The sequence below is a fragment of the Akebia trifoliata genome, chromosome 11 (genome assembly GCF_017979445.1).
Source record: "Akebia trifoliata isolate Shusen 1 chromosome 11, ASM1797944v1, whole genome shotgun sequence".
NCBI classification, from domain to species: domain Eukaryota; kingdom Viridiplantae; phylum Streptophyta; class Magnoliopsida; order Ranunculales; family Lardizabalaceae; genus Akebia; species Akebia trifoliata.
In genome coordinates this window covers 25,030,433-25,102,521 of record NC_141385.1, presented here as the reverse complement: position 1 = coordinate 25,102,521, position 72,089 = coordinate 25,030,433, and the positions used below count along the sequence as shown (strand labels likewise).

The 72,089-nt window shown below is 34.7% G+C and overlaps 1 protein-coding gene across 5 annotated transcripts; it reads right to left on the bottom strand.

Annotated features, from left to right (window-relative positions):
* Positions 1-22,378: 22,378 nt before the first annotated feature.
* LOC147391162 (small ribosomal subunit protein uS15) lies at positions 22,379-43,892 on the bottom strand. 5 transcript variants are annotated; one of them, XR_015182512.1, is made up of 6 exons: positions 43,758-43,892; positions 43,563-43,635; positions 43,348-43,486; positions 43,083-43,269; positions 23,018-23,122; positions 22,380-22,828 (listed from the first exon to the last, which is right to left on the bottom strand). XR_015182512.1 is itself a non-coding variant. In XM_086457353.1 (5 exons), coding segments are annotated over exons 1-5 (423 nt in total). In that variant the 5' UTR covers positions 43,781-43,892; the 3' UTR covers positions 22,379-22,827. The 5 variants fall into 5 exon arrangements, 4 of the variants coding, with proteins under 4 accessions (XP_086313479.1, XP_086313478.1, XP_086313477.1 ...); XM_086457353.1 differs by lacking the exon at positions 23,018-23,122 and having other exon boundaries at positions 22,379-22,828; XM_086457352.1 differs by lacking the exon at positions 22,380-22,828 and having other exon boundaries at positions 22,866-23,210.
* Positions 43,893-72,089: the final 28,197 nt, after the last annotated feature.

Sequence of the window (72,089 nt, the reverse complement as noted above, 5' to 3'; positions counted from 1 at the left end):
ACAAAATTACGAAAATACCCCTCATAAAGTTCACGACCATTTCATACAAAAAATTTCATAAATGACAAAAATCAACATTCCCATTGAATTCCTTACGAAAAACTGATTCCAAAACATCCTGGAACATTGAAAAATAACTTAAAACGTAAAAAATCCTCTCCGAGGGCAAAATGGTAATTTCACAATTTTAATAATTAAAATTTTCAAAATTAATAAATAAATCATTAAATAATGTAAAGTGAAATATTAATAAAATTAATTTTAAAATGTGAGCAAAAAAATCGATCAATCAGACTTTCAGGCAAAATTGTTGAGGGTTCGCAAGATATTTCTTTAAGGACCCCTCCATTTGGGGGTCCAAAGAATTAAAGATATAATAGAGAGGGCTCCAAAAATTAAAAGTCAACCAAGTAAGACTAAAGTCAAGATACTAAAGTCAATCAAATAAGACTAAAGTCAAAATTAAAGTCAATTAAGTAAGACTAGAGTCAAGTATTAAAGTCAATCTCATAAGACTAAAGTCAAAATCCTAAATCAAAACCCTAATCTAAACTAATCGAGTCAATCTCATAAGACTAACGTCAAAATCCTAAATCAAAACCCTAATCTAATCAAATCAAAACCCTAAATCAAAATCCTAATCTAAACTAATCAAATCAATCTCATAAAACTAAAGTCAAAACCCTAAATTAAAACCCTAAAGACTAAGTCAAAACCCTAATTGAAACCCTAAAAGAAACCCTAGTCAAACCTTAATGCTTCTAAAAACTTTATAAAAAGGAGCCTCCACACCCTATTTTCGTATCAAAGAAAAAATCCTAGAAAAAATAGGTGAAGAAGCCTCCAAAACCCTAATTTTGGAGCCCCAACTCCTTCCCTAACACCTCTACTCCGATTTTAGCCTAAAAAACACCCAAAAACCTCTCAAAAATATCCCAAAAATCTACAATAAATTTGAAGCACCTAGATCCAAGAAGGAGATACCTTACCTCGGAGATCAGAAATCAGATCCGGAGATAAAACGAAGTAAGGAATACAATACAAGGAGTCATTTTCACCAGATCTGAGGGAATAGCACTTTTGCAGATCAAAGGTAAGCTTTTTTATTATTTTTTAATCTAGGTTTGTCATTAGCAATGTAGATTTATTTGGGATAAGTAGAGACCGGCATTGGTCGGGCGGGGTTGGTGCCTAACACCTTCCAACCCCATAACATGATCCCCGGATTCAGATTTCTATAGTAGATTAGTTTTTATCCATTTTAGAGTCAGTTTGGTTCCTAGACCACAATAACTAGGTGGCGACTCCCAAACCTCAAGGGTCAAAAGCGGATCCGCGCACCCGGCGGATCGAGGGCGCTTTCAGTGGCGACTCCACTGGGGACTATTGAGGATCAAATTTGAAAAACCCCAAGTATGGGAGCATTGCCAAGATGACCTATTTTTTTTTATTATTTAGTTGGATTTATTTTATTTATTTTTTCTGTTTATTTATTTTTCATCTTGATTGTAGATGATTTTGGGTATTGCATTTTTTTCCAATTAAGGATCACTTTTTGATGACCCCTAAATAATGAAAGATTCAAATTGACCTATGAAAATGATGGAATGATGAAGGTTGGGCAGAAATATTAAAACGTTTTTAGAGAATATTCTAGTGAGAATTAAGTCTGGGAACCTATTAATAAAATATAGATCTCGTCGAGTAGATTAATTTAGAATCTGAGTTCACTCAATTTCGTTATCGAAAGCCTTAGATATCATCGATGCAAGTTCAATATGTAAATCTGAAATTATTTCTGAATGAAAGTTGGGACAGCAATGTTAAAACTTTTTTACAGAACATTCTACTGAGAATTAATCTGGGAACCTATTAATAAAACGTAGATCTCATCGAATAGATTAATTTAGAACTTGAGTTCACTCAATTTCGTTATCGGAAGCCTTAGATATCATCGATGCAAATTCAATTTGTAAATCTGGAATTATTTCTGAATGAAAGTTGGGATAGCAACGTTAAAACGTTTTTACAGAACATTCTGGTGAGAACTAAGTCTGGACACCTATTAATAAAATGTAGATCTCATCGAGTAGATTAATTTAGAACTTGAGTTCACTCGATTTCGTTATCGGGAGCCTTAGATATCATCGATCCAAGTTCAGATTGTATTTTCGTAATTCATAGAAAATCTGAATTTATCTAATGTTGGCACAATTAATGTTCTTGAGAGTGAGCTCATCTCAACCATTGTCATTCTATCATCAATGTAACACCTATTGGAATCTCGATTTATTTTGGATCACCCAAAAGTGATCATTGATTGGACCTTAAAAATTATAAAAATTATGCCTATTGCAATGTTTGTTTGATCAATTATTATATGCCATGCTCATTAATTGATTTGCCATGATCTTGACAGATATATTTGTGATGTGTTTGATTTCATCTTAATTTCATGTGATGGGTTTTGGATTATTTTCTTGATCAATATTCATTTGATATCCATATGTGATGACATAATCTGGCCCATGGGCCCACGTGTTTGAAAAAGGCCCGGGGCACACCCCACCCTGTTTTGCACACACCACAAGCACGTTTACTGTTTTACCCACTTACACGTCCCATATAGCCAACGTGGCACTAGTGCGTAGCCCGGTCTCTTCGGAGATGCGACGTCATTCATGAAAACCACAACTCCAGTCACGTACCTTAGGGTATATCAAACTGGGGGCATCGATACCGTCTGATCAGGTGATTCTGAGAGGTATATTGATGCACCCAGGCTGGAGCGACCTGAGCCTTTGACCTATTGTGAACACACAGTCACATGTCCCGATTGCCAACGTAGTACTAGTACGTGGTCGGTCCCCTCGTGGGATGCCAAACCATTTATGAAAGCTACAACCCTTGACTCGTACCCGTAGGTATAAAAGATAATCTAAGTATATCAATTGCACTTTTTGGTCAAAATCGGTGCCTAAGCAGATCTTGCCCCGCTGTACCCTACTGTACGAGGGGGATAGACTACGTCTATTCTAGACGAGAGGTATTTAAGTGGGCCCTTGCTCAGCATTGTGCGCCACCTCTCAACTGGAGATCAAACTGGCTGTTTTTGGCTTCAGAGAAGTGAATTGAGGTTTTAGATTATCACCTATACGGTATATCAAACCAAGTCACCACGTATCGAAAGGTATATAGGTGTGCTTGGGCAAGGGTGGCCAGATGAAAATGCATTGCACGTAGTAAGCTTAGAGTCTAGAAACCTTCCCAGTAGGTCACGACTCGAACTTATCGTGGGTGTTCCCGGGTTGTTCATTGAATGAAATCTTGTGAGACTTTGTATGAATGTATGTGAATGATGATATCAGAATGCATGTGAATGATGAAATGGATGTATGTGAATGATGAGATCAGAGTGTATGATTGTCCTCAAGGATAAAAAAATGTTATTTTTGAAAATAAAAATGGGTGCACCGACCCAATAAAAAATCCATCTCTTGCAAATGACCCAGCCCAACTCGATCTAACAATCCTGATGGACCGGGCCATTTAAATCGAAATAGAAATCAAATTTTCAAAGAAGAAAAATAGTTTACAAAGGGAAAGTATTTTCCAAAAGAAGTGTTTTCCAAAAAAAGTGTTATTCTCTAAAAAAAAGTTTGTTTTCTAAGAAAAAACGTTTTCCAAAAAATATTTTCCAAGAGAAGATACTTTCCAAATAAAAAACTATTTTTCAGAGAAAAAATATTTTCCAGAAGAAAATGTTTTCCAAAAGAAAAGAAAAAGAAGGAAAAATAATTTGCAAAAAATCTATTTTTGCATGAAAAGTTTTTATGGACCTTGGAAAACTACCAAAAAAATGTTGCAAAAAAATAATCAGATTTGTGAAATAAAAACATTATTTTCCAATATTTTTCAAGAGTGCAACATAATTATTTTTCTTCTGAATAATCATTGAATGGATGAATTTTTTAATGGATTGGTGCAAAAAATTCAATAAAATCTCAGGGTTCATTTAAAATGTTATCAAGGGGGTGACACTGAAATTGGTTAAATTCACCTTCAAAGAGGTTTAAGGGTTATCATTGTATCTAAGCTCAATCGTCCATCGTCTAGCTAGGGTTGTAAATCCGATCAGTTAGAGTAAACGTCAATATCAAGTCAACAGTCAGAAATGACCTCAAAATTTCTCAATATCGCACAGTTGTTCCATGAAGATCATCGTGCCTCAATCCTGTTGTTTGTAAGCAATGTCTCAGTCCTCAGTCCTAATCAAGCCCATTGTGGGTAGTTGTATTGATTTTCATGAGTTATTTGAGTTAGCTCGAGTCCAAATTTTCAATGTCATATTTTCTTTAGATCGAGTTTACTCTTTTCCTGTTGAGTCGAGTTAGTTTATTGAGTTTATAGAGGTGTCTGTCGTCCCTTCTGAATTTGATTGAATAAAGAAAATTTTTGAATACCTCAAGCGCATTAAAGAATTAACTACAATCTAGTTTCAAGGATAAATTTTTCTCCTGAACAAGAAGATAAGAGTCGGGCTCAAGAAAACAAAGGTCTTGACCTTGGAACAGAAATAAATTCCTAAAGAGATTCAAATAGAAATCATCTTATCTCTAGAGGAACACAAGGGGATAATGAATTGACTCAGAAATTTCAAAAGACTTATTCGTATGATCATATGAGGGTATGCTAGGTACAAGCTTGGGTGTTGTTCAACATGGAATGGATACTCGTCTATATCATATAATCAAAGAAGATGTTATAAAAATGTATCAGTACTATCCTCACTACATCTTGAGTTTCAAATCATATATTATCAGTCGATATGGGGGTACCTTTTGAACTAATCTCTGATAATGGGTCGTACTTCAAAGCATAAATCATTACTCTATGTTTAAAGTTGAAGATCCGGAAGCACAAATCATCCCCCTACCGTTTTCAGATCAATAGATCGATTGAAGCAGTCAGTAAGAGTCTCAAGGCTATCATCAGAAAAATGTGACAATCGCATCGAGATTGGTCAAAAAATTATCATTCATGCTATGGACATATCGAACTTCAATTCGATCCTCTAGTGGAGCTACTCCCTACTCCTTAGTGTATGGCATGGAAGCAGTCTTGCCAGTTGAAATGGAAATTTCGTCTCTCAGGGTCTTGTTGGAAAATCATTTGTTAGAAACAGATTGGGTTCGTCTGCAGTATGAAGAATTAAACTTGATCGAAGAAAACGAGTTAAAGCCCTGTACCATGTGCAAGCTTATCTAAGAAGAGTCACCCGTGCATTTGACAAGAAGGTCAAAGCTCATCATTTACAAGTTAAAGATTTAACTATCAGACTTCAAAGAAAATGAACACTCCTCCTCGATTATAAGAGAATGTCTAAATTGGAAAAATTCATTCATTAAGGAAATACTGTCTGGAAAAGTCGTCAGACTTCAAGATCATGATGGAGGTGAACTACCAGAACCAACCAACCTTGACCAGATCAAGCGGTACTACATTTAAGGAGGCCATTTTTGGCCGAATCAATTCTCCTATTACCTAGTTCTTTATTTTCCTTTCTCAACCCCTTTGCAGCCTGTTCAAAAAGAGAAAAATTGTGCCTTTTATTTCTTAGCCTGATTACCTAACCCAGGGGAGGGAAATATCCGAACTACGTTTTGGTCTGATCCCAAAAAAAATTGGGGTACGTAGGCAACCTGAGAAGTTACTTCAGGCCCGACCACACCAAAAAAAAAAAAATATAGATTCCCTGATGAAGAAAAAATCTAAAAAGAAAAAAATTCAAAAGAATGGGGAAGAAAATTCAAGAAAAATTTTAAATGAAATGCCACACAAGGGGCATGTGGGTTTTTGAGCCTCAAGATCCCTTTCATTTTATGCATAGTCCCAAGCCTACCTATAAAAGTCCTCCTAAGTACCGTGTGAAAAGGTCAAGGAGGATAGTAGAACATGATCAGACAGTAATTCTAGAAGGTCAGAGGAAAAGAAAAAAGATAAAAAAAAATGATGAAGCCTGCTAAGTTGAAAACCCAAAAAGGGTGACTTAGGCAAAAATTAAGGCAAGCTCGCAAAGTTGAAAATCTGAAAGGACAACTTTGCCAACAATCAGAGCCAAGAAAAAAGAAAAAGCTCGCTAGATTGAAAACTTGAAAAGGCGATCTAGGCAAAAGTTAGAGCAAGCTCGCTAGATTGAAAACCTGAAAAGGCGATCTAGGCAAAAGTTAGAGCAAGCTCGATAGATTGAAAACCTGGAAAGGCGATCTAAGCAAAAGTTAGAGCAATAAAAAAAAAACAGAAGAAAATCCAAAGCTGAGAGCAGGTCGAGCTGAAACATCAGAAATCCGAATAATCAAGTTCAATACTCAGCTTAAACCAGGCATAGATTCAGAAGCCACAAGTATCTTGTCTACAATCGATCTGAAAATTCTTACTTCCCCAAGTGAACCAATGGAGAGAATGGTGAATTCTATGATGAGTCTCAAAAGGAAATATTTTTTTCTCTTGAGCCTGACTCAAAATCTTTAATAAAATTAATCAAAATTAAAAGTTGGATCTTTATTGCGCTTGTGGTAATCAAATATTTCAAACCTTCATACAAGGGGCATTTTTTCTTTTTCCTCTAGATATGTAATTTCCCCCCTTATACTAGGGGCATTTTTTAATGATGTGTTCAATGCCATGTTTATTATCAAACTAGGGACATTTTGTTCTTGAGAAATGTTAATCCTAAAAAAATAATGAGAACTCCAAACTTAAGGTTACCTTCTTGATAACAGTTCTTCAAAAAACTCTTGAGGTTCAAAAGAAATAAAAACTCAGGTTTTAAATTCATAAAACTTTTGGATAAATCCTTGAGGTTCAAACAAAAGCACAAGGATCTCACATTTGACTGCGTCCAGAGATCAACTAATATGGTATTCCCAGATCCAATCATTCCTAGATCCGATCATCTTCCAGATTCAGTATCTTCCAGATTTATTCAATTCACTCTGATCATTCTTTTCCAAATTCATTCTTTCTTTCCCAAAAGTCCTTCATTCCTTTGTCAACTTTGCTCAGTTGCCGCCAAGGGTTAACTTGGATTTTGCTCAGATGCCGCCAAGGGTTTTCTTGGAATTATGCTCAGATGCCGCCGAGGGTTTTCTCGGAACTATGCTCAGATGCCACCGAGGGTTTTCTCGGAACTATGCTCAGATGCCGCCAAGGGTTTTCTTGGAATTATGCTCAGATACCGCCGAGGGTTTTCTTGGAATTATGCTCAGATGCCGCCGAGGGTTTTCTCGGAACTATGCTCAGATGCCGCCAAGGGTTTTCTTGGAATTATGCTCAGATGCCGCCAAGGGTTTTCTTGGAATTATGCTCAGATGCCGCCGAGGGTTTTCTCGGAACTATGCTCAGATGCCGCCAAGGGTTTTCTTGGAATTATGCTCAGATGCCGCCGAGGGTTTTCTCAGAACTATCCTCAGATACCGCCAAGGGTTTTCTTGGAACTATGCTCAGATGCCGCTAAGGGTTTTCTTGGAACTATGCTCAGATGCCGCCAAGGGTTTTCTTAGAATTATGCTCAGATGCCGCCGAGGGTTTTCTCGGAACTATGCTCAGATGCCGCCAAGGGTTTTCTTGGAATTATGCTCAGATGCCGCCAAGGGTTTTCTTGGAATTATGCTCAGATGCTGCCGAGGGTTTTTTCGGAACTATGCTCAGATGCCGCCAAGGGTTTTCTTGGAATTATGCTCAGATGCCGCCGAGGGTTTTCTCGGAACTATGCTCAGATGCCGCCGAGGGTTTTCTTGGAACTATGCTCAGATGCCGCTGAGGGTTTTTCTCGGAACTATGCTCAGATGCTGCCAAGGGTTTTCTTGGAATTATGCTCAGATGCCGCCGAGGGTTTTCTCGGAACTATGCTCAGATGCCGCCAAGGGTTTTCTTGGAATTATGCTCAGATGCCGCCAAGGGTTTTCTCGGAACTATGCTCAGATGCCGCCAAGGATTTTCTTGGAATTATGCTCAGATGCCGCCGAGGGTTTTCTCGGAACTATGCTCAGATGCCGCCAAGGGTTTTCTTGGAATTATGCTCAGATGCCGCCGAGGGTTTTCTCGGAACTATGCTCAGATGCCGCCAAGGGTTTTCTTGGAATTATGCTCAGATTTGGAATTATGCTCAGATGCCGCCGAGGGTTTTCTCGGAATTATGCTCAGATGCCGCCGAGGGTTTTCTAGGAACTATGCTCAGTTACCGCCGAAGGTTTTCTCGAAATTATGGTCAGTTTGTATTTCCTTCATGCTCAGATTTGACTCATTTCCAACTCAAACTTTTTGAAATCTATCTCAGATTTTAGCCCACACACTTGCACAGTTGTTATATCAGTCAAGGAGAATTTTTTTTAAATTCAAGGATCTGACACTGCCAGTGAGAGCTCGCGCTCAAGGACCTGACATTTTTCTAGTTCGGGGAGAGTTTTACGCTCAATGATCCTAAAACATCGACGAATTGTTAAATCAGGCTGCAAAATGAACAGTCACTAGCTTTGGCATTCGGATATTGCACTATCTACCAAAATAGATTTGTTATCTAGTTTGCTTCAACCCTCTACCAAAGAGGGGCATCTGTAGACACCCCATTTTTGCATCCGCCTGATTAATCAAGTCGTCAACCCGATCGCAAAGGTTCCCAATGATGGATGTCTATTCCAATGCTTTATTTTGTTACCAGATATGTTTCAGAAATCCGAATGAGGTATCTCGAACTGACAAAACTTAAAAACCACGCTACGCTAGGAAAATACTACCCCAGAAACATAGAAATCATCATCCTGCAAACCAAAAAGAACTTCACGATAAAAATCACTAAAAATTGATCAAATTACCAAAATACCCCTAACATCAAAACAACCCTAGAGCCTGCATTACGCTTAGGAAAACCCACTCAAACACGTAAAACAACAAATCGAAACCAAGTAAACCACTTCGCCAATTTTCACAAAATTTGACAAAATTACGAAAATACCCCTCATAAAGTTCACGACCATTTCATACAAAAATTTTCATAAATGACAAAAACCAACATTCCCATTGAATTCCTTACGAAAAACTGATTCCAAAACATCCTGGAACATTGAAAAATAACTTAAAACGTAAAAAATCCTCTCCGAGGGCAAAATGGTAATTTCACAATTTTAATAATTAAAATTTTCAAAATTAATAAATAAATCGTTAAATAATGTAAAGTGAAACATTAATAAAATTAATTTTAAAATGTGAACAAAAAAATCGATCAATCAGACTTTCAGGCAAAATTGTTGAGGGTTCGCAAGATATTTCTTTAAGGACCCCTCCATTTGGGGGTCCAAAGAATTAAAGATATAATAGAGAGGGCTCCAAAAATTAAAAGTCAACCAAGTTAGACTAAAGTCAAGATACTAAAGTCAATCAAATAAGACTAAAGTCAAAATTAAAGTCAATTAAGTAAGACTAGAGTCAAGTATTAAAGTCAATCTCATAAGACTAAAGTTAAAATCCTAAATCAAAACCCTAATCTAAACTAATCGAGTCAATCTCATAAGACTAAGGTCAAAACCCTAAATCAAAACCCTAATCTAATCAAATCAAAACCCTAAATCAAAACCCTAATCTAAACTAATCAAATCAATCTCATAAGACTAAAGTCAAAACCCTAAATTAAAACCCTAAAGACTAAGTCAAAACCCTAATTGAAACCCAAAAAGAAACCCTAATCAAACCTTAATGCTTCTAAAAACTTTATAAAAAGGAGCCTCCACACCCTATTTTCGTATCAAAGAAAAAATCCTAGAAAAAATAGGTGAAGAAGCCTCCACAACCCCTCCAAAACCCTAATTTTGGAGTCCCAACTCCTTCCCTAACACCTCTACTCCGATTTTAGCCTAAAAAACACCCAAAAACCTCTCAAAAATATCCCAAAAATCTACAATAAATTTGAAGCACCCAGATCCAAGAAGGAGATACCTTACCTCGGAGATCAGAAATTAGATCCGGAAATAGAACGAAGTAAGGAATACGATACAAGGAGTCATTTTTACCAGATCTGAGGGAATAGCACTTTTGCAGATCAAAGGTAAGTTTTTTTATTATTTTTTAATCTAGGTTTGTCATTAACGATGTAGATTTATTTGGGATAAGTAGAGACCGGCATTGGCCGGGCGGGGTTGGTGCCTAACACCTTCAAACCCCATAACATGATCCCCGGATTCAGATTTCTATAGTAGATTAGTTTTTATCCATTTTAGAGTCAGTTTGGTTCCTAGACCACAATAACTAGGTGGCGACTCCCAAACCTCAAGGGTCAAAAGCAGATCCACGCACCCGGCGGATCGAGGGCGCTTTCAGATATATATATATATATATATATATATATAATATATATATATATATATATATATATATATATATATATATATATATTATTTTGATGTGGTCAAGCCTAAAGTAACTTCTCAGGTTGCCTACATACCCTAGACTTTTGGGATCAGACCAAAACGTAGTTCGGATTCTTCCTTCCCCTAGGTTAAGTGATCAAACTGAGAAAGAAAAAAAGGTTGCAAATGGCTGAGAAAGGATATGTTGAACTAGGTAGCAGGAAAATTGATTCGGCCAAAGATTGCTTCCATAAATGTAGTACTGCTTGATCTGGTCAAGGTTGGTTGATTCTAGTAATTCAATTCTATCATGATCATGAAGTCTGGTAGCTTTTTCCAGTAATATTTCTTTGATGAATGAATCTCTCCAATTGAGTTCAGACTTCTTCCTAAGGTGAAGGAGGGGTGCTCAATTTTCTTTAAAGTCTGATGGTTAAATCCTTGACTTGTAAGTGGCGAACTTTAACCTTCTTGTCAAACGTGGGAACGATTTTTTTTTGATAAGTTTGCACGTGGTACAAAACTTCTAGGTTATTTTTCTTCAATCAAGTTTAGCACTTCGCACCCAATGATGAGCCTAGTCTATTTCTAGCAATTGACTTTCCATCAAGACCTTGAGATATGAAATTTCCCTTTTAACTAGTAAGATTGTTTCTGTACCCCTATAGTGTGAATGGTAATTTATCTAACTAATCCCAATGTGATTGACACATTTTCTTGATGATTGTTTTGAGATTTTTTATTGGCTGCTTCAACCTTTCCATTAGTCTGAGAATGTAGGGGGATGATTTGTGATGCCGGATCATAAACTTTGAACATAAAGTAATAACCTAAGCTTTGATGTACGACCCATTATCAGAGACTAATTCCAAAGGTACCCTGTATCGACTTATGACATCTGCTTTGATGGACTTTGCAACTTAAGATGTAGTGAGGATGACATCGATACGTTTTGTAACCTCTTCTTTAATCTCATTGGTATTTACATTCCATCGAACGAGTATTTATTCTATGTATTAAACAACACCCAAGCTTACCCCAAACATATCCTCATCAGAACAAGCAAACAAGTCTTTTGAAATTTCTGAATAAATTCATTATCCCCTCATGTTTCTCTAAAGATTGGATAGTTTCTATATGAATTTCTTGGAAATTAGTTTTTGTTCTAAGGTTCAATGACCTTTGCTTTCTGATTAAAAGTTGTTGAGCCCGACCCTTATCTTCTTGTTTAGGAGAAAAATATATCCTTGAAACTAGATTATTAGTTAATTTGTTAATGCGCTCAAGGTATTCAAAAATTTTCTTTATCCAATCAAATTCAGAAGGGACGACAGACACCTCTATGACTCGACAAACTAACTTGACTCAACAGAAAAAGAGTTGACTAGATCTAAAGAAAATATGATATTAATGAATTGAAAAAAAAACTTGATTCAAGAATCATGAAAGACAATTACCCACACAGAACGGACTTGACTACAGGTTGAGGACTCTGGATACTGCTTACAACTAGCAGGATTGAGGCAATGTGATCTTCAGAAAACAACTGTGTAATTTTAAGAGATTCCGCGGCCATTTTTGATTGTTGACTTGGTATTAACGTTTCTTCTAGTTGACCGGACTTACAACACTTGCTAGACGATGGATGATTGAGCTTAAGTGTAATGATAATCCTGAAACCTTATCAAAAGTGAAGTAGGCTTTTAGTAATTAGAAATAGAGGTCCCTCTTGATAGCATTGGTTAACCCCCAAAATTGAAAAACTCTAACCAATAAAATATTCCGATCACGAAACATTACATGAAGATGATTTACCTATTGATCATGAATCTTAAAAAATTTTGAATCACGATTAAGAGTTGTACGATTTTCTAAAAGTAAGATCCATATTGTACTAATCAGTACATCCCTTAATATGATTTTTTTACTGATCCTAATCTTATTAAATATGAAATATTCAGTCTATTGAATTAAATTGGTCGATGAAAGGTAATTAGGACCATGTACCAATTTGAATTTGGGCCGGTTTGACCCAATGGATCTAAATATTCTACTTGAATCACTTCATCAACTATTTTTTTAAGCTAATTAATCCAATCGGTCTATGTGTTGATCTATAAGATCCATTTACCAATTGGGTAACTGGTTTAATTTGATATTGATCAATATGTCTCATCAATTAAGTTTACTGGGTTGGACCGGTATTGCGGGTTGGACTGAAGCAATGTGGACCGGTCCACCCACTTACCTTTGGGTTGGATTAAATAGAGCAACCCGGGAATACCCATAGTCACTTCGAGTCGTGACCTATAGGAAGGCTTTTAGACTCTAGGTTTACTACGTGCAATGCAATTTATTTGGCCACCCTTGCCCAAGTACACCTATATACTTCTCGAGCGTACTCAATCAAACGATACGTTGTGACTTGGTTTGATATACTGTATAGGTGATAATCTAAGACTCCTACCCACATCTCTGAAGTCAAAAATAGCCAGTTTAATCCCCAGTTGAGAGGTGGCGCACGATGCTGAGCAAGGGCCCTCTTCAATACCTCTCGTCTAGAATAGACTTAGTATATCCCCCTTGTACAGTAGGGTACAGCGGGGCAGGTTCTTGCTTAAGCACTGATTTTGTCCAAGAAGTGCAATTGTTGAAATTAGATTACCTTTGATATATCATATAGGTACGAGTCTAGGGTTGTACCTTTTATAAATGGTTTAGCATCTCACGAGAGGACCGACCACGTACTAGTACTACGTTGGCAATCGGGACATGTGACTGTACAGCTTACAATAGGACAAAGGCTCATGTCATTCCAGCATGGGTGCATCGATATACCTTTCAGAGTCACCTGATCAAACGGTACTAATGTCCCATTTTATATACCCTAAGGTACGTGACTGGAGTTGTGATTTTCATGAATGACGTTGCATCTCCGACGAGACCGGGCCACGCACTAATGTCATGTTGGCTATAAGGGACATGCAACATGCAATGCAATAAAATAAACGTGATAGTGGTGTGTGTAAAACAGGGTGGGGTGTGCCTGGGGCTTTTTTCAGATAAATGAGTCTATGGGCTTGATCAAATCACACAATTATGGATATCAAATAAATATTGATTTGAAAACACAAAAGTGTCCATAACATCAAGATTAAGATCAAGACATGCACATAAAAAATATATATCAATCAAAATCATGGCATGTCAGATATGAAATCAATTAGCGTAGCACCGAAATAATCAATCATTGAACAACCATTGAAATATGCACAAGAATTTTTTTTTAAATGAACTAAAACAAAAGGACATTTTTTTTGTGGTCCAATCAATGATCGCTTTGAGCGACCCAAAATAATTCAGGATTTCAATGAATATTAAATTAAGAATAGAATGATAGTTGCAGAGATAGAAAGTGATGTTTTTTTTTTTTTTTTTTAAGAAATTCTTTTTTTTTTTTTTAGCAAAGAAAATTTTTATAAAGGAAAAGAAATCTATTATTAATTAGTACTACACAAATTACTAAACAAATGAACTCTTTCTTTTTTCTTTTTTTTTTTTTTAAGAAAAATTGTTACTGACTATTAAAGAAACCTAAAAAAATAAAAATTCCAATAATTCTGTTGCCACACCAATTTTTACACGTAAGAAAAAAGAAAAACATTATAATAATGTGTTATATGTAAAAACTGGTATGCTAAAAAAAATCCTTTAACGATGGCGTAGTCGAAAGAAAATTTTTTATTTATAGAGAAGCTTGATACTGAAAAGTATTTCCCACATAAATGAGAGATCAAAAATTTCACAAGAAACTCAAATCCTCTCATTGAACGCTTCTTAAATCCTAATCGGACTAAAGGGAATTCTACAAAGAGGGCAAATCTTGATCACAATTCATCCGATGATCCAAATATTTCAGGTGGAAAACATGATTGCACTCCATCGATCGTCGGATTTCTTCCTCTCCAAATCTAGATTCAAATCCCTGTTTCAATCATCTCTAAAGCTTTATTCACGCTCCCCTTTCAATCTCTTAATTTTCAATTACAAAGTTATGAAGGAAACATTGTAATGTTGAACCCCAAAATTTCCCCATCAATGGACGGTTTTAGCATAATCAAAATCCTAATCCTTAGCTTCAGACCCATCTCTAAGCAATGAGAAATCAGGATTAAGCTTTTCTTCAAAAAATTTGGATTTTAAAATAAAAACCAGATTTTAGGAAGAAACCAATTTTTTTTTTTTTTGTTTATTTTTCTAATCGATTTAGATTGAGAGGGAAAGAGAGGATAAAGAGAGAGAGAGGTGAAGAAGGTATTGGCGTTTTTTTTTTCTTCTTTGTTGTTTTTCGCCCTCTTTTTTCTCATTGGAGAAGAAGATAGAAGTAGGAAAAAACACGTTTTCACTATTGGCACCCCACGCAAAAAAATATATATTTTTTTAATATTTTTTTCTCTTGGAATCTTCTCCTCATCACAAATAACATTAAAAAATGCACTTTTTTGTTTCTTAATACATCACTCACAAATAATTATATGAGAAGAAGATGAAAATAAAATAAAAAATTATTTTATGTTAATGGCACACCACGCATAAAAATATTCTTTTTTTGCGATTCTTTTTTCTTGGAATTCTCTCCTCATCACGAACAACATTAAAAAAGGCACTTTTTTTGTTTCTAAGCGCATTACTTACAAATAATTTATTTTCACAACTCGACACCCATGCATAATAACATGCTAAAAAAAATTTATCCAATTTTTTTTTTTTTTTTTAAAAGGTAAAATCCATAACTCTCATCCCAATCACCATGATTCCATCCTCAATTTATAGGGTCATCAAAAAGTAACCCTTAATTTGATCAAAAATAAAAATACAATACCCAAAATCCAAATAAACAATCCACAATCAAGCCATGAAAATAAAAATAAAAGATAAAAATAAATAAATAAACAATTAAAATAAATCAAACTAAATAAATAAATAAAAAAAACTAGGTTGATTTGGCAATGTTCCCATACTTGGGACTGTTCAAGTTTGATCCTCAATAATCCCCAGTGGAGTCGCCACTGAAAGTGCCCTCGATCCACTGGGTGTGTGGATCCGCTTTTGATTTTTGAGATTTGGGAGTCGCCACCTAGTTAATACGGTCTAGGAACCGAACATTGACTCTAAAAGACAAATAACACTAATCTACGAAAGAAAATACGGGTCCGGGGATCACGTTACGGGGTTGAAAGGTGTTAGGCACCAACCCTGCCCGGCAAACGCCGGTCTCTACTTTTTTCAAATGAAACTACATTGCTAAAAGACCTAAATAAATAATAAAAAAATAATAATGAAAAATACATAGATGATCACAACGATAGTTCCCTTAGAGCTGGCGGAGAGATTCTTTGCTTCGTTTCCGTTACTGGATCTGCTTCGGATCTCCAAGATGAAGTATCTTCTCCTTAGATCTAAGTGCTTCCTAATTTTTGATGGATTTCTGAGTGTTTTTTAAGGGTTTCTTGATGGTTTTTTTTTAGCAAAAATTGGGGTTTAAATGATAAGAAGGAGTTAGAGCTTCAAAATTAGGGTTTGGGAAAGGTTAGGGAGACTTTTTGACCTACTTTTTATAAGGTTTATTTTTACTTATGAAAATAGGTTATAAAGACCCCTATTTATAGATTTACATAAGAGCTTTTTAGATAGATTTAGAGTTACATTATGTTTCTTTTAGATAGTTTTAGAATTTAATTAGAATTCTTTTAGATAGTTTTAGAGTTTAATTAAAATTCTTTTAGATAATTTTAGAGTTTAATTATGTTTCTTTTAGATAGTTTTAAAGTTTAATTAGAATTCTTTTAGATAGTTTTAGAGTTTAATTAGAATTATATTAGGCTTAGGATTTGACTTTGGTTTTATTAGATTGATTAGGGTTTTAACTTAAGTCCCACTTGATTGACTAGAATTTAGGGTTTTTAACTTAAGTCTTACTTGATTGACTTGATTTTAGGATTTTACTTAAGTCTATTTTAATTGACTAGATTTTGAGATTTCACTTTACATTAATTAATTTTTTAATTATTAAAATTATAAAATTACTGTTTTACCCTTGGAGATGATTTTTTTGCGTTTTAAGTCGTTTTTCAATGTTCCAGGATATTTTAGAATCGATTTTTCGTAAGGAATTCAATGGAAATATTGGTTTGTATCATTTATGAAATTTTTTGTGTGAAATGGTCGTGAACTTTATGAGGGGTATTTTCGTAATTTTATCAAATTTTGTGAAAATTGACGAAATAATTTATTTGGTTTCGATTTGTTGTTTTATGTGTTTGAAAGGGTTGTTCTAAGCGTAATGTAGGCTCTAGAGATGTTTTGAAGTTAGGGGTATTTTGATAATTTTTTAGTGATTTTTATCGTATAACTTTTTTTTGTTTGAAAAAGGATGATTTCTATGTTTTTGGGGTCATACTTTCCTAACGTAATGTGATTTCTACAGTTTTGTTAGTTCGAGATACCTCATCCGAATTTCTGAAACATCATTGGTAATAAAATAGAGCGTTGGAATAAACATCCATCATTGGGAATCGTCGCGATCGGATTGACGAGTTGATTAATCAGGTGATTGTAAAAATGGGGTGTCTACAATAGTATAATCGATAAAAGTGTTAAGGAACACATCGATATAACAGTCTCGACTATGGTAAATTGGTATTTAAATACTTAACATCCGATGTGGAATCCCATTGTTCTTATATAATTTTATAATCGGTCTAGCATATCACGGATGGATGACCATTTATTCAGCTCCGACTAGTTGTTGACCAAGAACTTAATATTGAGTTCAACTAACGGTATGATGACTATAGATTCTTAGTGATCACTAACTAGCCTAGGTGAAACTCGCATCTAAGCCTATCAAGAAACAATATATGTGAACCTCAAACTATCTCTACATTATACAAAGATCGCCTTTACATACAAATGTTCTCTAAGAAAAAAGAGAAATTTTCGGATCTTACAAGTTATACTACTCTCTAAAGTATTTCATACTACCAAAAAAAATAAAACATCGAGTGTTATCCTAGATTGACTCATCGTTTCCGGAAGTATAGCAATGGGTCACTCCTTCTAAGTTATATATATATATATATATATATACAAACAAGATATAATAGTACCCTCCAATGACATCCATCTATCAATCAATCCATCCATCAATCAATCAATCATATTTTGCGTGGTCGTAAGAACATGAGATATCCATCCATTTATCTTCTTTCATGTACCATGTGGAATAGCCACTGCATAAGTTTGGAGGCATTATCTCATCAATCAGTCGAGAACATAACTTATTTCTATCCATTCATCAATCTCTTGATAAAATATTTATTATCCCACATATCTATCAAAGTATATATTTTCTAGAAGGCATTTTTTATTCTAAGACATCAACCAATTCCATATAATAATCTTGGTTGAGTGGAAAAGACTCAGAAAACACAATAAAATCTTAAATAGTGAAAATTGTGAAAATTTAACTAAATATTAGAAAAAGTAAAATTTCAATGTTCTTTAATGTAAAACTGGGTTTTCGGAAATGAAAGTCTTAAATAAATGTATTAACATAAAATAATTTTTGTAGCATAATTCAAAGTTATGTAAAAGATAACGGGATTTAACAATTTGACAAAAACACCTTAAATTATGTTTTGCTCTTGTAACCAAAAATTTAATTTTGATATGTAGAGATTTTAATTTTTAAATCATTGCCATTGTTTTCAAATGAAGAGAGGGTAATCCCTTAATTTCATTAAAGAACTTAAAGCAAATGAAAAAACGAAAATTTATCATGACATTTACTTAAATGTTTGTAATGAAAATGAGGTGTTGGAAAGTACACATGCTGGTGGGGAAAAATTGTACTAAAACAAGTTGAACTAGACATTTTAGCATAAGGTCGGATGACCGAACTTTTCCTAGGTTGACCAAACCCGAGGGGAATGCATTCTACAATCCTTCATGGAAAGATAGGTGGGCTGACCAAGCATAACAGTTTTTCATCGTCTCCGATTTCTTCCTAAACTCGTCCATAATCCTTTTTTTTTAATTCTCTCCATTGATCATGATCATAAAATTAATAGATCTATTATTTTCTTCTTTTTATTTTTTAACTTTTAACATATACAATTTTAAAATAAGATTAAGGATTCAAATCATCTAATCAAGCATGATTTTTGAAGAATATATCCCTAGATTGAAACTCAAATCTAATTCTTAGATGTAAAATATTTTTTTACTAAAAAACTTAACAACTAAAAGGTAGAAAGGAATAATTTCTACTTGTTTAATATCTTTTAAGATGCAATGACTCTAAGGTCAACTTCCAATATCTTTCTTTGTTCACTTTCATTTTTCTCTCCGATGAAATCACGATCTCCTTGAATTCACATGAAATCTTTGACGAGAGAAAAATTTTTATTCTCCTTCATCAAGTGTTGAATCTCACTCTAGAGAGACTAAGGTTAGGATTTACTTTGATGAAGAGAATGAAAACCTATAAATCTCTAATAAGTTTGGTATTTATAGAAACTTAAGGTTGTAAAAGTCAAATTTGAATTTATTTCATTTTTATTTAAAAAGTCTATGTCTCGGATTTCGATTTTCGCAAACTTATAATTTATTTTGGATAATTTTTCGATACGAACCTAATGATGTTCTCAAATTTTCAAGAATCAATTTTTAAGAATTTTTATTTTATTTCTAAGTGCTTAAACTTGACCATCAATTAGAATTCTTCGAATACGTAATGGATTGCTAAGACATTACAAAAATGACGTTATTTATTTATTTTCAACACTTGCTTACAACCCCTATTAGCCATCTGATGGTGGTGTACAGTGATTACTTTGAATTTAGTGCAATGAAGTTTGCAAAAGAAAGCCAAATTAGCTTAAGTGTGGAGCGTTGATCCCAAAACCTAGTTCAAATTTCACATTGAACCCACCTTGACTATTAACCAACTTGTTTGCCTGGTAAAAAAAAAATCCTCTACCTTCTTCAAAAGCAAATAGGTTCTTTTAATTTTCTTTTTATTTTTAAAAAAATTAATTAATTTATTGACGTGTCTAATTCTCTGAAGCCTTCTTTTTATACAAAGACACGACTCTTTATCGGAAGTCTGACTAGTCTTACTAATCCATCTAAACTTAAACAACAAATAGGATCTTTTATTTTTATACCTTTTTTTATTTTTCATTTTTTAAAATTTTAATTATTTTATTTTATTACTCATTGATGTGTATAATTCTCGGAAGACTGAAATGAGTGTGACTAATCTAACTAACTTGGTAAAATTCTATGAACTTAAAAAAAATATATATATTACTTTTTGCCATTGAATTTTAAATTTGGGAGATCCATGGAAGCTCCATAGACCTCCATTTTCAAAATCTTGGATCAACGCTCTCTAAAAAAAAAATTGATTTTTGGATATATATATATATATATATATATATATATATATATATATATATATATATATTATATATATATATTGAAACGGATCAAGGGACATGAAAATACATATGTAAAAACAATGTAACATTAATAAATTTTCAAAATATGGGTTGGAAGTTTCGGATTGAGCTGATTTTTTGTGAGGATGATCTCTATGATGAGAAGACCATCTGAAAAAAAAATCGTTCAATCTGAAACTTCTAACCTCATTAAAAGTGATTTAGAATGTGGATCGTCGATTTTTTGTCAATTTTTATCAATAATTTGTAAATCACTTTTGATGGATTAAAAGTTTCAAGTTGAGCTGATTTTTTATGAGAATGATCTTCCATCATAGTGACCATCCTCGCAAAAATTCAGCTCAATCCAAAACCTGTAACCCATATTTTGAAAAACCATTGTTTTTACATATGTCCCATGAACCGTCCATATATATATGGGCACAGTTCAGCAGCCCTAAAGTTTGCCAAGTTTGGTGCCAAACATTTTTCAAAATATGGGTTAGAAGCTTTGGAATGAGTTGATTTTTTGTGAGGATGATCTCTATGATGAGAAGATCTTCCTCACCAAAAATCAGCCTATTCCAAAACTTCTAACCCCATCAAAAGTGATTTACAAAAATTGGACGGTTCACAATTCTTCAACTCGTAAACTAGGGTTAGAAGTTTCAAAATGAGTTTGTGAGGATGATCTCTTCACCGTAGAGATCATCCTCACAAAAAATCAGCCTATTCCAAAACTTCTAACCCCATCAAAAGTGATTTACAAAAAATGTTTGACACCAAACTTGGCAAACTTTAGGGCTGCCGAACCACTCCCTATATATATATATATATTTTAATTTGAGTTTTACCATAAAATCTAGAGGGGACCCTTGGTAAGAGTTAAAATCTTACTAAATTAGTAAGGAAAGTGTTTTTCATTTGATGTTAATGGTTAAAAGTTAAGCCTTTGAACCAGGCTAGCTTTACTTAGGTTGCTCGGCCCACATCTATAATCACATTGGAAATTCAACACCACAGCCTTCTATAACTCAAGGAAAACTCATATTTGAAAAAAAAACAAAAACAAAAAATCCTCTTTGTGATTGATACAAGGTGTTAAAAATGGAGAGTTACCAACTCCGATCTTCAAGAATTCTAACTTTAATCAACAAATATGTGAAAAAAAAATCTACTGTCAGACCTTTAAATTAATGAGATATATATCTATTTGATTTCACTTTCAGGCAAAATGAAGAAATCCCCAATATCATTAAAAAAATATATATTTAACTTTTGAAATATATATTCATACTATAATATAACAATTAAAATGCATTAGTGATCTATTTGATATGAGACTAGATCTAGTTTGGTAACATTTTGAATATGTTTTAGATAATATATATCAAACACACAAGTTCATAATTAACGATATAAATGCAAACAATCATAGCTTAATTTATTAATATATTTTAATAATAAAGATTAACATCTCACTGGCTTAGACAAATAGCTCAATTGGTTTGACACATTGCAAAGCAACTTAATTTGAGGTTGTGGGTTCCAGTCTAGCTACCCATCCAAAAAACGGATTGAAAAAAGAATAAAAAAAAAAGATTTAACATACTACTACGTAGCAAGATTAAGATTCAAGATTAAAACTCTCTCCTACTACTATAAAAAAAAATTCTAGTAATAAGAAAGGCAGTCTAAATAAATACTGAATACATTTACAAATTAGATAGAAAATACAATAAAGTAACTTCAAAAGTTAGAATAAATGTCGTCATTTAGAAATAAAAATAAGTCAAATTTGTTCTAATCATACGTAAAAGAAATTAATATATTTTTTTTTATAATAATTATCTAATAATTTACATGCAAGGCATGTGCAGTTTGCTAGTAGACATAAAGGTAGTTGCATAACCATCCAACACAACTCACGTTTCTTAAACTTCCCATCCTTATCTCTGTTTTTGATATGATATATTTAATATTTGAAATAGTGAAGCTCTCAAAGAAAAATCCATTAAAATCTTATGAAACTTTGTTCGTTAAAGCATTTTTTTTTTTTTTCTAGTTCTACAATTTTTATTTGATTCTCCGTCCAAATGTCTTTTTTTTTTTTTTTTTAATGTTTCAAGAACTACTCAAAATACAATAACCTTTAAGCACTCTAACCATATCTAGACCATAGTGGATAAATTTTTTTTATTTTTTTGAAGTTCATTTAAACGTAGTTTGCCATAGCAAATAAAATGAAATTTGTGAAAAAAAAGACTTACTATTACATTTAAAAGCATGCAACTAAGAGGGATAGAGCTTGATTGATAATATTATAGAATGCCCCCACCAAGCTGGACTATGTTGAATTTTGAGAATAAAGGGAGATGGAAGTGAGAATTTGATCAAAATAAATCTACTTTTAGATAAAGGGTTATATTAAGATCGTTCTCTCATTCATTCATTCATTCATTCATGTATCATAGATGAATCATTAGGGATATTTTCATTTTGCTAGCCACTCTTGTCAAACCACAATAATTTCAATTAAGAGTAATCTTTATATCAATGGAAGGGCTACTTTTTATTATTATTATTATTATTATTTGATTTGATACATTGTGATCAATAACATTAGGTTAAGGTAGAGACAGAGAGATTCGAACCCACAATAACAAAAAGCCTACCTAGCACCACAATAGCCCTCTCCTACAGAATCTTATGTTAGCTATTATTATTAATTTTGAACATATAAACTACAGATATTTTGTAAATGAATTGAAAAAAAGCTGTCTTGACAAGGAGGTTGGCTCAGAAACACATATGCTTGCTTTTCACTCGTGTACCTTGACGGGGAAAAATATCTATGGATCTGAGCACAACTCCACGTCTCAACACAGTGTAATGTAGCAGGAAATCACTTTTAGCATTTTCCTGAAACACATGTATAAATATTATTAATATGAAAGCCTTAAATAAGTATATTTTATTATCAATTTCTCCCTCCTTTCAATGTTATTTTTACGTTTCTACTCCAACTTAGTCTCTCTATTATAATAGAACCATACAGAAAAATAAAATCCATCATTTTTTATTCCAACATAAAATAATTGTTATATTTACCATAACACCCTTGGAAAGTTGATTTTTTAAGGAATATCAGCAGCAGCCTAGAGAGGTGGTTAAATCAAAACTTAAGCCACGAGAGTGCTGGCAGTTGTAGACTCACTGCAAAAACATATAGAACCCCAAAGTGCTAGCCATCAGTTTTGGATAAAAATTAAGACGACCCAACAGTCAATCAATTGGTTGGTACCTACTTAAAACAACTGTTAGGAGAGAGGATACCAAATGAAAATATGAACACCCCTTGCAAAACAGTAAATTATGGATATTCCAGAAAACTGACAAGTTATTAATAATTAATTGCATCAATCCATAAAAACGAAGCCTGAAACCAAACTCACTACCACAAACATAAAGTCCAAAGTTGTGCAGCAAATGTTAGCAACAAGGTTTACACTGCATAACTTTCATATAGATAGGTGGAAACCTGGAAAATCATGCAAAGTTTTGTCGATAGTTGCAAATGCAGAAATTTGCATTTAAAAAAAATTAAAACTAAAAATTGTGAGAAAATTTAAAATTTGTTTAAATACGATTAAGTTGCTCGCAGCTGTGCTTGACAAGTCTGACGGTATTCAGGAGCCATAGCAGATTCAGTCAACTAATAAGCAAGTAACAGGGATACCATTAGTTGGTACCTAACAAACCCAAAACCAGTGTAGGGCCCATTCAAGATTCACAGCTATGGGGGCTCCAAAGAGGCCAAAAAGAGAGGACCAACCATATGCCAGATTCCTCATGTTCCCCTATGCAAGGGCTTCATCCTCATGCTTAGAGGGCATGGTTTAAAAATTTGTCCAAATCGTCTCAGTATCAGGCATTAACGAGAGATGGACGGACATGTTAATTTTTCGAACGAGATTTAACATCTCACGTTCAGTTTTAAATTTTTTGGATGAGACATCTCAAACATATCGGAAAACTCATCCAAGACGACTCGATATCTTGCATGGATGAGACAAGACGTGAAACCGAGTTTTAAAATCATGTCAGAGGCTACTCTTGATGTGTAGGTAGGGATGTCATAGTGGGGTAGACAAGACACCTGACACATTGGAATGAGGGACCAACTGACCTTACAAAAACAGCAAAATGCTTAGCTCGTCGGAATCAAATACTCACAATGTGCATATGATCAATTGATTCATCTGGTGATGAGAAAACCTGAATCACCTCTTGGATAATCATGACCTTGAACTTGCCAACCAACTCCAAGCTTCCTTGAACATGTTGGTCCATGTTCAACAAGGTCACCATAGTTAGGTTGGCTCCTATGTCATCATCTAGATTTTGGCTTCCTCAACTACTTCGTCGTCGTTTGCTCTTTTATTCCACTAGCCAACTCTTGGCTTTCTCGACTTTGTTGGTCTAGGTTCAACTTTGTAGACACTTGGCCCTTAAAGGACCAGTCAACTCCTATCTTCCTTTACCTTGTTGGCCTTAGTTCAACAAAGCATGCCTAAGAAGAATTATATAAAAGTAATTCACAAAACTCATACTGAGAGCTTGGCAAATATATATATTATCTAAAGAATGAATGGTCATAAATGCCCTTACATAGAATAAAACAAGAAAAAAACTATTATTTCCCTATTTTCAGTACTCCCCCTCAAGCTGTGGCACATATATCAACTAAGTCCAACTTGACAAGATGAGAGTTAATAACAAAAAGACCAACAGATTTTGCACGCATATCAGCAAATTATTCTGAAAAAGATACAAAGACTATCTGAAGAACACCAGATCAAACTTTCTCCCTGAGAAAGTGAACATCAACCTCTATATATATGCTTAGTTCTTTCGTGAAGAACTGAATCAGAAGTAAGCATGATGACAAAATTATTATCACAAAACAAAGTGAAAAAACCAGATATCGAAAAACCTAGTGCCATCAACAAAGATCTAAGTCAAATAAGCTCACTAGTGCCAAGAGCCATAAGCACGATACGATACTCAGCTTTATAAGCAGGTCGAGAAACTACATTCTGTTTCTTACTTTTCCACGAGATCAAATTACTACCATGGAAAATACATAAACTAGAGGTAGATCTCTTATTTGTAAAAGAACCACCTTAATCAACATCAGTGAAGCAGAACAAATGTGATTGAACAGTGGAAGAGTAAAAAAGCCCAAGACTAGAACGAGACTTCAAGTTCCGAATAATACGATAAACAACATCAAGATGAGAGGTGTGCAGGGCATATATGAACTAACTGACCACACTAACCGCGAAGGTCAAATCTACTCTCGTGTTAATTAGATAAATGAGACAACCTACGAGTCTTTGATAAGAAGAAGGATCAACTAATAGATCACCAGTTTCGACATGGAGAAGATAATTCTGATCCATACGAGAGAAGGCAGGACGACAACCAAGCATACCAGTATCCTAAAGAAGATCCAATGTGTATTTGTGCTGAGATAATGAAATACCACGGCGAGAATGAGTCATTTCTATCCCCAAGAAATATCTAAGGAGACCCAAGTCCTGAACCTCAAAAACACAATCGAATAGCATCTTAACCCTATCAATCCACTGTGCATCATCTCCTATCACTATAATATCATCCACATAAACTAGAACAATGGTGCAACGGCCATCCACTCCTCAACAAACAAAGCAAGTATGATCTGAGTGATATCTGGAAAACCTCATAGATAAAATTACCACAGAAAAAACGTTGAAACCAGACTTGTGGAGATTGTTGCAGGTCATACAAAGATTTAAACAGATAACACTTTCTCAGAATACTCCCCCTGAGTCGAAACCCAAAAAAGGGTTCATATAGATAATCTCAATCAGATCACCATTTAGAAAAGCATTCTTCACATCAAGCTGGTGAAGATATCAGGAATGACAAGCAGCTAAAGACATAAGGAAGCAAACATTAGAAAATTTAGCTATTGGGGCTAATGTAGCCCCAAAATCCTTGCCTAAAGTCTAAGTAAATCCCTTAGCAAACTAAACGGGTCTAGCATCGATCAACAGTGCCATCCATAAGATACTTGATAGTGAAAACCCATTTACAACCAACATTCTACTCCCCAGAAGGATGGGGAACAAGCTCCGAAGTGTGATTCTTCTACAAAGCATCCATCTTAGTAGTTATTGCTCCAGTCCATTTAAAATCTCGCAAAACCTCTAATACAGACCAAAGAAATCGAATAGAATCAGTGACAACAAGGTAGGCTTGATAACAAGGAGAGAGTCCTTGATAAGAAACAAACTGTACAATAAGATGATTAGTAACACACCCCGCTTACCTTTGCGAAGTGCAATAGGTAAGTGTCAGAAATAGAAGGAATGGGAGTAAGAATAGAAAAGGGTATACCTCAATCCAAGGAAGAAGTTGACAAGATTGGAAAAGGTCGATGAGAGTAGACCTTAAGAGACGACAAAAATGAAGATGTATCCTGCAAAGAAGATGAAGATGGAAAAAAAAAAACGGAGGGTAGCACCATAGGAGATGGATCCCATAAAAAAGATGTACCACAAAAATAGGAAACATTTAAAAAAAATTACATCCAAAAAATGAATTACACAATGAGAAAGGGGGTCATAAAAACGATATCCCTTTGACATAGACGAATAACCAAGGGAGACACATCGAATGGCTTTGTCATCTAATTTCATTTGATGCAGTATCCTATCCTGAATGAAATAAGTACATCCAAAGACTCTAGATGTAATGGGGAAGAGGTTACTATAAGCTTGAAGAACATGGAGAGGCACCTATCACCCTAAGGTGCAACTCATAACACAGTTAAGGAGAAAAATCGCAGTGAGAACTGTCATATTCCAATATAACTGGGGAACATACATCCCTCAAAGAAAACAACGAACAATATTCATAAGATGGCGATTATTGCGTTCCGTCACCCCGTTTTATTCAAGAGCGTATGGACAAGTCAACTAGTGAAACATACCATGTTTATGAAGATAGGATCGAATCTCATCATAAATATATTCCCCTCCATTATCAGATCGAAGAGATTTAACAGTGATGTTGTATTGGGTCTAAATCATTTTAAAAAAATTAACAAGGTCGCCTTGGCTATTTCGTAAGCCTTGACTAGTAATGCACCAACCAACTCTAAGCCTCGTCAACATTGTTGGTCCACATTCAACAAGGCTCCATGACTTCTTTGCAATTATTTTGTTCATACTCCACCAGCCGACTCCTACCTCTTCAACCTCCTAAGCTTGGGTTCAACAAGATTGCCTCAATTATCCAATAGTAGTTTAATCCCCATATCAACGGTTGGCTTCTAACACTTTCAAACTTGATGAAGATAAAGGAAAGGAATATTGCCAATTATTGACCACCTCTAATTTTACCAGAGGCAAGATGATGATGACATCAAAGATACAAAATCCAAAGTTTATCAAACAAGAATGAGAATAAAGGCCCTACGCTAACAATGTGGATTGATGACACCTACTTTTGTGCCTAGTTCATAGTTCTGTGATGACTAGAGGTAGACAACTAGAAGGCTCTACATTGGAAAGATGCGTATAAGCTCTTTTATGGAGCATGGAGGCCCACTAAGCCACATTTAGGATTTTTATATTTAGGCACGGTGTCAGGCCGTGTTCTTTCGAATCGAGGTCATGCAGCACAAGTGGGTCAAATCCACTTGCAAGCCTGTAAAAATGATCGTACACCACAATACGTAGCTAGAAATCAAGTAAACGATGCAACACGAAGCAAAGTCCGGAGACAACTTTATTGATATAATATTGATTACACGGGGTAACGCGTTACAAAAGCATAAAGGCGCGTTATAAAGCAATAGATGATCCTATGACACGTAGGACTTCCACGGAACTGGGCTTGAAGGCTTCAGCCAACGTGGGTGTAGGCAGGGGATTAAGAAGCACTAGACACCCTTCCTACAAGGTGTACACTTTTCCTTCCTAGGTTTCCAAAAGGAAACATCAAAAGTAGAGGCCGATCATACTCCCTTATTACAAAAATGCCACTAAGCTAACAGATATGCCCAGGCACGGGGCTAACATGTGCCTCTAAACTAACAGATATGCCCTAGCACGGGGCTGACATGGCTTCATAGTGAGCCTTACATAATATTACATGGGTGCTCTCGGGTAGCTCTGGGACGAGCTTACACCTAACTCTAGGTGACAGAAGTTATGGTCGTCACACACAGGCATCCTCTTTAAGGTTAAAGGGGTAAAGAGGAAAGATAGTAGAATTAGAGTATTATTTAAAAAAAGGGAGAAGAGAAAAGGTAATAAATTGGACTTGTGTGGACCCCCCTCCTTTGTCTCAATCTTTATACCCCACAAAATAATATATACATACATATATATATGTATGTATGTATGTATGTATATATGAATATCTTCCTAAACCTAATTCAACTACGACTTTTTACTTTATTGATAACAATATTTCAAGAATTTGTCCATTTAATTTGGAACTTGACCTAATTCAATTTGCTTATAATCTCCACCAAATATAAACAACTTGAGCTTAAACCCTTCACCTAAAATCCTTGAAAGGATCAAGAGAGTTTGGTTGTTATTGGTTTGGATCCCTAGGCTAGTGGAGCTAAAAGACTTCCATTGGGAACCTCATTTTAATATCCTTGGGATCTAACATTGTGAGACTATTATTTAGTCGTAAATCAGCTTTTAATTGCCTATTACACTTTGAATAATTTGTGATAAATGTGCCATTTATTTTATAGTTAGAATTATTATTGGTAATTGTTAGTTGGATCTCAATTACATCATATTAGGTTACTTTGCATGGTCTTATGTAACAAGGAAACTCATGTTTCCTATACAGGAGTGTCATCCTCATGCTTAAAGGGGAACACCATCGAAGAGCTTCGTAGAGTATGCCATCGACAAATACAGCTGAGGGAGACAGTTGACACATCGAAAATAGAATGGGCAGGCCCTATAGAGACCACAGCTTAAAATATCGGAATGTATTAGTCAATACGTATCGGTATCACACATCGATACGAAACAATGAATGTTTGAAAAAGGTATTGGGTATGTATTGAATGTATCAGCTGGTACCGTCGGTTTTCTCATTAACCGAAACATTCAATCGATTCGATATTTAAACCAAGATAAGGACTGCCCAATACTTGTCCCATCAGAATTAGAATATTGGTAATTGTTGGTCGGACCTCAATTACATCATAGTAGGTAAATTTACAGTCTTGAAACACGAAGCAACTCATTTTTCCTTACACAGGAGCATCGTCCTCGCACTCAAAGGGGAATACGTGACGGGTAAGTACAGATATCAAAGAGCGTCCTAGAGTATGCCAAAGACAACAAGTGGGCATGTGAGACACCTGACACATGGAAATGAGAATTGGCAAGTCTTGTAGGGATTGCCCCATACTTAGCCCCATCAGAATTGAACACTGACAATGTGCCGTCTTTGATGAGTCAATGGGGATTGATCACTTGCTGGTCTGTCTAGTGTTTGCGACCTTGCTCACCTACTCTTGGATAAAAAGGACACCTCCTCCAGATCAGGGATGACAGAAGCACAAGCATAATTGTCAAATGCAAATGCATATGCATATACAATCTCGCCTATTTTACCCAATGGTCTAAACTTTGAATATTGGGCAAATACCCTATTTCTAATCTCATTTCAACTCATCCCACTTTAATTTAAGCTACCTTTTAAGTTCTAAATAATTTATGTTTTTTACAAACTTATTACATGCTCTTCATCTTTTAAATCATACCCCTCAAGTCAAGAAAAAAGATTGTAGAATTTTTGCAACATTCAAGAAGCAAGATTTCACGTTTTGCTCCAATTTTTTTGAGTTTATGCATTCTTATATCGTATCATTATAATGAGAGAAGGCATAGTAGAAGTGGTTTAGCACCAAAACATGAGTACAATAATGTCCCCACTTTTATATTTAAATTTAATATAATCAAGGTCATTTCGGTAAAAAAACCAAGAAAATTGAACCCACGAACATATTGGCTTTATTTTCAAAATTACTAAAGCATCCTTTCATTGTGTAATATTCAGAAACCCTTTAATAAATATTTTAAATTACAAATAAGCCGTTTTTATACATGTGTGTTTGCCCATGCCACCATCTAGTACTTTTTAAATCAAGTATAATAAATTATAATGAAATTCAAAATTAAAAACATTTCACAAAATATTTCTATAATAGTTGTAGATTTTTCCCAAAGAAATTTTGGTGATATGCAACCGCATATGCTATTGTGCAATCCCAATTGCACATAACAAATGCTGATTGCACATGCTAAGCATTAGGCACAAGTATTGGGTTCTTACAAGACTCTGCACAACACTTTCAAGGTCACACAGGATTATAAGAAACTTGTTTCCGAGTTCCACAAATCAGGTCCATTTGAGAATTAAAGGACATGTGACATTCTTCTCATTTTGTTTAAAGGGAACATTATTTGGTTCTCAATGCTTGTGATGTTCTATGGTTAAACAATGTAAGGGTTCATCTTGGTCTCTGAGCTACGAAGTTCCTTTGGACGCAACATCCAAGTGAAGTAAGAAATTTCTTAATGTTTTATGGGAGTGTTCAGAACTTCGCAATGATAGCATTTGCAAATTGGCAAACACCCACAACCTTTTTTTTAATAGGCTAAATTTACTAAAAAGAAATAGAAAGACAGCTTAGAAAAGACGAAGGTGGTCAAGAAGACCGACCTAACAAAAGTAGAAAGACAAAGAAATGGCTCTAGCCAACAAAATACTCTTGAAATTATTCGCACACATTACCACCCAAAAACCTTTTGTTCACCACAATTTGCAAACGTGCCAAATAGGGAAATAGAAAACCTATGATAACATTACTAATGCACTAAAAGAATATGCCCAAAACTTTTATCAACAACACGTGGAATCAAAAATTCCTTTAAACATAAATTAATGGAAGAAGAAGGCTTCTTCAATCAACAACATTTTAGATAACATGCACAAGTTCAAACAAACTTCCGTAAGTTGATTGTATAATTGAGATAATCAATGCGTCTAAATCATAGTTTACAATAATAAAATGCTAGACACAAAAAAGAAAAAAAAAATTAAAAAAAGAAAAAGAAATTACTAAGAACTTGGGTGATGATTCTACTAGCTTAGTTGGTGAAGTCAATGGGTAATAAAACCATAGACCTGGGCTCAATTCATGCCATCAATGAGTTACTAATCTCATTAAAAACAAGCTTAACAAACGTAAAAAAGAGGTTTGATATCACCAAAATGGCCTCAAAAGGCTAAAGTTAAAAACGTATCAAAATAGTCATCTTCTCATACCTCAAATGGTATTAGGGACTAGGAGTGTCAGCGGGTCAGTTCCAATTTGATTCACGAGGTACCTAGAATCAAAACCATTCTACTTTTCTTGTTCCAGTTTTCTTGTCGGTTCTAGTTTCAATTCTAAAGTAAGTGGAACAAGAACCACAAGTGGTCAGTGGTTCCGATTGTCAAAATTCGGAATGAGAGAAAAAAAAACAAAAAAACTGAAGTGGTGGTAAATTCCAACTTTTTTACATGCAAGTCCTTTTTCCATGACAAAATATGAGAAATATGAGAAAATGCTTTCTTCTATGAATTACAGCAACTACTTTCCCTTCAAGAACACAACACATCATCCACAAAAGCATCACCAACATAATTACAATTTGTGCTAGTAAAGATAAGAGATAATGTTTAAAAAAATAAAAGGCTAAAATTCATCATCTTTAAAAGTATTAAACTTCAAGAAAATATGGCCTATTTTAATGTCAAATACATAGTTTTTATGGAAACTTGAAGAACTTTATATAAAATCTATTGACTTATAAAAGTTGGAATGTCTTCAACCACCTACAATATGAATATAAAATAAAAGTGATGAAATGAATCGGTTCCGAGTGCCCATCCATATAACCGCTAGAAAGAACGGAATCGATTTCGATTCCTATCGGTTTGGTTCCTTAAACACCCAACTCTAATAGAGTATTTAGAGAGAGAGAGAGAGAGAGAGTTGGGGATATTGGATCCAACTAAACAAGTATTCATTAACATCCCCAGTGAGGGCATTTCATCGTATCTTAATCATCCTAAATGATTTGCAATTGCAATTCAATTAAGATATCAAAGATATTCCATAAATTTTTTTTTTTTTTTTATCGGAGGACGATAACAAAAAAAAAAGAGGATAATGGTTATAATAAATATATCCACACTCCTATTGAATACAAGATCCAATAGAGAGTAGAAACATAATGGTTATCAATAGAGTGGCATGGAGGTTTTGCGGAGGACGATAACAAAGGCGATGGACAATTGTGATTTGTTGCATGATTTGAAGATATGATGGTTTCTCATTAGCAATCTACCAATGCTGCCAAGATTGTTCTTAATGCTTCCATTGATTAGTTGGGGTTCCTAAATCGTCACCTTCATTGTTTTCAAGGTTGTGTTTGAGTTGGCATTAAATCTCCAAAAGGATAAGGTTTTTGGTGGACCTTGTCCTTGATATTTTCATGGAGTCATTTGATTATTAGGTGTCATTCACATCTTAGATTATCTTTGGGTGCGTGATGAAGACATTAGCATGCCACCATATTGGTATATCAGAGGAAGAGAGTCTTTATGATCATTAAATGGGCATAGTTCAAGAGTTACTAGAGCATTGGAGTTAAAAGACACCATTTGCATAGACTTTAGAAGACCCCACATTGGGAAGATGCAACGGGTTGCTTTATGGATCATGTAGAGTCCACTATGCCGCATTTTTAGGATCAATCTTGTTTATTTTATTATTTTCAACTAGGGACATTTTTTGTGATTTATTTTCCAGCCATGGATTTGTTCACTATTATGATAGTTTTAGGGCCCTATGACTATTTTTCTAGTTTTAGAGAATTTTAATTAAATACTTTATTTGTTGGTCAAGTTATCTTTTAATGTTGACCATAGATTAATTTTAATGGCCGAGATCAGTCCTAGGGTTTTAGAAAACATATAAATACTTATTATAGAGGATAAAAGTCGTAATACATCTAGGCCATACACATGTCCAAATCCTGTTCAAGAGTAGAGCAGATTAAGGAAGGCTTTTGCTCTGAGTAAGTGGTACCCAAATAAGATCAGATCAACAGCTCAGTCCTACTGGGTTGTAAGTCAAAGTAAAAACACATGCCTGCTCTGACGACAGAGTACAGTTGGTAAGCATGCACAAATCTCGGCTTATCATTTGGCTTCCCAATTTAAAGGATAAATCCAAAAAATCCAAGAGCATTTAACAAAGTAATTCTAATTTAGTGGAGTTTCCTTTTGCATAAGGGATTTCCAATGATTAAATCCCGAGTTTGAAGGGATCAAGGAGGGAATTCCTATTCTGAGGGAAACCCTATAAGACGGAAAGACGTTGAAGGAAAAAGGGACCTTTTTTTCCTTTTGCAAAATTTGATAATCAACCTACATTTTCTTCTAATCTAACTTGGGCATCAAAGTATTCTTGGCAAGTACCACACCAACTCCATCAGATTACAGAGGGAGCATTCAACGGACCTACAAAGTAGAGTTGATAGAGAATAACCACTACATCTTTGGTGAAGTACGTGGGAAAAACACCAGTAGTTGATTTCTAAGAAAACAATGGTGAGACCCAATCGTTCCGCAGAAGCCAATCAACCCTTACCTCCCCCTTCCACCAAAACACTGTTGATGGCTCAAATCAACGAGATAAAAAAATGACAGAAGATGTAGTAGAGGATGGATGCTCTAGCCAATGAGAATCAAACTGTGAACCAACATTTGAAGGCACAACAAAAGGAGAGACAAGATAAGCCTTGTCACCAGGTTGAGGACGAGGAAGATCATGCCTTTGAAGGGAATAGTGGCTCTAGGTCTACTAGTGGAAGGGAAGAAATTGAGGTTGCTACCGCTACAACAACTCATATTGAAGCACCAGCAAGCCTGACAAGGGAAGAGATCAAGGACATGATCAAAAAAGAGAAGGAAGTGGTGAAGAGGGCCAAAATGGGGTTGGCTGCAACACAGGTCATTAAGAAGGATTCAGAGATCTCTCTTTTCAATTGAGATCTTGGTGGTAGAGATGTCAAAAACGTTCATAACACCCCTTTTCACCCCCTTTACTGGTATGAAGGACTCAGTAGAGCACTTGTACCACTTCTGACAAATGTTACTTAGTAGGAAGGAAACGAAGCCCTGATGTGCAAACTCTTCCCTTCTAGCCTGCAAAGGAAAGCTCTGACTTGGTTCCACAGACTGCCCAGTAGGACTATTGCTTCTTTCGAGGAGCTCTACACGGCTTTCGTCAAACAAGACATCAATAATAGAAAGCAGCATGGGATGTTGATACTCTACTCAGCATGAAGGTGAACGATGGGGATAGTCTTAGAGATTTTACAGGAAGGTTCCAAGAGGAGAGTTGCGATGAGAAGAAAGTTGTGGTTGCATTCCAAAATGCCCAACCTCCTAATTCGGGTTCGTTCAAGTCAATAGTGAAAAAGAAACCAAACTTTGGCCGAGCTGGCTGAGATAGCAGAAAAGTACATCAAGTTGGAAGATGATCCACACAGCTCAGCATACAAAAATAATACCATTCATAATGTTACAAAGACAGGGAAGCAACAACAACCACAGAAGAGGAAGGTGCAAGCTCAAGAGGGAAGAAAACATAAAACGAGGTCAAGTGTTTCTCCATCCCGCCAAGTGAGATTCTTCCACTGATCCTAAAGGAACCATTCTTTGAATGGCTTAGACCATTGTCGCAGACGCAGATCAAAGCAGATGAAGATTATTGCTGTTACCACAAGGTCCGAGGTCCAAGCACACAAAACCAACAGGTGACAGGCACTAAGAAGCTTCTTACATAAGCTAGCAGAACAGGGTCCAACTTGACGATTTTGTGGGTAAGGAAAAGCCAAAAAGGCAGTACATGGAAGAACAACACCATGAGCTAGAACCTATAGCAAACAGGATAGAAAAGCAGTCGTAATACATGTTGTGTTAAGGTAGGATGAAAAGAATCAAGGCAAACATGAGAGTGAGAATGCGACAAGCCAAGCACATGGTATGCATCTGCTCCACTCAAAGTGGACCCATTAACCTAAGTTCTAGTCAGGGAGGAGACACTGTAGCATTCTCAGAGAGAGATTTCAAAATAGTTCATCCTCATTATGATGCCTTGATAGTGACACTCGGGACCTATACTCCAAAGCAGATTCTGATCGACAACAATAGCTCGACAGATATCTTGAATGCTTTAGCTTTTGAGAAGATAAGGTTAAGCAGGAAAATATTCACAATAGCAAGGGCACCATTGGTAGGGTTTGATGGAACTTCAAGTCAACCCTAGGCGGAGATCGTCTTACCCGTCCAAGTAGGACCTATCACGCTGATGACCAGGTTTACAATGGCAGAGGTAATGTCACCCTACTATATAATCCTAGGTAGATGGTAAACACATGAGATAAGGGCAATCCCCTCTACCTATTATCAAGTGGTGAGATTCTCAACCCCTCAAGGAATGTGGGATATAAAGGGAGATCAGGTTGCACCTCAAATCTATACTTTGTAATAAAAAAAACCTTCTTACTCAAAACCTACCCAATAGCAATTAAAATGGGGGATAGTTGAGGAAAGTAGCCCCCCTAGTCTCGATGACATCTAGATGGTGGAGATAAGGGAATGAAGGAATACTAGAGTTGGATCTGAGTTAGATCCAGAAGAAAAGGAGAACCTAGTGGCTTGTTTGAAAAAGAACAAGGACATTTTTGCTTGGTCATTCGAAAATATGCTAGGAATCAGCCTAGATGTGATTTGTCATTACCTCAATGTCTCCCCAAGTCTGAGACCGGTAAAACAGAAACCACGGTGTTTGGCTCCTCACTTAAGGGACGTTGTTAATGAAGAAATCAATAAGTTCCAGAGTGACCTTTGTTGCCCTAAGTGGCAGTACAGCCCTTACTGGCTAAAGTGTTTAAGTTCAACCATGTTTAGCTCATCCCGAGTGACCTTTGTTGTCCTAAGTGGCAGTGCAGCCCCCTATCGACTTAAGTGTTTAAGTTCAGCCCTGTGTGGCTCAGGGTCATGAGTGACATTTGATGTCCTGAGTGGTAGTAAAACCCCTAATGGCTAAAGTGTTTGAGTTCAGTCTTGTGTGGCTCGAGGTGCCGAGTGACCTTTGATGTCCTGAGTGGCCACTCAGTACAACCCTTTAGGGTTGAAAGGTTCTAAATAACCAAAGTGTTTAAGATTAATCTTAGTTAATATAAGTGGGAATGTTACCTTCAATATCTAGAAAGATCTGAGTAGCCTAAAAGAGTTCAATAATTTTTATCTAATCACAGTTGGAAAAGTGAAAAAGTGCCAACTCTGCTGAACCAGTAGATAATACACTAGGGGTAAATTAAGAGGATTTGAGAGGAATGTTACCTTAGAGTGAAGGAGAGCAATTCAAGGCTTGTCAAACTCATAGATTTCAGAGGCTTAAAGATGAGACTTCAAATGCAAAGAGGACAATGATAAAAGAATTTGAAAATTCAACATGTCCCTCATTTATAGCCCGAGGAGGAGAGAGAACGTACACCCCTTGGCACGCATCTAAAAACCCAACCATTGTAACCCTAGGTTAGGGTTTAATGAGACATGTAGTTGGACACGTGTAACGTTGTGATTCAGCTCATCTCCTCAACCACCTAAAATTTGAAACGATGGCTCATTAATACGAAGACATAAAGTAACGAAAGCCATTATTAGAGTTAAAGAGTTGCATGCTAATAATGGCACTTGTTCGAAAGTGGGAATGTTTCTTGAGATGACGACTGGACCTAGCATCTTCCCTAGAGGGGCTAATTGTAGAGGATATAAGCCATAATGTACGTAAGCCTTACACGTGTCCAGATCAGAATAGCAGCCCAATCCTACTCGAATGCAGGTCAGGGCAAAGACAAATGCTTGCTCTGACGACCAGAGACAAGTTGGTAAGCATGCATAGATCTTGATCTATTCTTTGGCTTCTTAATTTAAAGGATAAATCCCAAGAATCCAAGAACGTTTAACGAAGTAATTCTAATCCAATGGAGTTTCCTTTTGGATAAGGGATTTCCCATGATTAGATCCCGAGTTTGAAGGGATTACACAGGGAATTCCTATTTTGGGAGAAACCCTACAAGAGCACCAAAGATTGAAGGAAAAGGGGACCTTTTCCCTTCTACAAAGTTGAGAAACAGCCTACCTTTTCTTCTAATCTAACTTGGGCATCGAAGGATTCCTGGCAAGTACCATACTATCATTAGACGACGAAGGGAGCATTTAATGGAGTTGTCAATGTTATCAAAAAAATCGCATATGCAAAATCTAAGGAGTACTCGCATATACCATGGTGGTATATACAAAAATATAAAGGCTGCATTGTATGCGATGGCACATGAAAAATTTGCGATCGCATATTGCTATATACAATCAATATGTGAACGCCTAAATAGCATATGCGATAGCATGTATCCAATGGCTAAAAAAGTAACCGTCTTATTCAGTAACTTATTTATTTTTAATTTTTTTTGTCTTCTTATTTGCTTATAAATACTCTCCTGTTACATCCCTCGTTTATTCTACTTCAAATACAACCTCTATGGAGCTTTCTACAAGTCTAAGCATCAAAATCAAGATTATTCAAGAAGCAAGATCAAAAATTTACATTCTCCAATCCATTTATCCTCTCTTTATTCTCTATTTCTCTAGAAATCTCTATTCTAGTCTCTACACTCCTTTTTTATTCTTCCAAATTCAAGAAGATTCAAAAGCAAGCAAGACTCCAAATTTCAAGAATCAATTCAAGGTCAAATTCAAGACTCAAGAATCAATCAAAATTCAAAGTTACAAGACTCAAGATCAAGAATCAAGACTCAAGGTTAAAAAATCATTCAAGATCAAACATCAAGATTCAAGATTCAAGAATCAAGATCAAGAACCAATAAGCTTGGAGCCTTGGACTTGAGGTATTTATAAAATTATTTTACTTAATTACTTTTTTGTTCTGACATTTGAAGAACATGGCTTCTTCACTGCCCAACTCCTTCCTAAGGCCCAAATCGAATGACCTCAATTGGAAATTCGGTCATTACCATAGTGCCACCGAAAAAAATCAAGTGGTGTGCGAATTGTGTGACTACATAAGCCAATGAGGAATTGCACACACCACAAGCAACACCTAGCTCACATGTCGGGGTTAAATGCTAGGGTATGCCCAAAAAAGTTAGTCCCGAAATCGAACGGGAAATAATGGAATATTTAGACAAGACCTTTAGGAAAAAACAAGATGAGGCCGCCATAATAGAAAATTACATTGATGGTTGAAGTAATAGTGGGATTAATGAGGATGATGATAATGACCTTTATGTACATGATACTCCCCTAAGACCACATCAACCAGACGTTCTAAACCCCACCTATTGCACCATCAAGAAGAACATCTAAAAGAGCTCATGGAGGTTCACTAGATAGATGTAGGCCATATCCCGAAGATGTGGTTACCCAAAGAGAAAAGGAAAAAAGGCCTTGCACGAACCATAATCAAGAGCCATGTAAAGGATAAAAAAAATACTATCCAATATATAGCAAAATGGCTTTACCAAGCGGGTATTGCCTTTAATACTATTAAATTGAAAAGTTTTGTCATAGTTGAGGCCACTGGACAATTTGGACCGGGACTTAAGGCACCATCTTATCATGAAATTAGAGAGTCGTGTCTAAAGAAAAAAGTAAAATTCACTGAAGGTTTCCTCGAAGAATATCGACAGAAATGAAAGATCTATGGGTGTACTCCAATGGCCAATGGATAGACAGATAGATCTGACTGAATATTAATTAACTTTTTAGTTAATTGTCCAACTGAAACATACGATTGAAACTATGTTTCTTAAATTTGCCGATGTAGCAGCCTATTTCCACACTGCCAAATATTTTTTTAAATTACTAGATAGTGTAATTGATGAAATCGGAGAAGAAAATGTTGTCCAAGTGGTCACAAACAATGCAGTTGTATCTGTGGCTACAAGTCACTTGTTAATGGACAAGAGACCCCGTGTATATCAATCTCCATGTGCAACATATTGTATTGATCTTATTTTAGAAGACATTGGTAAGTTACATATTAAAGTTGTTGTTAGAGCTAAAAAATTTATTGTTTTCATGTATAAACATGTTTTATTGTTACAAAAAATGAGAAAAAAAATTGGTGAAAATTTACTTATACTGGTTATTACCCGATTTGCAACGGCTTTTTTGATACCAAAAAGCTTGTATGGAAAGAAAAGTGAACTTAAAAGCTCTGTAGTGTCAGCCGATTGAAATAATGGGCCTTGGTCAAAGAAGAATCAAGGAAAACTAATTATCCAAATCATTCTTTCTCAAAACTTTTGGACTAGTGTTTGGAAGACCTTAAGAAATGTTGGACCACAAATTATTGTCCTAAGATTGGTAGATGGTGATGAAAAACCACCACTGGTTTACATTTATGATTATATGGAAAAGGCTTAATTAAAAATAATAGAAAAGCATGCATTTAAATAAATGAGTTATAAGCCTGTAATTGACATTATAAACAAGAGATTGGAGAACCAAATGTTGTTTGACTTGTGTTCGGCTACGTACATTCTCAATACAATTGTGTACTCTCAAGCCATTGATTGTGATGAAGTGGATTCGACACAAATGATCAGGTTCCTTGATGTTTTGGAAAGAATGATTCCAACAAGAAATGAACAAGACAAGATATCATCGCAATTGGATTGATACAAGAACAGTGAAGGAATCTTTGATAAAGAGATCGTCATCAGACACAAAACAACAAAAACTCCAAGTAAGAATAATATTAAATATTTAATGGTTTATTTAGATTCATTCAAGTCATCACTAAAATATTTTTCAATTAAATATGATAGCTGATTGGTGGGCACAATATGGAGTGGATCCAATTTCAAAGGATCCAGGGTTCGAAGAAATTGGCCACACGAATTCTTGGCCTAACATGTTCTGCATCCAGATGTGAGCGCAATTGGAGTACATTCTAGATGGTAAATTGTATTTTGATATATATTTTGAATTTTAAATTTTAAATTCTTAAATCTTACTTTATTTTCTTAATTTAGCAAATAAAAATATTTTAATTGATGTGTGTTTATTTGAATTGAAATAACAGGTTCACACCAAGAAGAGGAATCGACTTGAGTAAAAAAAAACTCAATAACTTGGTCTTTGTTCAATACAATCAAAAATTGCGCGACAGATTCTTACAGAAGAAGGTGCAATCAAGGTTCTATGACTCCCATCTCCCATGATGAGTTTAACGGAGATCCTCTATGGATTTCTGATGTAATGGATGAGCCAATGTTCGAATGAGAAAATCTCTCTTGGGCACAAGTTGAGGAAGCTGCTTTTACAACGGCACCCAGGGAAGACTCAAGTCAAAGAAGAAAAGGAGACCAAATGAGTCAACAACTACTTGATGAAGAAGATAAATACAAGAGAAATATGAAAGTCAAGAGCCTCTGGATGTTGATGAAGTTTTGGTGAGAGATCAAATGAAGATGAAACTAAAAAAGATGAAGAATACATTGAAAAAGGTGATGATTCAAAAAACAACAAGAGTGATGACAATAACGGAGGTGGTGGTGACACCGAAAATGTACCACAATGGATTAGGGATGGTTGTGTGGAGTATGGCGGCTTATCATCAAAAGTAGTTGTTCCCTTATTTTGTACTTCGAATATTTCCAATTTTTATGTGTATGACTTGTATTAGATAATTTATATTTTCATTCTTGTGTTTTTTTGGTATCTATGTAATTTTGGACAACATTTCTAAGTTAATCAATATCTATTTTGGTGTTTTTTTAATTTTTTTATGCATTTTTTTAAGTTGTTGCAAAAGCCATCGCATATGCGATATGCGAAATCACATATGCAACTTGGCATATGCAATCACATATCATTGCATATGTTATTTGAAAATACTAAGAGCTGCAGAGTAGAGTTGATAGAGGTAACCCAAAATCACCTCTACACACATAGTAGATGTTCTTTTTCAATAATTTTTTATTTTTTTTTTGATAAGCAAAGATAGGTTAGTGGTTAGTATAAGAAGTATGAGTCCAAGGGGTTTGAACCTAGGATGTGGGAACAACTTTCCCCACATCTTACCACTTAGCTAAGTGGCACTTCTTTTTTCGTTTTTAATCAATGAAAAAGATTTAAAGGCTTTTCTTAGTTCTCTGGAGAATGGATGGTGTGAAACCAAAATACGGATTATAGTTTCTTCTCAATATCCAGGTACAAAGTTTTTTTTTTCCTACACTTCTTTACTCTTAAAATATGAAAGTTGAACACTAGAATTACCTAGCATTCTTCCCTGGACCTCATCAGACATTCTAGAATCTAGCCTTCCTTTTCTTTAGGTATAAAGTTTATAAGGAGTTTAAAGGTTCCTTCTCGAAGATTTCACGTTTGGATGGGATTTTCTTTCTAAAAGTAGATAGTAAGAGGTGGGGGCGTATAGATTTGGCCCTTGATTTTCTTTTATTCTTTTCTTTGTGATCAAATGCTTCATATTAGGCTGATCATTCCAACCCGGTTTTCGTCTCTGAATCTATAAAAAAAATTGAAATATTATATGTTGCTTATCGACAAATAGACGTCACAGGTACATTGTTTGTTTTCTAATCATGCCCAATTCATGCTACAAGTAAGCGTACCTACCGGTCCTTTCTTTTAACTAACAAAATTTGTTATCCTTCCATGATCTAGCATTTTATTCAACCTTTCCATAATTTTCATTTCTCAATTACATTCAACAAAATTAAACTTGTAACATATGGCCAAGAGAAGTGTTAGATCCAATTCCAACTACATGTGGCCCATCATTTGTCAATCTCACTTCTTTAACAAGCTCAAACATATGGCAACAAAGTAGGAACAACTCAATTAGCTTCACCCCCCTAACATCCCGCAAACTTACTCAAAACACTTCAAGAAGCCGACTCAAAAGCTAAATATGAATCCGTAGTTGCATCTTTAATATCATGCCAACATTACTAAAAACTACAATAGTCTACATTGATTAATTTCCATAATTATTTCAAGCCATAGTTTCCAGAAACAGAAATGGGTACAAAAAATGATGGACAAAAAAATTGTAAAATAACAGAGAGAATAATAACCATTAAAATGTAGATTAGGTGAAAATCTGTTACAATTTGTGACAATTTGAGACAATTTGTGAGTGAATTCCAGCTCATGCATTCATACATCATTCCAAAAGTGTAAAATATAGGAGGAAAGAGATTGTGTATAATATATATATATTCGAAGGCCCTAAAGAGAGCCAAACATTGTGCCAAACATTTTTGGAAATAGGGGTTAGAAGTTTCAGAATGGGCTGGTTTTTTGTAAGGATGATCTCTATGGTGAAGAGATCATCCTCACCAAAAATCAGCTCATTCCAAAACTTCTAACCCTAGTTTACAAGTTGAAGAATTGTGAACCGTCCGATTTTTATAAACCACTTTTGATGAGGTTAGAAGTTTCGGAATGGGCTGATTTTTGGCGAGGATGATCTCCTCATCATAGAGATCATCCTCACAAAAAATCGGTCCATTTTGAAACCTCTAACCCATACACTGAAAAAATGTTTGGCACAATGAATACGGTAGCGTTCTTTTGACAAAATCCTAGACAACATTCTATACATAATATGAAAGATTGAATGTTTTGGGAATGTTTCAGAATGCATCACATTGAATCAGAATGTTTAGGTTGAGACAGTAACAGTTTTCTATTGATCAAAACATTGCCTTGAACGTTTTGTGTTCCCTTATCACATTTCCAACCATTTGGAAAACGAGTTCCCTAGTAGTTAAGAGGAAACATGTTTCCAATCTATTAAGAACACCAACTTATTAGCTAGGAAAAGTTTTGCAAACTTCAGTTCTCAAATATAAACCAAAGAAACAGAAAGCAAACATAAAATTAAGTTTGGTGGAGATAGACTCACTATTTCCAGACGGGTGGAAGCTTCTTGGTCCTCTTGTAGTAACGAGCGAGTCGATGAATCCTACTCTCAACCAGAATCAATCTAAACTTGGAATCCTTATCCTTCCTGTTCCTCTCCAAATGCTTCCTGATCGCAACAGCCTTCTTAATTAGATGATACAGATCCTCGGGAATTTCAGGTGCAAGCCCTAATTATCCAAAACAATCAAAAACAAATCCAACATCTGAAATCAAAGAACAACACACATACACATACACACACATACCATGGGCCTTAAGAATACGTAAGATCTTGCTCCCAGTAACGCTCTTGACTTGGGCGATACCGTGAGAATCACGAAGAATGACACCAATCTGGGATGGAGTCAAACCCTTCTTCGCAAACTTGCAGATGTTCTCCTCAACCTGAAAGAACATAAACAAGGATATTTTAGCTTAGCTTACAGAGTTAAAAAGTTTCAATTGAGGTCTAGAGTCTCACATCCTGAGAGGAAATCTTCAACCAACTAGGTGGAGTCCTCTTATACGGCAAAGCCGAAGAAGAAATACCCTTACTGTAAAAAATAAAAAAACAGAGACAAATAAAAGCGTTAACGAGAGAGAGAGAGAGAGAGAAATGGATCAAAACGAGATGATTAAACCTGCAAATCAAGAAGAAACACTAGACTTAGCTTACCCTCGAGAATGCATGCGACCCATGGTGATCGATTATGTGGGTGGTGCTTCTATCTCTCAATCTCACTCTCTTAACACTCACATACGCATGAAAGACAAGCCAGCGCAAAGCCCGACTTGCTTATGAGCATGGTTTATATACTACTAGCATTTAGCGGGACCCTTAGTCTTCTCGAATGGTCTCGAGTATTCCTGCGAAGGCTAATAATGTCCTTCTTAATTTGGTAATTGACGAACATATCCTTTTGAAGTTCTCAATTCTATCCACGCGTCAAAATTTGGTCTGGCCCACTTGACACCGAATTCCATCTTTCTAACGTTTTGTTTGAAAAAACAAAGAAAAATGATGAAAAAAAAAAAAAAAATCAAAAAATCAAAAAAAAAATATATATATATATATATATAATTTTTGAAAAATTACAATAAAGATAAAAAATCGGTCATGGGCTGGTATTTTTTCTCTCTCCTCTTTAACTCACCTATTTTATATAAAAAAATCAAATTAAAAAAAAAAAAAAAATCGACCATTAAAGGGCCGATTTTTTTCTCTCTCTTGTCTTCTCTTTGCTCTTTAACTTACCTATTTAAAAAAAAAAAAAATCTAAATTTAACTCACCTATTTTGTGTCGTTGAAATCGAGGAGGGAGAGAGAAAAAAAATAGATGAGTTAAATTTTGAATTAAAAAAAAAAATAGGTGAGTTCAAGAGCAGAGAGAAGAGAAGAGAAATATGTGAGTTAAAGAGGAGAGTGAAAAAAAAATCGGTCCTATAGACACCTAAATTTGATCGGGGCCTCGACGTAAAATGCCCTAACAATCGTAAAAATTGGAATGGGCCCCGAGGCCCAAACCTACAAAAATCCAATGAATTTTGTCATTCATTTTTCAATAAATGACCCAAGGTTTCTTACGTGGCCCACAGACCAAAAACTTACCCACTCCTTTATATCCCTCAACCCATTCTTATTTTAACCAAACCCAAGCCCATTCAACCTAAACACATTCTTATTCTACCCATTACCCAAGTCCATTCTTATTCTACCCATTACCCAAGCCCATTCAACTCAACCCAATACATTACCCAAGCCCAACATCACAACCAATCACCCAACATCATCAAGATATGACACATGTCATTACCCAATCTCACCTCCCTAATCCAACCACCAACCCCCATCACCTTAACTATCCCATTACTTTTCTCTAAATATCATCTACCCACACTTACAACCTACACCCCCTAACATATCCTATCATATCCATTCCTTCAAATCAAACACTTACAACCTACACCCTCCCTAACCTATCCTATCCATTCTCTCAAATCAAACACTTATAACCTACACCTCCCCTTAATCTACCCCCATCATTCCCTACAAAATCCATCTCTACAACCTAAACCTACACCCATCCTCTCAAATCAAATACTCATCATTTTCCATCAACTCATCCCAACCCTTCATTTCCACCTACTTTGACACATGGCATTATCTCCTTCACCCTCCCAAAATATCATCAACCACCCCCTTAAATCCTCTATTTTCTTAAACCAAATATCATTTAATCACAACCACCATCTTAAATTCACCTCACCAAACACTCCACCCAAATGGGTTGAGTAGGATCCAAACCATTTGGGTCAAAACTCACCCATTTAACCTTCTTACACAAATACCCTTCAATCCCCATCAATTTACACATACCCCTCTCTTAAATCCCACACCATTCTACCACTTCTCATCATTTCACCCAACTTTACCCCTCAAAATAACTCCCAAAATTTTTTAAATACCCACTCATTCTCAACTCTCAATCCCTAATGAAAAATTAAGAAAAACACATCCTAAAACTAAAACTCTCTCAACTCTCAACTCTTACTCTACTCTCAACACCAAACTCTCAACTCATCTCACAACCTTCAATACTCAACTTCTTCTCAAACAAGTCAAGGAAACCCACAAAGAAGATTCATTAAGGAAAGTCAAAGGAACTCAAGGTCAAGGTGGGTTTGACAAAAGGAATACCCCCTCAACTCCCCTCCTCTACTCACTCATTTCTCTACACTTTTGCACACACCACAATGATCTGAGTCCTTCAAGGGCCCCTTTTTCAATAAGGGTGCCCTCAATGGATTAAATCAACATCAAAACCCCTCATGCTTAAGGGCACATATCGATTCTTTTTTATTTTATTTTTCTTTTATTTTAAAAGATCGAATCCGAGGTTACCACATATGGTGGATGGAGTAGGGTGCTTAACACCTTCCCTACTCCATAAATAGACCCCCTTACCTTGAATCAAGTTTGGATCACGTACTTTATCCATACAAGAGTCATCAAATGTCAAAATGACATATTTTTTCAAAAATACAAATTCGGGTGACCATTCACACCCATTCCCAAAAATGAATGGTGGCGACTCCAAAACACCCTAAAGTGGAGGGATGTTTCAAAAAAGAGTTGGAAATCCCATGTCCACAGATCCTTTAATGGTCGATTTTTTAAAAAAATATTTGAATTTTTTAAAAAAATAAGTGAGTTAAATATGAGAGAGGAGAGAGAGAAAAAAAATCAACCCTTTAATGATCGATTTTAAAAAAAAAATAGGTGAGTTAAAGAGGAGAGAAAAGAGAAGAGAGAGAAAAAAAATACCGGCCCTTTAATGGCTGGTTTTTTTTATCTTTTTTGTAATTTTTCAAAAATTATATTCTTTTTGATAAATAATCATTTTTTTGGATTTTTTTCATAATTTTCCCAAAAAACTATATGTAAAATTGTTATTGTTGAATTAATTTATTGAAATTACAAGAAAGTTGTTGCTTAAACAATTTGTTAAATTCAATCTACAAAACTGTTTGGTAATTTGTTGTCTTGATGTTGATCTATTTGGTAACTTGTTATGTGAAATTTGTCCAATGAATTTCAAATTTATATTTTTTATAAAAATTAATTATATTATTTATTATTTAAGTCATAAGATATTAACATTTAATATATAAATATAAATATAAATATGATTTAACATTAAAAAATAGATAATAAAAATAAAATTTCATTTCATTTCTCATCTATAACATATTTAATGTTGGTAAAATAAAAATTTTCATCATCATTTATCTATGACATTATGAATTTGTTGAGTAATCTCATTTTGTACGATATCCACATTAGCAATCAATTCTTCATTAACCTCATTTGATATTGTAATAAATGTGTTTTCTCTATCAAGGTCAATATTTTTATAATCTTATTGTATAAAATCAACTATCAATAATTGATTATAATTGCATGAAATCATGTTAGGTCATGCACGCACTTGCTACATGTTTGAGTCACAAAGGATTATGCAGTCATCCGTTTTAAATCGAGAATCATTTTTTCAGTACACCAAAGCAATGTATATTACGATAGAATAATGTTAAAGTGACCTCAAGATTGTACCTCACATCACACATCTTGGCGTGAAAGTGTATAGGAACCATAGATGATTTTCATCAAGATACGAGTGAAAAAGCATCTATAGTTCCTATCCACTTTCATGGTAGGATGTGCAATATGATGTACAATCGTGAGGTCAGTTTAGCACAGCTCATTATAATATGGTGCAAGATATCTTCACATGTTTTGGTAACCTGCATCAATTATGTAATAGTTTTCTAAAACAATTAAAATATTATTTCAGTGCATCTAAATTACCTCAAATCAAAAATGAGAAAATAAAATAATATTTCTTTACCAACAAGAAGATGCAAAAAAAATTTAAACTCAAATTGCTAAAAGCAAATTGAAAGACTTGCCAATTGTGTGTTCAACATTTTCACCTAACTAAAATAAAAGTAAATTACAATGTAAAATGAACAAATGGCAAAAATATTTTTTTTTTCAAATTATATTTGGGCTTTCATCCTGATCAAAATGACATTTATTTTTCAAATTATATAATTGCAAGGACACGAGTCCCATCAATTGCACTCACACAATCTTATATCATCATCATTTAAAAGTAAACATTAAATAATTATTATATTATTAATTATATTAACTTAACATTTAAATAATTACCTTAAACCATGAAAAATATCGTTGATCTGCCAATATTTTTGGTAGTGTAACACAAGTCAAGGGCTTTAATTAAGCCATGAGCAAAATTATATATTGTTTGTAACACATGATGAAATTATCGATTTATCATCTCACAAGAATGTTTGATCTTATCCTGACTACCTGTATTCTTAATATTATGTCCAACTATATATATAAAAAAAAATTACAATTTATTATTCAACTCTCACCACCCTAGTGTCTCGAAACAATTTTCTCTCTCTTTCATAAAATAACATAATTTATTGAAAACATACTTATCCATATGAAAAACAAATGATCAACACCGATTGAGGTTATTGGAAGTGTTCAATAGATTAACACGATTAAGGTTTTCTAAGTTGCTAGTAATCCCTTATAGAAAGAATGTACTAGTTGCATTTTGTTAAGCCCGTGGTGTGGGTACTTAACCTATAAGTTCCAGAATCTTTCCCAAGTTTAGGCGAATTCCTCATTGGGCCTTCCTTTAAAATTTCTAATGACTTTCCTGATTCTTTTTATTTTCATTATAGGGTAGTATTTAGCTATAAACCTATTTGAGAGTCCATCTCATGCATAAGTAGAATCTGGAGTGAAAGAATTGAACCATGAAGCGACATGATCTTCTAAGATTAGCGAAAAGAGTCACAACTTTACACTTTTGTCATCTAAATTCTTTTTTTTTTTTTTTTTGAATGTATTACAAATTGTTAAGAACTTGTTGAGATGTGTGTAGGATTGTTCATTCTCTAGCCTATGAAATTTAGGCAGCATGTTGATGGTAATTAGGCTTATTTTGAAATTCTATACCTCAATTTTTGACAAAACTATTGATTAGTGTCTCAAAACACTGATTTATCCATACTTTTCCTAAGTACTTATCACAATTTAAGTCTCAATTTTACTATTATTAATGAATAATCATGTTTATGTCTCATATTATCCCTTTGCATGAATTATCATCTTAAGTAGTTATAATTGCATAAAATAATGTATCTATTGCAAAATTAATTATGCGCGTGTTTAATTGTGCAAGTCAAAGATAAGTGAAAGCGCCCTCGATCCGCGGGGTGTGCGGATCCGCTTTTGACCTTTGAAGTTTGGGAGTCGCCACCTAGTTATTACGGTCTAGGAACCGATCATCGACTCTAAACAGATAAATCAACTAATCTACTAACATATACTGAGTCCGGAGATCATATTACGGGGTTAGAAGGTGTTAGGCACCAACCTCGCTCGGCAAACGCTAGTCTCTACTAATTCCTAAATAAATTACATTGCTAAAAGACCTAAATAATAATAAAAAAAATGATGAGAAATAGATACCTTTCTGAAGACAACGGTCTTGTTCCCTCAGATTTGATAGAGTAACTCCTTGTACAGTATTCCTCGTTTCGTTCTGTCTCCGGATCTGATTTCTAAATTCCGAGGTAAGGTATCTCTTTCTTAGATCTAGATTCTTCGGATTTGTTTATGGATTTCTGGATATTTTTGAAAGACTTCTAGGTATTTTTCGAGCTAAAATCGAAGTATGGGTGTTAAGTAAGGAGTTGGGACTTCAAAATTAGGGTTTGTGGGAGACTAGGGAAGTTTTTTGACCTACTTCTCTTAGGATTTTTTTATTTGATACGAAAATAGATTGTGAGGACCCCTATTTATAGATTTTTTAAAGTGTTTGTTTAGATAGAATTAATATTTAATTATAATTCTTTTAGAAAGAATTATTGTTTAATTATAATTGTTTTAGACAGAGTTATATTTTAATTAAAATTATTTTAGATGGAGTTATTATCTAATTAGGATTATTTTAAATAAAGTTATTATTTAATTAGAATTATATTAATGTTTTTACTTTTAGTCTCACTTGATTGACTTTAATATTTTGACTTTAGTCTTACTTGATTGACTTGACTTCGGTCTTACTTGATTGACTTTAAGATCTTGATTTTAGTCTTACTTGATTGACTTTAATTTATTGACTTTAGTCTTACTTGATTGGCTTTAAGATTGACTTTAATTTCTTGACTTTTGTCTTACTTGATTGACTTTAATTTTAATTAGGATTTCATTTTACATTAATTAATTTTTTAATTATTAATTTCGAAATTTTTAATTATTACAATTATAAAATTACCATTTTGCCCTCGGAGAGGATTTTTTGCGTTTTAAGTCGGTTTTTGATGTTTTTGGATGTTTTGAAATCAATTTTTCATAAGGAATTCAATGGGAATGTTAGTTTTTATCATTTATAAAAAAAATTTGTGCGAAATGGTCGTGAACTTTATGAGGGGCATTTTCGTAATTTTATCAAATTCTGTGAAAATTAACGAAATGACTTATTTGATTTCGATTTGTTATTTTATGTGTTCGAAAGGATTTTCCTAAACGTAATATAGGTTCTAGGGATGTTTTTAGGTTAGGGGTATTTTGATAATTTGGTCATTTTTTAGTGATTTTTATCATAAAGTTTGTTTTTGTCTAAAAGATGATGATTTCTATATTTTTGAAGTTATATTTTCCTAGTGTAGCGTGGTTTCTAAGGTTTTGTTAGCTCGAGATGCCTTATCTGGATTTCTGAAACATATCTAGTAACAAAATAAAGCATTGGAATAAGCATCCATCATTGGGAACCATTGCAATCGGATTGACGAGTTGATTAATCAGGCGGATGTAAAAAATGGGGTGTCTACAATAAGAAGAACAAAATTGAACACCAAATCATCAGAATGACTTTGCACTACAAAAAAAATAGCAAAAGAAGGAACCCAGCCAACACTCAATCATTTATGAGCTAACTTCACCGCGGTGCAGCATGCCCAACCCGTGCACAATAAAAGTAGAAATGGTTACCTTAATTTTGCGTTGATTGTTTACATGTGCATGAAGCAATCAAGTTATGGCGGCATCTCAATATAGAGACCCAATTTTACACTTACCTAATCCAACAACCCGTCCCAGCTGTTATGGATCCCTAATAATGAACGCATAATATATGCAAATAAATTGAAAACTTGTGAGAGGTCATTTTCTGATCTTCCAATCGTAGTCAAATTTATTCTTAGTCCTTCTCTATTCTCTCTCTTCTTAGAACGTTCAACTTAGAAATTACACATGCTTAAGATTGTCGTCATTTTACTCTTAACGTAGCAAGTACGTATGCTCAGGATCGTCACACGTTTCAATAACGTTAGTAAAACGCTACCTCGAAACTTAGAAATAATCATGTCGGGATCAAACGAAACTTCTCGCCAAAATTAAAAAAAATTAGAAAATGATGAAAATACCACTCGTGGGTTTCACATCTCCGAAATGTTTCAAAAATACTGTGATTGTTCTCGAGATGAAAATTTTGAGTCTTATGAGATCAAAATCAGTGAAAACGAAAAGCAATTATGAAGAATTACAAAAATGATCGAAATATCCTTGATATTCAACTCTTATTTAAAAATCTTGATTCCTAAGAAGACGTAACTTTAAGACTCAAAACAAATCTTTCGAGAATCTTCATGCATAAAATAACAAATAAAAAAAAATGACACAAATTTACATAAAATAACAAATTTTGAAAAACATTAAAATCAGAACTCTAACTTGAAATTGAAAATAAATTCGAAATTTAAAACTAAAAGAATTAATCAAGTTGTGCAAATCATAGACCAATCAAATCTATCGATTAAGAATTAATTTAAAACAACGATCCTTTAATAAAATTCAAAAATTGACCCATCATAAAAAAAATCGTCTAATTGTTGATGAATAATTATTTTCTAATAAATCGATTTTGACCAATCCAATTCAAGTTAATTATTTTAACTAATCAACATTGATGGAAGAATATTCAAAATATGCCCAAGATTCATGGGATCAAAACCTCATGCCACATATTTTGTAAGCTCAGCAAAAAATAACAAAAAAAAAGTAGGAAACCTAATAAATTGTTTCACATAAAATAATGAAAAGGGCAAAGGCTAATCCACATTAAAAAGATAGTCCTTAAAGGATTCGATCACTTTGTCTCTAAGAGAACCCCACTACACGATTGAAAGGAAGTAAAAAAATAGGTTAGAGAAATAACAAGAGAGATTCCTTGTAGGGATCTTCTCACTCTACATGTTTGCCCAAGAGAGAATCACACAAGAGAGAGAGAGAGAGAGTTTCTCTCAAACTCCACTTTTCTTTTATGTAAAAAACACCCTCCCCATGTTCATAGATTGATCAAACTCACTGCAAAAAAAAAAAAAAAAAAAAAAAAAAAAAAAACACAACAAGAGAAAAGAAGAAAAAGAATACTTCTTTCTCAAGTCGTCTTCTCCAACCAGACCGCCACCCTTACCTTTGCCATTGAAACTGAAGAACTCACCTTTTTCACCCCCTTTTACCAACCTAAAACCGAACTGAACCAACCCAATCTTTGATTTTGTTTGCTGCCATTGTTATTCCTAATCATCGAACCTGACATTTCAGCCATTAAAATAAAATTGAACCACCCTTACTTTCTACCATTAAAACCCAGACCCATTGTTGCTATCATTCATGTCGAAACCCAATTAATAGACCATTCATTCTATCATTGGAATTGAACTACCCTAAATTTTAGCCATTAAAACAAAATCAACCCCATTGTTGCTACCATTAAGCCTCAAATTGCCCATCGCTATCTCTTTATCCTCATTCATTTTTCTGCGATAGCACAGCCCAATCACATAACTATTTACACCACATCTTTCTGCCATTATATCGATCACTTCAAGCCTTTTATTCATCACCACAAAACCTTACTTTTACTCTCAGCAACACTCTTACTCCTTTCATTTGCATTCCCTCACGGATTCCACCTCTCTCACTCTCAACTACTTCACAACCACCACTTTCGTGGTCTCAACCTTTCGCCATTTTGAAGGGACTCCAAAAACAAATAATTTTCTCAATTTAGCAAGGTAAGGTTTCTTTAAAAAAAATTTCCAGTTTTCTTTTAAAAAATAATTTTTTTGGATTTTTTACTTCAAGTTGATTTTAGTTACGTATGAAGGGTATTTTGTATTTGTTTAAAAAAATATTTTGGGTAAGTCAACTCATATAGTCCATGAGGTGAGGTTTTTAAAATATTTTTAGTGAGTTAGATTGATTTAAATTGGATTTTAAGAAAGACGAGTCAACTCGTTAATTTTAGAGGTTCTAAATGGATTCCAGTTAAATAATTTTCATACATAAAATATGTGACTCAACTTCTTAATTGCAAAAATGAATTTTCTCAAATAAATTGGTTTAATAAATTTTAATCAATTAAAAGTTTTTTTGGGACCCTTTGGATTTCTCTTTGAAATTCTTGAATTGACTTGATGATTTTTGTGTACGTAAAGAGGTCAAAATTTTTGAATTGTAAGTTGACTCACCGATTTGTTTTCACATTGAAGTCGATCTAGGGTTAAATTGTTAATATTTACCACATGTAAAATTCATTATATCAATTGTAAATATTCACGTGTAAATCTCAAGGAATTTATGTAAGGAGTTTTGATTAACTTGTAGGGCTTAATTGGTCAACCTTTAATGATGATCAACCTTAGAACCTTGACCTAGGTAACCTTTGACCTTGCCCATGGCCTTCTATTTGATTTTTAACTATATTTTGACCTTAGGTTGACTTTGGTCTTTATATGTTGACCATAAGGTATCTTAGATTGTAGTAGAGACTGACTTACCAGTTGGGTATAACCTGTGCTAACACCATTCAAATTTTGTATTCTGACCCCTTATCCATTGTTTTTGTCGTAAATTAACCTGAATTCTATTTGTAGTCAAATTTTGGATCCTACACCTAAATTAGGTGGCAACTCCAAAAATAGGATTCACTACGTGCGAAACGATAGCACTTTCAGTGGCGACTCCACTGGGGATTTTAGGATCAAACTTGATTCGATCCAAAGCAACTTTTTGGTTGATTTTTCTTTGGGTCTCATGTTGACCCAGTAGGACCTTAATATAGGTTAGTTTTTCTTTTTGTTTTTTTGTCCTTCTTTGTTTTCTTTCTCTTTAGTGTTTTTGGTTTATGTGATGCCTTATATGATTGTATGTTCATAATTCGTGAAAATGTTCCAAGCACACCCCGTCCCTTTGCACACACTAATAAGCATGCATATCTGAAGTTTGCATCATTCTTTGTCCTTCGATAACCCTATAGCCGAAACATAGCCAATATAGTCCCTCGGGACACAAATAACGCATACGAACATTACATTTTCGTCTAGTACCTTTAGGTATATTAAACTATAGCAGCACATACTGTTTAACCAATTTAAATTGGGAGGTATATCGGCGTTCTAGGCTGAAGTGACCTAAGATTTGTCATAACCCAACCTTAATCATATAGTGAGCCTATAGACCCAAACATAGGTGCAGTCCTATTAAGTCATGACCCGAATTGACTATGGGTGCTCTCGAATTGTATTTTCTCAATCTAACTAAAAGATAAGTAGGTAGACTAGTCCACACTACTCAAATTGAACCCGCAATAATGGTTCAACCCAAGAGACTCAATTCATAAGACATACTGGACAATACCACTTAAACAAGTTGGCCTAATTGATAAATGGATCTCAAAGATAGCACATAAAATGATTATACCAATTGGCTTAAGGTATTTTACATAGAATAATTCAAATAAATTATCCAGATCCATTGGGTCATACCAGCCCACATTCAATTTAGTTGGTTACATACTCCCAACATTTCATATCGACCAATTTAATCTAACAGATCCAAGATCACAAGGTTGTCATATTAGAATCAAATTTTCAAGTCACATCTTCGTGAATTGATTAAAATGTTTTGGTTTTCTTTTATCATAATGTTATAGAAATAGTTCTTTTCTAATGGCATTTACAATATTTTGCATAAATCAAAGTTATGATTATTCACAGCTGTAGAAAAGTAGAACTGTGACACATACGGACTCCAAAATGCATTTTCTCTTAGAGCATTGAATATTGACAGGAATCTTTTACGAGCCACGATGACTTTTTGTGGCCTTACTCATCACGTGTTCTACTTTGTGTCGGTCGCATTATTCTCAAGACATGAATATTTTTGTAACCTCATGGGGATAAACATGTTAGGACCAATGATCAGATCGTCATTATGAAATGGGTTCACGAAAGAGTTTGCAAAAGGATTAAGGATCAAGGGAAAAAATAAGAAGATATATTGGAAACAACTCTTTGAATATGGGCATGTTCTTTCAAGACTATCGCACTCTCATGCAAGAGAACCCTTAGGATTTAATCGTAAAACCTCATAAGAAAACCAATGACTTTACATTATGTCTAACAATGTTATCAGTGTTCTACATGGGGTCATTCAAGATAGGGGAAGTGGTGGTAATATCGTTGTTTTTTCCACCAGAGTTAATATTAATCTTACTTTTACCTTACTTGTGGGGTAACTAAGGGATCGAACCCAAGAGAAAGGGAGAGTAGAGTTAAGCTAAGAGGATAAAATTCGAATTAACCAAAAGGAATTAAAACTGTTTTTCTTTGTATATTTGAACTTATCAAGAAGATTTAAAATTACTAAAAAATGAACCAAAGTAACTGAAGTTAAAAGTAAGTAAACTTATGAAATTAAAGTACCATTGGAGGTGGATCTACCTAGAAAATGTTGATGATCAATTTTTAGTCTCCAGCCTTTTTATCACTCAATCGTAAAGGCTTGGTGTTAGCTCCTTAGATTGGAAAGTTTAGCAAATGAAATCAAATGAGGGAACATAAACAAAGTAAAATTCTTTGAACTTCCTACTACCAATTATCTACTTTAAGCATACTTTATCTTGATCTAATCTAAGAATAAAGTATCTATATTAAGAATAAAAAGTGTAAGAAATCTTAAAGAGAACTCATGAGCATTTTAGATAAAATAAATGCATGAAACTAAAAAAAACATAAGAACTTGTTCTAGGCTTTTCCACTCTCCAATGGAGGGGAGCTTAGCCTAATGTCATCGCGAGAGGGAAGATAAGATATGCAAGAAATTTTTTTTATTTCATAGAGAAACTTACAAATTCTTCTTTTACTACTTCTTACAAGACTATTTAGCTAAAAAGAAAATAACTAGAAAGTAAAAATATAAAAATATAAGAGAAGAGACTAAGAGCCTTACATTAAAGGAGTCTTGGATAAGAGAATTGAGAGGGAAGATTTTTTTAAAGATTGAAACTCTATTTATAGAGAAAAATGTGTATAGAAGAGTCCCAAAAGTAGTTTCCACTTTTTTTTGCACAAAAAGACAAAAGAGGAGAACATGAGTTAAAAATTAGAGAATTCCAAAGGATTATGACATTTTAAAGTGGGCCCAAATGTTTTTGCCTTGAAATTTTGATTCCAAAATATTGATTTTCTGCACAAGAAACACACGTAATTAGATTTATCTAGTAAATAGATTTATTTATGTATAATTAAGCCTAATTAACATGCAACATGATGTTTTGAGGCTTATCATGATTATTACCTTAATACGGAGAAATAGGGACAAAAATCAAGATAAATGTTTGGAAAACGTGCATATAATTCAGTGTTTCGAGACACTCATCACATCCCCAAACTTATTTTTTTCTAATCTTTAGAAAATAAAATTACCACTTTTATAGGCACCTCAACTGCATTTAGTGAATGTAGCAAGCCCTTGAACCTCTAGGTTACCCCTAGTCGACGAGTTTGACTCGTAAGGGTTTGTAAAAAATATACCCACAAAATTGAAAACAACTTTGAAGTAAAAATAGTCAAAATCAAAACTTATATTGAAAAACACAAGTCTTTTTTGGTTTTGTCAGTCAATTGGAAGTAATGCTTGGTATAGAGTCCCAACCCTTATTTCTCTACGATAACATTTAGACTTAAATTGACCTTTAAGCGTAGTGGTTATAACTTAGAAATTTAAGAGATTCGATTTCCTGAAATGAGTTTCAACCTTTTACTACTCAAGAATAGTTAAAGTAACTTAGGGTTTAATTCTAAACTTAACATACTGTCTAGGGTAGTGAGAAGTGTGGACATTAAGGGACTATCTATGATATTCCAGTATACTCACATTTTTACACTTAATAGCTTTCACCCTACTAAAACTTTAAATTTATAAACTTTTGAATCTTTGATTCTTTTTCTTTTCTTGCTCTATTACTTCTTCTTTTATTCTTTTCTATTACTTTTTCACTCTTTTTCTAAGAAAAGTAGGCAGTCTTTTCAAGGAACCCAGTCTAATTCAATGGTTGCTGTACAAGGTGTATACAACCCAATTCTATTTTTCTTCTAATCAGCCAACCAATTGAACAAGGAAGTCAAAGTTCATCAAACCTAGTTTTTCCTTAAATTCTAGGTAAAAAGAAGGTAACAAACTCTCTTAATACAATCCAGACTTTTTGTAACTTTATTAGAAGTGATTATAAACTAAAAGGTAACTTTGCTCTTACTTTTACCTAAGAGAAATACAAATGGGGACTCCAGATCATAGCTTCCAATGAAAGACTGATTAAATATTTTTAACTAAGTGCTTAAAGATACAAGCTAAGATTTTGAGTAAAATACAACAAAGTCGCCAATCAAATATTTTTCAAAAAAAAATTTTGAAAGAAATTTTCTTTTATTTTTATGTTTTTTTGGTATAAAAGAAGAAAATAATAAGTGGAAATCCGACCCATACACCCCTAAACTTAAACATTATATTGTCCTCAATATTTCAACTTATACAAGTAAAAATAAAATTGAAATTGACAAAATTAACTGAAGTGCGTTAGACAGCACTTGAGAAAGACCCTACATCCTATTGATATTTAACACAATGTCCCCTGAAGCGCGTGGGTTACCTCCTAGAAGTGCTAAGTTTAACGTCTTTAGCCAGACGAAAACTTCGTTAATTTTGATAGACGAGGTCATCGAGGAGAAGAACTTCCTCCTATGGAACATACTCGAGAAAATGTTTGAGACGTTGGCCATTCACTTTGAAAGTGGATCTGTCTTTAGGATTAAGGACTTCAACAACACCAGGGGTAAACTGTTTGAATAATATATGGGCTAGTCCATCGAGACTTGAGTTTTCCTGGAAAAATGTGGAGTCTATTATCATACAACAAAACGCTTTGATTAGGAATGAAATTTCTCCTAAGAATGTGTCTATCGTGAAAGAATTTGGTACACTCTTAGTACCTTTTGGCACAATCATACGAGTCATTTCTAATATCTTCTAACTCGACTAGTTGAGGTGCTTGATCGTCCAATACGCACGATGCTTGAGTTCTACAGGGAAATGACAAGCCTTGCCAAAAACTAACCGGCATGGAGACATCCTTATGGGTGTCTTGAATGCGGTCGTATAGGCCTAAAGTGAATTACTCAATCTCAAAGACCAATCTTTCCTTGAAGGATTGACTATTTTTTCTAAAATAGTTTTTATTTCCCTATTAGAAATCTCTACTTACCCACTTATTTGTGAGTGGTAAGGTGTGGTAACCTTATGCGTTATGAGATATTTCTTCATAACGCAGTAAAGATCTTGTTGTAAAAATATGAGTCACCATCACTTATGATAGCTCGCGGAGTATCGAATCTTGAAAAGATCGTCTCCTTAGTGAATTTTATCACAATCTTGTGATTGTTAGTTATACATGCTACAGCTTCGACCCATTTTGACATGTAGTCAACGACAACTAGGATGTATTGGTAACCCTGGGAGATAGGATAGGGTCCCATGAAATCTATACTCCACACATCAAAAATTTCGATGATCAGGATAGGATTTTGAGGCATTTTGTTTCTCTTGGAGATTTTTCTTAATCTCTAACATCTATCACAAGATTTACTAAACTCGTGGGCATCATGAAAAATACTAGGTCAGAAAAAACTGCACTATAAGATTTTCATAGCAGTCTTCTTACCATTGAAGTGCCCTCTACAGGCATGATCATGGTAAAACTCTAGGATATTGACTTGCTCACAAGTTGAAATACAACGTTTAATTATTTGATTGGGACAATACTTAAATAAGTATGGTTCATCCCAGAAATATCATTTTATTTTCGATAGAAGACGGAGTTTCTCTTGGATGGCTTATTAACTATCCTAGACAAGTGATCAACTACGACATTTTCTACCCCCTTTTTATCTCGGATCTCGAGATCAAACTCTTGTAGAAGTAGAATCCAATGGATTAACCTTGCTTTAATGTCTTTATTTGATAAAAAGTACTTCAATACTGCGTGGTCTGTGTAGATCACGACTTTAGATCCTATGAGGTAGGGACGGAATTTTTCAACGGCATAGGTCACTGCTAGTATATCCTTCTCTGTTGTAGAGTAGTTAAGTTGAGCATCGTTAAGGGTTTTACTAGCATATTGGATAACTTGAGGTTGTTTTTCGATTCGCTAACCCAAAACAACGCCTATTGCATAATCCAAAGCGTCGCACATAATTTCGAATTGAATGCTCCAATTTGGAGGTTGAATAATGGGTGCCGAGGTTAGCTCGGACTTGAGCTTGTTGAACACAGAGAGACATGACTCTGAAAAGTCGAAAGGAACATCCTTTCTTAATAGTTCACATAAAGGCTTCGAGATTTTTTCGAAATCTTTAATGAATCTACGATAGAAATCCACATGGCCTAAGAATGACCTAATTTCTTTGACAGTTCTAAGAAGTGATAATTTTTCGATTAGCCCTACCTTCGCTTTATCTACCTCAATCCCCTTAACAGAAATAATGTGCCTTAGCACAATCCCCGATGTTACCATGAAATGGTATTTTTCCCAATTGAGGACTAGATAGACTTCTTTGCAATATACAAGGACCAAAGTCAAATGATAGAAACATTCTTCAAAACTTGGTTTGAAAATTGAAAAATCATCCATGAACACTTCGAGATATCTTTCTAGCATGTTGAAAAATATACTCATCATGTACCGTTAAAAAGTTGCGGGTGCATTGCACAATCCAAAAAGTATGTGACGATACGCAAAAGTTCTGAAGGGGCATGTGAAAGTTATTTTCTCTTGATAGACTGGAGCAATGGGTATCTAATTGTACCCTAAATAACCATCTAAGAAGCAATAATAAGAATGTCCTACTAGACGCTTTAACATTTGATCAATGAAAGGTAAGGGGAAATGATTCTTAAGAGTCATTGAGTTGAGTTTTCTATAATCGATACACACTCTCCATCCATTTTGGACTCGAGTGGGGATTAATTCGTTATCTTGATTCACTACCACAGTGATACCAGACTTCTTTAGAACAACTTGTATAGGATTCACCCAACGACTGTCAGAGATGGAATAGATAATATCTGCATCTAGCAATTTCATTACTTCTATTCGAACTACGTCTTTCATGATATGATTTAATCGTTTCTGAGGTTCTAAGGAAGGCTCAGCGAAATCCTCTAGATGAATATGGTACATCATCACAGATGAACTAATTCTCTTGATGTCAGCTATGGTCCAACCAATAACTTATTGATGTTCTCTTAATACTCCTAACAACTTTTCCTCTTGGACTTCATTGAGGTGAAAGTAAATGATCACATATAAGGTTTGATTCTTGGTAAGAAATGCATATCTTAAGGTCTCTGGAAGTGACTTGAGTTCTAATTTTGGAGGCTCGACATGGGAATGAATAAGATTGGATGTATGCACAGGAAGACTTTCAGCTTTTGCGTACTACCGCACAGAATCTAAGAGTGGAACAGATTCAAGCAAAGCATTGACTTCGCTTATAGACTCTTCTACGTCCAAGTCAAGGCCAAAGTGAGCCAAACATTTTGCTAGGGGATCAGAGTACCTTAACTCTTGATACATTTGCTTGACTAGCGTATCTATCATGTTCATTTCCTCTATACCGTCATCTATATCAATTCCTTGGAAATTGTGGAAGACGTTCAGTTTCACTTTCATATCCCCAAATGCTAAAGTCATAATCTTATTTCTACAATGAATGACTACGTTAGATGTGACTAAGAATGAACATCCTAAGATGATAGGAATATGACTGTTTGAATTGATGACTGGCTCTATATCTAAGACAACAAAGTCAACAGAGAAATAAAAATCTTTGACTTTAACTATCATTTCCTCAACTATACCCTTTAAAATTTTTATGGACCTATCGACTAGACTCAACGTGATATCGATGGGTTTCAAAACCCTCAAATCTAATTGTTTATAAATCGAATATGGTAAAAGGTTCACACTGGCTCCTAAGTCTAAGAGACATTTTTCGACCACTTGATTTTCAATGTGAATGGAAATTGTCGGACATCCAGGATCCTTAAATTTTGGTACGAAGTTTGGACTGTCATGATGGCTTCCCGAGGAAATAGTGTTTTCCTTTTAGTTGTGGTCAAATCCTTTAGGAATTTCGCATAAGAAGATATCTGCTTAATGGCATCTAGGAATGGGATATTGATATGCATATTTTGGAAGACTTCTAAGACACCCTCAAACTACTTACCTTTTTTGAAGTCTCTAAGGTGATAGGAAAATGAAGTTTTTGGAATTGATAAGATGATAGGAGGATTTTCCAAATCTTTCTCTTTCTCTTTTGGAGACTTTATGACTTCTTTTTGAAATTTGTCTTTCTCTAGGATTTTTTCTCCCTTGTCAATAGGTTGGACCTTGTTGTCCACCTTTTTTCCCGAACGCAAGGTGTGGATAGCTTGTACTAAGTCTTGTGGAGCTCTATAATAGCTTCCTACTTCGTATTGACCCTTCGATCCATTTGGAACCGAAGGTTGACTTCTAAGATTATGGATAGTTTGACTAGGAAATTAACCTTTCTGTCTTCCACTTAAGGAGAGAGCTAATTATCCCAACTAAACTTCCATCTTAGCTATGGATTGCGCAATGACCTGGTTAATCTGAGTTTGATTTTGATGGATTTGCTATTGAGTTTGGATAGATTGTTATTGCCGCCTCATCAACTCGGTAATCATAGATTCTAAGGACGATTGTTGTTGGGCAGGCTGCTGGTAATTGATCATGGGATCTGGCATAATGGCTCTACAATTTGTAGATTGTTGGGTTGATAAGCAACTTGAGGAACAATGGCTTGGTTTGTGGAATAACCAGATTGCCTAGGAAAACTCCTATTGTAACCTGATAGACTACTAGATTGAATAGGTTCATTCTGTCTGTACGAGAAATTAGGATGAAACCTATTATTTGGGTGATACATTTGGCTAAAAGAATTTAGAGTTGGCTTCCTAAAAGTACTATAACATTAATTGCATTTGCTTGTTCAACTTTGATTTGAGGCAAGTTAGGACGACACTCGACCAAATGGTTGTTGCTATCGCATATGACGCATAAAGAACTTGGTTCGATAGTCATTTACAAAACTGTACGAGGGTCTAGGTGAGGTTTGGATACTGAGATGGTAAATGCATCTAACTTCTTCGTGAGACTGTTCATCCCACTCATTAGACTAGACATGACATTTTTGAGATCAAGGTCTGTCTTCATCTCATATATGCCTGTCTTCCTAATCGGATCGTCTCTATCAAACTCTTCCTGGTTAGTGTTCCAATTTTGAGCACTCTTGGCTAACTCTACGAAGAAATCGTATGCTTGGTTGGGTGTCTAGTTCATGAACTGACCCTTATGCATGGACTCGACTAAGGTACGTTGATTCATTATTAATTCTCTATAAAAACTTTGCACCAAGTGTGCTTTGTCAATGCCATGGTGTGGGCATTTGACCAATAAATCATTAAATCTTTCCCAAGTTTAGGAAAATTCATCATTAGGACGGGCTCTAAAATTTCTAATTGTGTCATTAATTTTCTCAGTTTTGACCATGGGGTAAAATTTGACCATAAATTTCTTGGATAGAACATCCCAGGTGGCTATGGAATTGAGTGCTAGGGAGTTTAACCACGTAGCTGCATGGTCTTCCAAGGATAATGGGAACAGAATAAACTTGATACTCTCCTCATCTAGATTCTGATTTCTAAAAGTTTGATATATAGTCAAGAATTGATTAAGGTGGGTGTAAGGTTGTTCACGCTCTAAACTGTGGAACTTATGGAGCATATTGATGGTGGCAGCCATAATTTCAAACTGAGATGCATTGTTCAATGGTAACACAATGCATGTAAGAGGAGATGCGGAAGATGGAGCGAAGAGTTCATTGAGGGTTCGCTCTCGATCATCCATCATAACTACTAATGGTATCTTGCGTATCCTACTAATGGTGCGTCCGATTTTAGGATCAAATGATTCTAATACGTTGTTCTGTGAATGTCTACCAAGCATGCAAATCATACAGTCGATCAAACAATCACGAAAAGAAAAGACTAGACCTAGATAGGCTTCCTAAAGCTAGACAACTCTTAACTGGGTAAAAATAATACAACTAACCTTCCAACTCAGTTCTATGAAGTCAATTTTGAATCATTCAGATATTCAAATCGAAGGTGACGCATAATGCATAAACAAGGGTACTATTAAATCACCATCATTTTTTTAATAGATAGAGTCTATCCCCTCAAAGGGCGAGATCTTACTAGATACAAAAGATGACCAAGAAGCACAATTGGTACAACTTAAAGCCGAATTTCACCTATTGAGCTCGTGGGACTTATAGTCAAGTCTAATTAATTTTATTTAATTTGATTGGATGACTAGTGAGTTAATTATCCTAATTAGATAAAAGAATTGTTAATGACTTCCAATCCTTATCTTATCATGTCATCCTTAGGAGAGGGGTGCTCTTTACTACTTAATTAACTATTTCACGTGTGTGCAAATTGGAAAAATAACATACAAAGACAAGGAGTAACCCACTAGCATAGAGAAGCATGGGTGTTTTGGGATTACCTCCCGTGCTAGATGGGGTGAAGACGGTTTGAGTCGACTTAGGCCACTAATTCCAATTTTGGTGTGCGAACCTATAGAGCCGTGACGGTATTGTCTACCCGTCGTCCTTCCTTAGTCTATTACAATCCAAGCCTTCTTGGATAATTAAAAAAAATTACAAAGAATCCTATACAAGAATTTTTAAAATAAAAAAATAAACCTAACTAAAGATTAAAGGAAATTGAAAGAAAAGAAAAAAATATACACTTACAAGGAGCAGAATAGAAATATTAGTAGAAATGATAGTAAATGGACTCAAAAATAGATTTTAACTTATCAAAATCTTGCTAATTATGTTACATTTTATAGAAAATTTTGTTCTACCCTAAATTGATATACTATAATACTTAATCGGAGATCGGAGCAGAAAATTACAATTAGTTTAAGTTCTACTATAAAAAAAAATAAGAATGACTTTTTTTTTCAATTTTTTTCTTCTTTCTTCTCTCTTAAACCCTCAAGAACACTTGAACTTACAGAAAGAAATCAAAAAATAAAAAAATAAAATAAAAATGAAAGAAATGAATTTTAAATCAAAACTTACCACTATTACCTTTACCTTTCCCCGACAGTGGCGTCAAAATTTTGGTGGTAATATTGTTGTTCTTTCCAACAAAGTTAATATTAATCTTAGTTTTACCTTACTTGTAGTTTATGTAGGGGATCGAACCTAACAGAAATAGGGAGTAGAGTTATGCTAAGAGGATAAAATTTGAATTGACTAAAAAGGAATTAAACTTGTTTTTCTTTAAATTTTTGAATTTATCAAGAAGATTTAAAATTGCTAAAAAATGAAACAAAGTAAATGAAGTTAAAAGTAAGTAAACTTATGAAATTAAAGTACCATTGGAGGTGGATTTACCTAGAACATGTTGATCAGCAATTCCTAGTCTCTGGTCTTTTTATAACTCAATCGTAAAGGCTTGTGTTAGCTCCTTAGATCGGAAAGTTTAACAAATGAAATCAAATGAGAGAACATAAAGAAAATAGAATTCTTTGAACTTCCTACTACCAAAGCATACTTTATCTTGATCTAAGCTAAGAATAAAGTATTTATATTAAGAATAAAAGGTGCAAGAAATCTTAAAGAGAACTCATGAGCATTTAAGATAAAATAAAGACATGAAACTAGAAACAACACAAGAACTTGCTCTAGGCTTTTCCACTCTCCAATGGAAGGGAGCTTAGCCTAATGTCATCGTGAGAGAGAAGATAAGAGATGAAAGAAATTTTTTTCATTTCATGGAGAAACTTACAAATACTTCTTTTACTACTTCTTACAAGACTATTTAGCTAAAAAGAAAATAACTAGAAAATAAAAATATAAAAATATAAGAGAAGAGACTAAGAGCCTTAGATTAAATGAGTCTTGGATAAGAGAACCAAGAGGGAATATTTTTCTAAAGATTGAAGTTCTATTTATAGAGAAAAATGTGTGTAGAAGAGTCCCAAAAGTAGCTTCCACTTTTCTTTGCACAAAAAGACAAAAGAGGAGAACATGAGTTAAAGATTAGGACAATCCAAAGTAGGTTCAAATGCTTTTGCCTTGAGATTTTGATTCCAAAATGTTGATTTTCTGTACAAGAAACACACGTAATTAGATTTATCTAGTAAATGAATTTATTTATGTATAATTAAGTCTAATTAACATGCAACATAATGTTTCGAGGCTTATCATGATTATTACCTTAATACGGAGAAATAGGGACAAAAATCAAGATAAATATCCGGGAAACGTGCGTATAATTCAGTGTTTCGAGACACTCATTAGGAAGAGTTCAATTTGATAGTCGATTGATCTTCGGGGAGGAAGTAACTTGGGGAGTTCCTTAAGCATCACATCTTCAAACTCATTAAGGACCTGGAGAACTTGGCGAGGAGTAAAAATGTGATCTTGATCATCATACTTGACTCATAAAGTAGGCAAATTGGTTAACTCTCCTTTTTTCAACCCTTTCTTCAGTTGTAGGGCTGGGATGATCTTGCCCTCACATTTTCTCGTGGACATCATGACAAAGAATGGGCATTCCTTAAACAAGCCCAGTGAATTAGCAAATGGCATACCTTCGAGAATTAATATTAAACCAGGAAAAAAAAGGGAAAAGGTCAAGTCTAAACACATATGGCACGAAAAGGAAATCCAATATTAGGAACATTTTTTAAGTTGAGGCCGCTAGAGAAAATCCACTTTTTGTTTCACAAGTTTCACACTTGGTTCCATAGTCCACAAGGAATCTAGGTTAGATTGGAATTTCTTTCACAAAAATACAATAGCTTAAGCTCAAGGAAGAGTCCATTCATGAGGTGTTGGCCAGAATGAAGGACCTGAGAGTCTCTAAGCAACGTTGTTATCCCAGCGTTCAAAAGATAAGAGACAAAATATTTATAACCACCAAACTAAGTAATGGGAGCGGGTCCCCACACGTCAGAATGAACAACATCAAAAGCACACAACCTTCTACTCAAACAACAAGGAAACTTAGTTCGACAATGTTTAGCAAGTTCACAAGTACCACAACGAAAATCAGAAGCTTGAATTTCACACTCGATTAATAAGGAAATACAGAACGTCGTTGAGTATGTTAGCTGCTAACGGGCAAGTTTCAAAAATGGCTACCACATTTTCACTTTGCTACCATTTGGTGTGAAACTAAAATCGACAGAAATAAAGCTTAATGCAAGAAACATAGGTAATCAAGAAGCTGGGCCATCCTGGACTTGAATCATAGACATTGCCCATGAAGTAAATCATTGCACCTACGATCTAACCAATTGGGAAAGAATCAATAGATTCATTTTCCAAAGCGATTCATCATTCCTAATAAAAGAAACCAGAAATGTAATGTCATTGAGATTAGTTCCTACTTTGTTTTGATTGATTTATGCAGTTTTCTCATCTACCCTTGACAAAGAATGTTCATTCTATTCCATTTTCTCAACAAGTTCTACTATATTCAACTATCCCTAACACACTACACCAATCAAGCCTTATAACCTAGATATTAATCTGAGGCATCCACGTCAAGAAAGAGAAAAACACTTAAGTAGAAAAGAAAGTTCTCCCCAAACATGAATTTCGTCTTCTACATGGATATGGTATCTATCGTCTAGTCTTGTTTTTCATCTTCAATAGCCTCTTGTAAGTCGAGTCCATATTAGCTACTTGCTTTCTACTATCATTGGATTAAGCTTCCCGGATCCCCTTTCTTCGGTGCTAACAAACAACTAGATGGTCAACGCTAACGTGCTATGGCTAAAATAACTCTTAGCACTTCATTCTGTCGGGGCCATCACTCCCATTCTCGCCAAGATCATTTCCTCTTCCTTTATAGGTCGCCTTGGAGCATCTTTATTATGGTACCTTGACAGTACTATACTAGATATCAAAAGTGAGAACTCCTTTAGATACTATGCAAACTCCGACCCCCTACTTTAGTGTACTCTCTTTCAACAGGCTTTAGACCTGACTACACTCCACTTGATAGAACCTTAATTTACTTAGCAGTCGGGCCCTCAAGCTTACAGGTCCCCGCTATTCGACAATTCCAATAACCAATTATTGGTAGGTTGTTCGATTAGCAAGCTTTAATTCCTTGATCGGGAAAGCTTACCGTGTTTCTTTCTAAATGTGACTAGGCAATTTCCAGACAAGGAAAATCTTGTCCCTAAAATACTCGTTGAAATCTTTGATGGATTGACAAATGTGCCTAGAAATGAGGGAGAAAGATTTAGAGGAAGTTCGTATTTACTTTATCTTTAGTTGTGCATCTGACTTCACATTGTATAATTTTCCCAAATTAAGAGAATCAAAAGGGATAAATTCTTGAATAAGGATGTGTTAGTGGACTTAGCAACCATAGAAGATTGGAGACATTACATTGGTACTTTGATAGAACATGACTTCAACTGGGAAGAACTAGCAAATAGAGCAGATGAAGATATTGTACTCGCTTCAGGAGAACACAACTATGTGACTCTCATAGGATTGTTGCATACGTCTTTCTATGATTCAAAGATGGTTCTGCAACAGATGGGAGTTCCCTCATGGACCCTCGTATACCTCAGATATAGAAATCTTATCACATGACTGACTATTTAGTTGGTAGACCACATAACGACTACATGGGATTATCGAGTAATGGTGAACTCAAAAATAAAGTCGGTACCCAAGAAGTGAAAGTAGAATTTAAAGGGCACATAATCCAAGAGTTGGTAGTAATTTTAGATTGAGTCGGCATTTTATTTTCTTTGAAAGGGGAAAGTCTCCTTGTTGTTCTTTTGTTTTCTTTAGTTAGGGTAATTTCTTTCTTCATTTTATGCTAAGTCATCAAAAACATTTGATAAAGTTTAATAGTTGATACACACTCAACAAAGTTTTAAAATTCTCAAATGACTCTCATTCAATAAATTATCTTCATATAAAATTCTCTTGGCTGGTATGGCTCATCAATGGATAATTTTGAATCTAAGGGGATTAATCAATTGAAAACTATCAAGAAGGGTCTTATCTTGAAAAATGATTAAATTACTTTCAATGGGATTTTAGGTTATCATTGCTTCAAAGTTAAAGCGTCCTCTACCTAGTTGGGATCGCCAGTTCAGTTGGTTGGCACGAATACCAGCACCAAGTGCACAGTTAAGAATGACATCAAAATTTGAATTTATAGAGATCCGCAAGATCATGATAATTTTTGCCATGAACATAAACAACATAAAAAAGTAAGGTTGAGGTATTAAATCGTGGTGCAGAATCAACGAAAACTCCTTCTAATGAATTAAAAGGTAATAGGGTAGAAAGTAGTACAACCAAACATCCTCAAGAAGTCTTTTGAACTTGATGGAGAATAAGAGACTCCTACTGAAAATCCTATGCTAATCAGTCGAATGACTTAATTGGAAATAACCATCAAGAATATCAAAGGGATAGACGAAATCTCAATAGGCATTGAAGTATTGAATCTTACCTCTAAAGCTACACTACCGGACAAGTTTGTAATGTCAGAAATGGAGAAATTCAACGGTGTAAGTTGTGCAAGAACCCACCTAAAGGTCTATGTAAACAACATGCGAGTTTTAGGACTCAATGATGAACATATGGGAATATTTTTTTAGTGTACTTTGTTTGGGTCAGTGTTGCATTGGCAGATATCTCAAGATCCATCTACCGTCAAAACATGGAAAGATATATCAAAATTATTCTGACATCAATTTAAGATAGTACTGAGATTGAGGCCTCTTGGAGGGATTTATAAGCAATGAAGCAGAAAAATGGTGAAAGCTTTACCAACTTCATCAATTGTTGGAGGACTAAGGTTGCACCAATATGGGATAGACCCTTAGAGAAGAAACAAGTAGCCATCGTTACGAAGAATCTCACCCAAGGCTATGCCCAATATTTCGTGGCTCAATATCTCTCCACACTCGAGTCCTTACTATAGGGTGGTAGTCAACTTGAGGACGCATTTGCCACCGAGATCCTTGTCAACTCCTCAGACAACAAAGGGGAAAAAGGTCATTTGTCAACCCCAAACTCAATACCAATCAATTACACTTGGCCAACACATTTACCACCCTCGTTGTTCCTGCTTGACTTCCACGTTCAAGTCAACCCGTCCCTAATTAAGATAAAGCCAAAAGATAGTTCACTAGCCTTGGGATGACCCTCAATGCAATATTCCAAAAATTTCTTAAAAAAGGACTCATTACCCCTCTCCAACCCCGACCTTTACCAATCCCACTTTTGCCTACTCACAACCATAACCTATGTTGTGAATTCCATCAAAATCCTAGTCATCACATTGACGGTAGATATCCAACTTTGATTGGTCCCTCGATACAAAATGTTCTAAAGTCTATAAAAATCGAAATGGGCCCTCAAGGCCCAAACCTTCAAAAATCTTCTTTCTCTTTCAATAAATATCCCAAGGCCCTTTTTACATGGCCCATTGGCCAAAAACCCACCTTACTACTCCTTTATACTTCTCAACTCATTTCAACCCAAATCCATTCTTATTCAACCCCTAAGTCCAATCTACCACCTAAATTCATTTACTTCTCAACCCAACACTTTACCTATTCAACCCACTACCCAACCATCTTATCCAAGCCTAGCTAATCTACCTAAGTCGAATTCTCAATCGAAGCACTACATTACAACCAATCACCCAAGATCATCAAGGTGGGACACATGTCACCACCCTAACTCACCTCTCTTATCCAATTACTACATCCATCACCTTTTCTCTGAAAACATCATCTACCCACACATCAATCCATCACCCTACTCTAACCTACTCTTATCATTCTCTACAAACCTATTCTCACAAGCCAAACCCACACCCCTCTTCTTTAATCAAACATTTCTCTCCAATCAACTCATCTAACACTCTATCTCCACACCCCTTTTAACACATGTCACCATTTCCTCCACCCTCCCAAAAATCTAATCAATTACCCTCTTACACAATCCATTCTTTTAATCAAAACCCACTCCATTCAATTCATCAAACACTCAATCAATCAACTACCATCTTACACCCCCATTTTCTCAATCAAACACCACTTATTTCATTCTACCTAACACTCAATCCAAATGGGTTGAAAGATCCAACCTATTCGGGTCACAAATGACCTATTTAACCCCCCTTACACAAATGCCTTTCCATCACCCTCAATTTACACACCCCCTCTCACAAAACCCTAACCATTTTACTCATTTTTACCAATTCATATCATTTTACCACTAAAATAACTCCCAAAACTTTATAAAATCCTCCCATCCTCAAAACAATTCTCGCCTAATGCTTGAACTCTTAAGACTAAAAAATCACTCTCTTTCAATATTCACATTCAATACTCTACTCTAAACTTATAAATCACAACTTACTCTTAACTCTCTATCCTTTCTCAAGTAAGTCTAGAAAGATAAAGAAAACACAACTTTGAAAATCAAGATAAGAACAAGGTAGGACATGGACTAAGAAAGAGGATAAAAAATTTTCATTTCCCCCTTCTCTCCCTTCCAACTTCTCTTCTTCTACTTTTTCCCCTTCTCCACACTTATGCACACACCACGAAAGGCTTAAGCCATCAAATAGCCCATTTTTCAATAAGGGTGTCCTTAATGGTTTGAACCAACATCAAAGTCCCTCATACTTGAAGGTACATATCGGTTCTTTCTAATTCCTTTTATTTTATTTTTATTTTAAAAATAGGATCGAATCTGAGGTTACCACCAACCGTGGAGGGAATAGGGTGCCTAACACCTTTCCTATTCCCTAATATGGACCCCCTTACCTATAATCAAAAGTTGGACCAATAAACCTTTTCTGTACGAGAGTCACTAAACGCCAAAACAAATGATTTTTCAAAAAAGTACATCACGGGTAACCATTCACACCCTTTTGCAAAAAGAATTGTGACAACTCCAAAATTCCAAAGTGATTGAGATATTCGAAAATGAAAATCTCGTGTCCACAGCTTGGCAACTCCACTAGGGAGCACACTAGTGAGTCTGATCTTCTTTTTCGATTCAGTCATTATTTAAAAAAAAACATTTTCATTTGTTTGCATTTGTGCTTATTTTCTAACATTTTCTATGTCTTATTTATTTATTTTTTTCATTATCCTTGGAGAATGCTTGTAATATTTATTTATTTCATGATATTATTTTTGTTGGACAAATGATGTACGGATTGATATACTTTTCAAAAAAAAAAAAATTCATGTGCACTTACGTTTCATAACCAAATGCACAAACCACCCCCACTCCATTGTTAATATCTTTGCCCCAGATGCTGGTGCTCTCAAGCCCCCAAGATCATTATTTTGGGTGGCAGAGAGGAGAATATCCACCCCATTCACTAACCTAAGACGTGAACACTTTGGTGTACATCGAGGTTTGAAGAATGGGTATCCGAAAAACCCCCTATAAACCCACATGCATCGAAACGCAATTAATAGAATTAGGACACTAGGATCTTCAAAATCAAATGCATATCCATCCCATATTCATATGTTGTAATTTTAATTTTAGCTCACGAAGATAAGTTGTATAGATTTTAGGTTATTTTTTCCATAGTTTTTCTTTGTATATCCCCTTAGGTGGAAATGCGTTCTTCCTTTATGTTGTGCATTATTAAAAAAAATTTAAAAATTAAGGTTCTGGTCCGTTTTTAAAGCATGGATCAGTTTAAAAGTACTCGATCCATGCATTAAAAACTGACCCTAACAAATTTTTTTTGTGCTCATTTCGTCCTTTATATCATTCCTGACAACTTTTATCTTGGACTTTATTTTTATTTTGAGTTTCAAGACTTAAAAATGATCAAATGAACCACTTTTATTGTTAGATTTAGGGCCTA

Coding starts and splice junctions, on each gene's coding strand:
- LOC147391162 (XM_086457351.1), bottom strand. CDS start 43,780: ATGGGTCGCATGCATTCTCGAGG. Junction 43,487..43,562: donor TGAAGATTTCCTCTCAGGAT/GTGAGACTCTAG, acceptor ATGTTCTTTCAG/GTTGAGGAGAACATCTGCAA. Junction 43,270..43,347: donor ACGTATTCTTAAGGCCCATG/GTATGTGTGTGT, acceptor TTGGATAATTAG/GGCTTGCACCTGAAATTCCC.